Source organism: Dendrobates tinctorius, unplaced genomic scaffold (assembly GCF_039654945.1).
Source record: "Dendrobates tinctorius isolate UK_male_01 unplaced genomic scaffold, ASM3965494v1 ptg000022l, whole genome shotgun sequence".
Classification (NCBI taxonomy): Eukaryota; Metazoa; Chordata; class Amphibia; order Anura; family Dendrobatidae; genus Dendrobates; species Dendrobates tinctorius.
Window position 1 is genome coordinate 69,178,190 of NW_027361690.1, and position 72,089 is coordinate 69,250,278.

General features: G+C 45.8%; 1 long non-coding RNA gene across 1 annotated transcript; it reads left to right on the plus strand.

The window, feature by feature from the left end:
• The first annotated feature begins 13,657 nt into the window (after positions 1 to 13,657).
• On the plus strand, positions 13,658 to 41,362 carry LOC141083971 (uncharacterized). Its single transcript, XR_012230876.1, has 3 exons — positions 13,658 to 13,942; positions 38,729 to 38,941; positions 40,591 to 41,362. It is a non-coding gene; the product is annotated as an uncharacterized lncRNA (long non-coding RNA).
• The last annotated feature ends 30,727 nt before the right edge of the window (positions 41,363 to 72,089 follow it).

Consider the following 72,089-nt stretch of genomic DNA (forward strand, 5'->3'; position numbering starts at 1 on the left):
ATCATTTCCTCCTCCTCCACCACCCCCATTTATTGCCCTTTCCACCACCACCATCATTGCATTCTCACCCACCACCCCATCATTGCCCTCTCGACCATCACCCCATCATTGTCTTCTCCCCATCACTGCCTTCTCCATCACCCCATCACTGTGCCTTCTCCCCATCACTCCCATCATTGCCTGCTCCATCACCCCATCACTCCCATCATTGTCTGCTCCATCACCCCATCATTGCCTGCTTCATCACCCCCATCATTGCCTGCTCCATCACCCCATCACTGCCTTCTCCATCACCCCATCACTGCCTGCTTCATCACCCCATCACTCCCATCATTGTCTGCTCCATCACCCCATCACTGCCTGCTCCATCACTCCCATAATTGTCTGCTCCATCACCCCCATCATTGCCTGCTCCATCACCCCCATCACTCCCCTCATTGCCTGCTCCATCACCCCATCATTGCCTGCTCCATCACCCCCATCATTGCCTGCTCCATCACCCTATCACTGCCTTCTCCATCACCCCATCACTGCCTGCTCCATCACCCCCATCACTCCCCTCATTGCCTGCTCCATCACCCCATCATTGCCTGCTCCATCACCCCCATCATTGCCTGCTCCATCACCCCCATCACTCCCCTCATTGCCTGCTTCATCACCCCATCATTGCCTGCTCCATCACCCCATCACTGCCTGCTCCATCACCCCCTTCACTCCCCTCATTGCCTGCTCCATCACCCCATCACTGCCTGCTCCATCATCCCCATCATTGTCTGCTCCATCACCCCATAATTGCCTGCTCCATCACCCCATCATTGTCTGCTCCATCACTCCCCTCATTGCCTGCTCCATCACCCCATCATTGCCTGCTCCATCACCCCATCATTGCCTGCTCCATCACCCCATCATTGCCTGCTCCATCACCCCCATCATTGCCTGCTCCATCACTGCCTGCTCCATCACCCCATCATTGCCAGCTCCATCACCCCATCATTGCCTGCTCCATCACCCCATCATTGTCTGCTCCATCACCCCATCATTGCCTGCTCCATCACCCCATCATTGCCTGCTCCATCACCCCATCATTGTCTGCTCCATCACCCCATCATTGCCTTCTAGACCATCACTCCCATCATTGCCTGCTCCATCATACACACAGACACACACACACACAGACATACATACATACATACACACAAGACACCACCTCTCTCCTCTCACCTGTCCGCAGCATCGCCCGCGCTTCCTCCCTCACACAGCAGCGGCCGCTGAATGATGACGTCACTCAGCGGCGCTCCTCTGTGTGAAACAGGAAGCGCGGCCTCCGGGCAGGAAGCAGGACGGACCATTGCCGCTCCGCTCCTGCTATTCACTCTTGCAGGCAGCGGAGCTGCCGTGATCGCATCGCTCCCTGCCCGCCGCTGCACTGCACTGCAGGGTGGAATTGCTGCTGCCGCGCCGCCCGCACACACATGCCGCCTGGGGCGGACCGCCCCCCCCGCCCCCCCCACGCTACGCCAGTGCTTCGACCACTGCACACCTGTCAACTCCATGTCTGCTCTCAAAGTGCCTGGCCGTGTATCCTCCCACAAATGCATTATGGCCTGCCTCTGCTCGCACAGCCGCTCCACCATGTGCAGGGTGGAGTTCCACCTTGTTGCAATGTCGATAATGAGGCGGTGGTTGGGAAGGTGGAGCACAATCGCTGCAGCTTCTGCATACGAACGGAGTGTACAGGCGACCGGCGGATGTGCGCGCACAGTCTTCGCAACCTTCTGGAGCAGGGCTGTTAACTCCGGATAATTTTTGAGGAAGCACTGCACCACCAGGTTCAAGGTGTGAGCCAAGCAAGGTATGTGGCTGAGTTTTGAAAGGGCTATGGCTGCCACAAAATTACGGCCGTTATCACTAACTACCTTGCCTGCCTCAAGATGTACACTGCCCAGCCATGACTCAGTTTGTCGCTTCAAGTTCTCGGCCAGCACCTCGGCGGTGTGTCTGTCGCCCAAACACATCATCTGCAACACAGCCTGCTGATGCTTTCCACTAGCTGCTCGATAGGGGGACACCTCGTGTGCAACAGTGGCAGCTGCAGATGGAGTGCTCGTACGACTGTGCTCTGTGGACGAGCTTTCGCTTCTGGAGGAGGAGGAGGAGGAGGAGGAGGGTCGAACGCCTACAGCCAACTGTTTCCTATACCGTGGGCTAGGCAGCGCTGTCCCACCACCGCTGTCCCCTGTGGACCCTGCATCCACCACATTAACCCAGTGCGCTGTGATGGACACGTAACGGCCCTGGCCATGCCGACTGGACCATGCATCAGTTGTGAGGTGCACCTTTCCACTCACTGACTGCTTGAGTGCATGGACAATGCGGTCTTTTACATGATGGTGGAGGGCTGGGATGGCTTTGCGAGAGAAGAAGTGGCGACTGGGTAGGTCATAGCATGGTACTGCATAGGCCATGAGTTCGCGGAAAGCTGCGCTTTCCACCAACCGATAGGGCATCATCTCAAACAAGATTAGTTTGGCAATGTGGGCGTTCAAACCCAGTGTACGCGGATGAGAGACTGAGTACATTCTTGACCTACTCATAGTGTCTGGGAGGATGAGCTGGACTTGAGAGCTGCATATGGTGGAAGTAATGGTGGACAGGGCGGACTGAGAGAGGGTTGATGATGGTGATGGAGTTGGTGTTCTTTCTGATGGCCTAGATTCAGTATTTCGTTGATATAACAGTGGGATTCCCTGACTGCTGTGGCCATGCAACGACACCTCAACATTTGCTGCTGTGCTAACCAGTGGGCTTACAGAGGGGGAAACAATGTAGCGTTGCTGACTAACTTCTTTGTGATCAGTTGCACATGTGGCACTTGAGGTTTGGTGTTGTGTCCACGCTTGCAAGTGCATGGTGGTTAAATGTCTAAGCATGCAACTGGTATTCAAATTTTTCAGATTTTTCCCTCGGCTAAAGGTCTTTGCGCACTTCTTACAGATAACCTTGGCCTGATCATGAGGATTTTGTTCAAAAAAGTACCACACTGCACTCTTCCTACTTTGGCAGACATTTTGCGGCCTAGCACGCTGTGATCTTTTGACCATCTGGACAAGCTGTCCAGCAACTCTTTTGATTTTTGGAACCTGTCTTTGGAGTGCTCCGGGCCTGCCAGATAACAGCTGTTGCGATGTCGATGTCTGCTGTGCATGCTCCTCATCTGAGCTATTGGAAGCAGCACCCTCTTCCCCCAATGGATGCCAATCTGGGTCAACAACTGGGTCATCCGCCACCTCCTCTTCAATGTCATGTGCACCTTCCTCTGTGTCACCGTGTATGGTGGTATAGTGTGCGGGAAGGGGCACCTGAGTCTCATCAGGGTCAGAATCTGGCTCTGTACACTGCGAGGACAATGTAGTGCTCTGAGTGAATGTACCAGCAGAATCATCTATCAGCGGCTGTGCATCAGTGCACTCCATGTCAGATTCATCTTGGCCTGGGTAATTCACCATTTCACTTGATAATCCAGGCATGGTATGTGAAAACAGCTCCATGGAGTAATCAGTAGTATGGCCTGCGTCATCCTTCAATCTTGGTTGGGGTGAAGGACACAAGGAAAGGTGTGGTTCATGAACATTGACGACTCAGTGCTTTTACTTTTTACAACTGAAGAAGAGGAGGCGATAGAGCTGAAGGCTGAGTCAGCAATGTAAGACAAAACTTTTTCCTGATGCTCTGGCTTTAAAAGCGGTTTGCCAACTCCTAGAAAACTAAGCCTTCGAAGCCTTATGGAGCCAGACGATGACGCAGGCTCAACACCTCCTGCATTCGGTCCTATTTTGCTCTTGCCACTACCATCAGATCCACCATCAACACCATCATTACCAGCTGCCAACCCCCGCCCAATTCCACGGCCTCTTCCACCAGCCTTCCTCATTTTTTGTAGAAATGTAGACAAAATCCAACAAACTATATAGTAATGTAAAACAAGGTACAAGGTGTCTATAGGACAGGGGAGATTTTGAATTTCTGCACACACTTGTGGACACTGGACACTTATGGATTGTGTGAGGCCCACTGAATATCAGAGCGCTATGTCACAGACTCGATGGCACAGGTGTGAAAAAAGTGACTACAGGATCACAGATATTTTGAATTTCTGCACACACTAGTGGACACTGGACACTTTTGGATTGTGTGAGGCCCACTGAATATCAGAGCGCTATGTCACAGGCTCGATGGCACAGGTGTGAAAAAAGTGACTACAGGATAAGGGAGATTTTGAATTTCTGCACACACTAGTGGACACTGGACACTTTTGGATTGTGTGAGGCCCACTGAATATCAGAGCGCTATGTCACAGGCTCGATGGCACAGGTGTGAAAAAAGTGACTACAGGATCACAGAGATTTTGAATTTCTGCACACACTTGTGGACACTGGACACTTTTGGATTGTGTGAGGTCCACTGAATATCAGAGCGCTATGTCACAGGCTCGATGGCACAGGTGTGAAAAAAGTGACTACAGGATCACAGAGATTTTGAATTTCTGCACACACTAGTGGACACTGGACACTTTTGGATTGTGTGAGGCCCACTGAATATCAGAGCGCTATGTCACAGGCTCGATGGCACAGGTGTGAAAAAAGTGACTACAGGATCACAGAGATTTTGAATTTCTGCACACACTAGTGGACACTTTTGGATTGTGTGAGGCCCACTGAATATCAGAGCGCTATGTCACAGGCTCGATGGCACAGGTGTGAAAAAAGTGACTACAGGATCACAGAGAGTTTGAATTTCTGCACACACTAGTTGACACTGGACACTTTTGGATTGTGTGAGGCCCACTGAATATCAGAGCGCTATGTCACAGGCTCGATGGCACAGGTGTGAAAAAAGGGACTACAGGATAAGGGAGATTTTGAATTTATGCACACACTAGTGGAAACTGGACACATTTGGATTATATGAGGCCCACTGAATATCAGAGCGCTATGTCACAGGCTCGATGGCACAGGTGTGAAAAAAGTGACTACAGGATCACAGAGATTTTGAATTTCTGCACACACTTGTGGACACTGGACACTTATGGATTGTGTGAGGCCCACTGAATATCACAGCGCTATGTCACAGGCTCGATGGCACAGGTGTGAAAAAAGTGACTACAGGATAAGGGAGATTTTGAATTTCTGCACACACTAGTGGACACTGGACACTTTTGGATTGTGTGAGGCCCACTGAATATCAGAGCGCTATGTCACAGGCAGAAATTGGCTAGTGTATCACAAACTACAAGGTGTATGTAGAATTGGGCAGAATAGGAATCTCCCTAGAGTGTAGGTCTGTAAGAATGGAACAAGTCCTCCACTTATCCTTCCACAGTGACACACAGATAGCTTCACTGTGGCCATGATAACAGCCGTTACACGGTACTGAGAGGAGCGTGCACGTACACGGCTGTCCGGTGTACGTAAAATTGTCAAGCTCCGTGTTTTTTAAGTATACGGACTGACACACGCTGTCTCTCTATAGTTTTGAATGTGATCAAACAGCAAATCTATTTAACTGTTTGAAAGCTAGACAAAACTAGTAGGTGCAAGTCTCTAAGAACGGAACATGTCCTCGACTTATTCTCACAGAGTGACACACAGATAGCTTCACTGTGGCCGTGATAACAGCCGTTACACGGTACTGAGAGGAGCGTGCACGTACACGGCTGTCCGGTGTACGTAAAATTGTCAAGCTCCGTGTTTTTTAAGTATACGGACTGACACACGCTGTTTCTCTATAGTTTTGAATGTGATCAAACAGCAAATATATTTAACTGTTTGAAAGCTAGACAAAACTAGTAGGTGCAGGTCTGTAAGAACGGAACATGTCCTCGACTTATTCTCACAGAGTGACACACAGATAGCTTCACTGTGGCTGTGATAACAGCCGTTACACGGTACTGTGTGAGGAGCGTACACCGCTGTATGGTGTGAAAAAATGCACGCTCAGTACCTCAGCAGGACAAAAAAAAAAATTGGGATTGCTTTTAAAAAAGCAGTTTGCAGAGCAGTGGGTAAACAGCAATGCAGCTGTCATGAAGCCTTAGAAGGCAGCCTAACAACCAACACCGCTGATCCACCACAATATAGCCTCCCCTTGCACTGCACACACAGTGACTGGTGTGTTGTACAGGCAAAATCGCTAGCAGCAGAAGCAGTTTTTTTTTCTTCTTCCCTGCCTAACGCTCTCTCTACAGAATCAGCAGCAGCAACCTCTCCCTATGCTAAGATCGGCAGAAGTAAGATGGCGGTCGGCGTGCACGCCCTTTTATAACCCCTGTGACGCCCACCAAAGCAAGCCAATCACTTGCATGCCCTTCTGAAAGATGGTGGTGACCCCTGCCTATGTCATCACGTTGCCCACAGTGTCCGTGGATCCTGATTGGCTGAAAAAGAGCGCAAAACAAACTTTTGAAACGCGACTTTGGCGGGTAAGTCGCCGACCTCGTGGCCGATCTCATCCTAGGGTCGGGTTTCGTTTCATGAAACCCGACTTTGCCAAAAGTCGGCGACTTTTGAAATTTTTCGACCCGTTTCGCTCAACTCTAGTAATGGTGATGTGATCCATGCTACTGCGATAAATCAATCCTTTCTTCTCAAAGAGCCGTTTTCGCTGTCTTTACAGACACAGTAATTGAGGGTCTGCATCGCCTCTGCAACATCTACTGGGAGGTTTTCCCACGATGAGTAATTCCCAAATTTCTGCCAACACTCGACTTTCCATCTGTACTTGTATCCATGTAGTTTCCAGTAGCGGAGAGTCTGGACTGGCTTACTGAGATTGAAACATATACGAAGATTTAAAAGTACCACAACACTGTATACTGGTGTACACTTCGAATACCTTTCCCTTTTTCTACTTTTTAAATTCTGGTGTAATACATACTAAGCCTGTGAGTGTCTGTGTCTGACTCTGGAAGTATAGACAGAAATTTACAATTACCCCTAGACTGGATACACCTGGTATGTGCTGATACTGTACCTTTGTTCAAAATGTTATATTACAGTATCATCCATAGTGAGTGAGCATGTGTGGTTTACGCCTTCTATATATACGGTGAATCGGAGATACCAATTTTTACCCTATGCTCTATACAACTTGTATCTTGTTATACAGTACCATTGTTCGACATTTAGTATTACGGTAAAATCCATACTGGGTGAGCGTCTGAGAGTGACTATGGGACTATGTATACGGAGATTTCAATTGTACCCTATAATATATATACTTGCTATCTTTTTATCCAGTACTTTTTTACAACATTTTTTATTATGGTCAAACCCATACTGAGTGAGCGTCTGAGGGTGACTCCGGAAATATATACCGAGATTTCAAATTTGGCCAACACTGTATACAGCTGTGCGCTTCTGATACAGTAACCTTTTTTGCTATTTAGATTCTGGTGTAATCCTTACTGAGCCTGTGAACGTCTGTCTGTTACTCCGGAAATATACTAGGAGATTTAAGATTACCCCAACACTGTATACAGCTGTACGTTTGTGTTACATAACCCATTTACAGCTTTTCATATTCTTGTGTAATCCATACTGGGCCTGAGAGCATTTGTGTCTGCCTCCTGAAATGTATATGGAGATTAAGAATGTTTACACTATACTATATATACCTTGTATCTGGTTATACTGTACCCTTTTTCACCTTTTTATTTTACTGGGTAATCCATACTGAGCCTGTGAGCCTCTGTATATGACTCATGAAATATATACGGAGATTTACTGTTATCCCTAGACTGTATAGAGCTGTACGCTTCTGATACAGTACCATATATCTGCTGGTATTTTGGGTCAATTTTCTAAAACATGAGGAAGTATGGTGGAAGAGGACGTGGATGTTGGCGTGGGGGGCCATGTGGTACTGATGGTGGTGGTGCATCTGCTGGTAGTGCCAAAAACACAATAGCTAAGGCAGGAGGTGTTGAGCCTGCATCATGGTGTAGCTCTGGAAGGCCTGTAAGGCTCCCTTTTCTAGGAGTAGGTAGCCTGCTTTTAAAGCTGGAGTATCAGGAACTGTTTTTGGCTTACATTGCTGAAACAGCCTCCAGCTCTATCGCCTCCTTTTCTGAAGTTTCAAAAAATGCAAGCACTGAGTCGTCAGTGGAGGCTTCTGGTCAGGAGCAACCCCTTTACTTGTGTCCTTAACCCACACCAAAAGTGAAGAATGCGCCAGCACACACTTCAGATTACTCCATGGAGCTCTTTTCACATACCATGCCTGGGTTCATTAAAAATGGGGCCCATCATATACTGGAGCATTACTATGGCCCATCATACACTGGAGCAGTGGTCCCCAACCTTTTTTGCACCAGGGACTGGTTTCAAGCAAGACCATTCTTCCATGGCCCGGCAGGGCGGGGATGGAGGTGTGGCAGGGGCAGGGCTTTGGTCATAAGGGGGAGGGGCTATGGACACGGTTGTAGTTTAGCAGTGCATACTTATCACTTAATTATAACATTTATAATGTGACTCAACTCACCATAGGTTTTGAATGAGTGGGAGCACCTGGCTTGTTTCTCTGTTTCAGTGGGAGCACTGGGCTACTTCTACTGATGAATGTCACTGCTAATGATGATTGGAACCTACAAGGAAATGGAGCATTGAGCACTTAGAAAAAATTATACTGGAGTACTGTACATGCTGATTATTTTCTAATCATCAGAAAGTGTATGTGTGGTTCCCCCCGTCCTGTCCAGCTCTGTGTGGCACCCCCTGTTGTATGCATGGCTCCCCTGTCCCATCCTTGTATATATGGCTCTGCTCCCACCCTCCCATCCTGTATACATGGCTCCGCTCCCACTCCTGTATACATGGCTCCACTCCCACTCTCCCATCCTGTATACATGGCTCCTCTCCCACCCTCCCATCCTGTATATATGGCTCTTTTCCCACTCTCCCATCCTGTATATATGGCTCTGCTCCCACTCTCCCATCCTGCATAGATGGCTCCGCTCCCACCCTCTCATCCTGTATACATGGCTCTTTTCCCACTCTCTCATCCTGTATACATGGCTCTGCTCCCACTCTCCCATCCTGTATACATGGCTCCCCTGTCCCATCCTGTATGCATGGCTCCGCTCCCACCCTCCCTCCCTTGTATATATGGCTCCGCTCCCACTCTCCCTTCCTTATATATATGGCTCCGCTTCCACCCTCCCTCCCTTGTATATATGGCTCAGCTCCCTCTCCCTCCCTTGTATATATGGCTCCGCACACTCTCCCTCCCTTGTATATATGACTCCACTTCCACCTGTGTATGTATGGCTGGGCTCCCCCATCATAATCACCCTCACGCCACTGAACTTCCCTCCCCTCGCTGATCTTCCCTCCCTGCATCTCGCGGCACTTCAGCTTCTTCCTGTGCGGATTGGTCATGTGCTACTGCTCATTAAGGTCCATGAATATGGACGCCACGCCTATGGGAGAGGAGTGGCATCCATATTCATGACCTTAAATGAGCGGTACACTTGACCGCTCAGCTCTGGATGAAGCCGCCGCGCCGACAGGTATCTCTATGCAGGGTATCAGCTGCTACACAGCCGCCGGCTCCCCTTCTGTCCGCGGACCGGCAAGAGCACTGCAACGGCCCTGTGCTGGGCCGCGGACCGGTGGTTGGGGACCCCTGCACTGGAGCATCATCCATGAGGCCCATCATATACTGGAGCATTCCAAATGGGGGACATCAGACACTGGAGCAGCATTTACGGGGTCCATTATACACTGGAGCATTAGAATTGGAGCCCATTATATGTGGAGCATTATTTGGGCCCATAAGACACTGGAGCATCATCCATGGGGCCCATCATATACTTGAGCATTCTAAGTGGGGCAGATCAGACACTGGAGCAGCTTCTATGGGACACATTATACACTGGAGCATTAGAAATGGGGCCCATTATGTATGGAGCATTATTTGGGCCCATAACACACTGGAGCATCGTCCATGGGGACCATAATATACTGTAGCATTATGTGGAGCTCATCATATACTGTATGGAACATTATATGTGACCAATTATTCTGTATGGAGAAATATATGGGGCTCATTATTCTGTATGGCGCACAAAGTGGTGACCATAATACTGTATGGAGTATTATACTGTCCTTTTTTTGAGCTATTGTACAATTTAAAATAGATCAGTCATGTCATGTAAGCAGTGAAGTATTTGTCATTGTACTATACCTATATTTCTGTGCCGTATCGGAGCATCATGAGTTGTGGTATGTGTTAAAGGGACGCACTGACACTCTTTGGCCCAGGGCACATGAAAACCTGGAGCCAGCCCTACCCCCCACAACTTTAGCCAAATAACCCCCAGTTTTCAATGTGTAACTATTATTATGAAGTAAATTAAGGTTGACAAGCTTCAGTAATGAGAATTGATGTTTTTGGCATTGAAATGGGCACTGTGGGTGTGTTTACTGTCCTCCACTCCCTGCCGACTTTCCTTTTGTGCTTCAGTCGGCATCCGACTTTTCCCTATAGTCAGCCGATTTCGTTCGACCCGACTTTTGCGAAAGTCGGGTTTCATGAAACTCGACTCGACCCTAAAAAAGGCAAAGTCGCTCATCTCTACGTAGGAGGACGACCAGTCTTGCCTGTTGTGATTGACGGTTTTCCGATGAACGCTTTACTGGACACCGGCTCCCAGGTGACAACGATACAAAATATGTTCTTTTTAAGCAGTACTGGGCAGATTCAGACATTACTCATAGACCAGATAAAGACCTTACCATTTTTGCCAGCAGTGGTCAGCCCTTGCCTCAGATGGGATATAAAGAGGTGACCATCAAGATTGGCAAAGTAGAATTGCAATCGCAAGGTTTGATAATAGTTTATATTGACAAACGAGAATGCCATCCTATGATCACTTTAGGCACTAATGTAATTGAAAATTGTCTTGGAGAAATTATTGCTTTGTTACAACAGGTAGCCGAGACCGCCAGCTCCAGTCAGCAACGGGTTCTGCAAAAAGAGATCAGAGCCCTGATGCAGAGACAACAGGTAGAGCTGTCTGGTGGAGAAGACGGCAGTGTAAGAGTAAATGATCCTTTTCCTGTTGCAGTACCTCCCAGAAGTGAAATGTTAATTTGGTGTCGGGCAGCAATAGGCCTAAGGGCTCAAGATTACCAAGCCCGGGTAGAACCCTTGTACTCTGATAGTAGGCCCACTATCCTGACAGCCAGAGGAGTAGTTGATATCTGCAAGGGGAGAGTACCAATATGCATTTTAAATTGTGGGGAGAGAGAGGTCCAGTTATCCCGGTATGCCACCCTTGCTAAATTGTTCACTGTCAGTAACAATGCAATCGAGACTCTAGAACCCTTGCTTCCATCTGACAAGGTGGAAGAGAATGGCTCTGAAGGGCAGCAGGAGGATTGGTGTCAGCAGCTACATGTAGGCACTGACTCCACCCCTTCGCACCAAAAGCATGGGGCTTACCGAGTGGCTTGAGAATTTGAACAGGTCTTCAGCAAGCATCCTCTAGACTTTGGGCAGGCAAAAGGGGTCCAACATCATATCCCCACAGGAGATCATCCACCCATTAAAGAGAGGCACCAGCCTGTACCCCCAGCACACTATCAATGTGCCAAGAGTATGTTACGGGAGATGAAGGAGGCTGGGGTAATCAGAGATAGTTGTAGCCCCTGGGCAGCTCCATTAGTCCTCGTTAAGAAGAAAGATGGTACTATGAGGATGTGTGTAGAGTACAGGTGGATTAACAGCATTACACATAAAGACGCTTACCCATTGCCTAGAATTCAGGAATCACTAGCCGCACTGAGAACTGCTAATTATTTCTCTACCTTAGATCTCACAAGTGGGTATTGGCAGGTTCCTGTGGCAGAGGCAGACAAAGAGAAGACAGCATTTACAACACCAATGGGCCTCTGCGAGTTTAACTACATGCCGTTCGGGCTCAGCAATGCGCCAGGACCATTTCAGCGGTTAATGGAATGCTGCCTTGGACATAAAATCTTTGTAACCATTCTGCTGTACCTGGATGACATCATCATCTTCTCCAAAACCTACAAAGACCATTTGAAGCACCTGGCCGAGGTATTCGAAGCCCTGTCAAACTTTGGCCTGAAAATAAAACCTTCCAAATGTCACCTTTTGAAACCCAAGGTGCAGTACCTAGGCCATGTGGTGAGCGCGGAAGGTGTGGCACCCGATCCTGACAAAGTCACCATTATCCGGGACTGGCAAAGACCCAGCACTATCCATGAAGTGAGGCAATTTCTTGGGTTAGTAGGCTACTACCGAAGATTTATCAAGGACTTCACCAAGATAGCAGCACCGCTGCAAGATCTTCTAGTGGGCCAATCCAAGAAGGCCAAGAACAAAAATCTTCCATTCGAGTGGAACAAAAGGATAGAAGAGTCCTTCACCAAGTTGAAATTGGCCCTAACGGGAGATGAGGTCCTGGCCTACCCTGACTATGACCAACCATTTGTACTTTACACTGACGCCAGCAACGTGGGATTGGGAGCAGTGCTGTCACAAGTGCAGAAAGGCAGAGAGAGAGTGATTGCCTACGCCAGCAGGAAGCTTTGTCCCACTGAGAGGAATTCCGACAACTACAGTTCCTTTAAGCTGGAGTTCCTCACCATAGTCTGGGTGGTAACAGAGCGCTTCAACCACTACTTGGCTTCCGCAAAGTTCACCATCTACACGGACAATAATCCGCTAACCCACCTTGAAACAGCAAAGCTCGGGGCACTTGAGCAGCGATGGATGGCCCGGCTGTCCAACTATGAGTTCACCATCAAGTACCGAGCAGGACATAAGAACGCTAATGCGGATGCGTTGTCCAGGATGCCCAATTCACTAGACGGGGGGGAAGATCCAAAAGAACTTGAAGAAATCAAGTTACCAGCCTTCCACCGTCCAATTGCAGCCCTCGGCTCTCAAGGAGTGAGGAATAAGCGCTTTGTCGTACAAGAGGTAACGTTGTATCCATTACCCCGTCATGAGTGGGCAGAGACCCAAGACAGTGACCCAGCTGTTCGCCTCGTAAAGGAGTGTCTGGCACAAGCTGATGCACACCCTGGTCCAGATGACCCACAGGAAGCACAGCAACTATGGAAGGAGAGAGGCAAGCTGTTTATCTACGAGGGTAAACTGTGTCGGAGGAACATCAACTCGCGCACACATGAACTGGTCTGGCAGGTGGTATGCTCCAATGGTCCTTTTTTCAGAAAAGCCAACAATTTGGGGAATATGATTACCCCTTCAATTTCAAGAAATCCAACAAGGAAGAATATAGGTGAATCAAGACCCCTTTCCATGTAAAAAATGTGGTCCTTGCAAAAATTGGGCACGAAAAAGCAAATGGTAATTGCCAATAAATGTAATGAATTTAATATTATGGATTTTATCACTTGTGAAACTAAAGGAGTAATCTATGGGATTACATGTCCATGTGGGAAATTGTATACTGGCAGGACAATACGTCCAATGTGCATAAGGATTGCTGAACATCTGCGGAAATTTGGTCCTTCTAGCGCTCCTTAGCCGATCACGTGACCTATCACGTGCTTGTGACATCACGCAAGGTCCTGTTCCTTGCCAGCTTTCAGTTCCTACACAGCGCTTCTGTCGTTGTGCAGTGGTGTGATCTTGCTAACAAGGTGGGCGATTGTCAGCGGCTGGGGCATCATCCTTTACCTGCCATCACAATAGGGGCTCTTCATCACTTAACCCTCGATACTGATTTTGGATATATTTTTTACTTGGATTACTTTACTTGGATTACAACGGGACATTTCTACAGCACAAGGACCTTTGGCTCCCAGTGGAAGCAGCTACTCTGCGCATTTAGCCTTGCATTGGGACTACAGAGCACCGTCTGAACATGGCCCTATCCTTGTGTTGAAAGGTACTTGTCTGGTTAATATAATTGTGTGCTCCCTTTTTTTTTTTAATTATCCTGAGTTTATTTCTCTAGGCACATTAATGCTCTATCTTTGTTTATTATATTTTTTATGGGCCTTGCATGTTATATTTTAGGACGTTTATCTTCGGACTTTAGGACACATTTTTAGAGCAAATATTTATATATTTATAATCATTATTTTATTGATTAGACAAACAGGTTGTATTGTCTTTTTATTTGCTGCTTTTGTGTTCCACACGCAGCGCCCCAAGCTAAGTTTATCACCATTTTAAGCAGTGTTCACAAACTAGATGACCAGTGGGAGGTAGAGAAATACACCGTAATACCTTCAGACTTTAATAACACCAAAGTATGTATCATCAGTAGTGTTGAGCATTCCGATACCGCAAGTATCGGGTATCGGCCGATATCAGCGGTATCGGAATTCCGATACTTAATTCCGATACTTTTTTCATATCGGATTCCGGGATCGGAATCGGAATAGGAAGTTCCCATCATGCTATGAGCCTGCTTGCTTTGATTAAGCCAATGGGAATCCTCCGAAGTGTGGGCACATCCTGTTAGGCATGTAGGCATGTTAACTATTGGCATGGCTGTGATTGGCTGCCGAAATGATGTCATGATGCACTATAAAAGCCACCGCAGCCGCCATTTCTGGTCACTCTGCTGTGAATTCAGTTAGGGACAGGCTGCTGTAGAAGACTGTGAGGGACAGTTAGAAATAGCGATTCTAAAAACAATATTGTGCTTTATCCAGGCTACATAAACCACCACTGTAGCTTGCTTTTCCCTAGCAGCGCTGTTTTCACAGCTGTCTGCAAGGGCTGTGTGAGTGCAGCTCACGCTGTGGAGTGGGTCCTGCAGCCACGTCAGGCTGTAGGCCACCCAGTGTGATCACTGCTGCCTCATACATCTTTTATTTTTTGAGCTGCATTTTTTAAATAATTTCAATCTAGTGTGCTTCCATCCGTATCCATATACGTTGGTTGCAAACACTAGTAGTAGACAGCGGAGCCTTTCTGCAGCCTTTCAGTGCTAGTGTCCACTTTGCTGCACTGTTCACGGCTGTCTGAGAGGTCTCTGACTGTGTGTGAGTGCAGCTCATGCTGAGTAGTGTGTCCTGCAGCTACGTCTGGCTGTAGGACGCTCAGCGTGCGTCACTGCCTCACACATATTTTTATTTGAGTGCAGCTCATTTTTTCTTCTATTAGTGTGCATCCATCCGTCTCCATCTACGGTGGTTGCAAACACTATATAGGAGTACACAGCGGAGCCTTTCTGCAGCCTGTCAGTGCCAGTGCCCACTTAGCTGCACTGTTGACGGCTGTCTGAGAGGTCTCTGACTGTGTGTGAGTGCAGCTCACGCTGAGTAGAGTGTCCTGCAGCTACGTCTGGTTGTAGGACGCTCAACGTGCGTCACTGCCTCACACATATTTGTCTCTGAGTGCAGCTCATTTTTTCTTCTCCTATTAGTGTGCATCCATCCGTATCCATCAACATTGGTTGGTTGCAAACACTATATAGGAGTAGATAGAGGAGCCTTTTTTTCTGGCTTGTGCCCTGCCGGCGCAGCCAGATTAGTATTACCCAATTTTTTTGGAGCCTCATCTTTTGCATTGTAGGTTACCTGCCTGCATTGTAATAGCTCCAAAAAGTTGGTGATACTATCAGTTTCAATTCTTTGTTCTCATACTTTGAGTTTGTTTCAAACAAAGAAACCACATAAAAAGTTCACCAAACACTACATTTTGAACTTGTGTAGGCCACATCAGCTCCTATTAAAGTCTAGTCCACACACACACACTTCATAAAATTAGTGTTTCTTGTACCTGTAACCAGCTGTTCAGGAATAAGCACACTAAGGCCCCCCTTTGTCCTTTTTTGCCTATCTTAAGCAGTCTTGCAAGATGAAGAAGGCAGGGAGTAAGGCGCGGGGGCGTGGGCGTGGGCGTGGAGTTTCAGCAGGGAGAGGACGTGGGGATTCTGCAGGGAGAGGACGTGGGGATTCTACAGGTAGAGGACGTGGGGATTCTGGGCCTGCTGCGGGCACCAGTGGATCAGCATCCCCCAGTTTTAGCAGGCAACAGTCCTTTATGCGCAGCTTTGTAGGACCTCAACGTACCCCACTGCTGCGGGAGGAACAAATTGAAGCCGTTGTCGGATGGATGGCAGCTAACGCATCGACTTCAATTACTTCCGCATCCTCTCAGGGTCAGAGCACCGAAGAGCAACCATCTGTCTCTTCACCACCTGCCAAAGTGCCCAGGCAGTCAGAGAGACATGGACAGGAGCCATCACAATCTCTACTTCTGTTCTCGGAATCTGTTGGCTTGGAAAGAGGGGGCCAGCCAAGCAGCATTCCTGAATGTGAAGAAGAGGGAGTATGCAGTGATGCGCAACTTCTTTGTCCCTCTGAATCTGAAGAGGCGAGTGGGCCAGTGCCTATGGTCAGCACACCTCAGTACGCATCAGATGATGACGAGACTCAGTTGCCACTTTCTGGTGCGTACGGTGCTGGCGAGACAACCCCGGAGAAGCAGCTGTTTGAAGAGGGGAGGGAAGATGATGAGGTCCTTGACCCATCATGGCGTGAGCAACAGGAAGGTGGTGGGAGCAGCTCGGAGGAAGAGATTCCCCTACCGGCCAAAACAGGAGGCAGAGGGAGGGGGAAGACTTGGTTGCCTGTACCCTCCACTTCGGCACCCGTTAGGAGCATTCCTCCTTCCAAAGGCAAACCGGGCGCTCACAAGAGTTGCAGTGCGTGGTCCTTTTTTGACACAGTTGCAGATGACATTTGCTTTGTCAAATGCAAGCTGTGTCATCAGAGAGTCAAAAGAGGGAGAAATGTCAGCAACCTCAATACCACAAATATGTGGAAACATGTGCGCACCAAGCACGAGTTGGAGTTGCATAGACACCCTCAAGACGTAGGCCAACGTACAGCACCACCTACCACCTCTTCAGTTCGTGTTGGGCCCTCTTCCTCCAGCTCACACACTGCTGGTTCGGCTTCCTCACAGGATCGCCAAGGAAGAACCTCTGCCACTGTTGTCCGGAGACCCTGTCAGATTCCACCCATAACAGCACGTTCCCATCCATCACAGCCATCGGTAGCACAGGCATGGGATAAAAGGCGCCCTTACTCGGCAAACCATCCCCGAGCACAGTCTCTGAATGCTGGCATTGCCAAACTTCTGGCAGTTGAAATGCTGTCATTCAGGCTGGTGGACACTGACACCTTCCGGGACTTAATGGCATTGGCAGTCTCCCAATACAACGTGCCCAGCCGCTTTTATTTCAGCAGGCGAGCCGTCCCTGCCCTGCAGAAACATGTTGAGGGCAAAATAAAACATGCGCTACTAAACGCCGTTAGTAGCAAGGTCCACCTGACCACCGATGCGTGGACCAGTAACCATGGACAGGGACGATACCTTTCCCTCACTGCCCACTGGGTCAATGTTGTGGAGCCGGGTACGGATCTGGAGAGTGGCGCTGTACGTGTTCTTCCAACGCCACGGATTGCAGGACTCCAGTCTGTACACATAGACTCCTCCTCCTACTCAAGTTCCTCAGAAACAGCAGAGCAGGAGCCTGTTACGACCGATATGAGCACAGCCGTGGCCAAACGTCAACAGGCTGTACTCAAATTAATTTCTTTGGGGAATCGAAGCCACACAGCGCAGGAGCTCTGGAATGCTATCAAGCTGGAGAGCGATGTGTGGTTTGGGCCAGCGAATCTCCAGCCGGGCTTGGTAGTGTGTGACAATGGCCGAAATCTGGTGGCAGCTCTTGGCCTAGGCAACCTCACACACATCCCATGTCTGGCACATGTTCTTAACTTGGTCGTGCAGAGCTTTCTGAGGGACTATCCGGATCTTGATGCACTGTTGCACAAGGTCCGCATAGAGTGCGCTCACTTGCGACGTTCCAGCACGGCAAGATCGCGCCTCGCTGCTCTGCAGCGACGATTTGGCCTTCCAGAACATCGCATCATATGTGACCTACCCACCCGGTGGAATTCAACGTTACATATGTTGGAGCGGTTGTGTGAGCAGCAGGCAGCAGTCATGGAGTACCAGCTGCATCAGGCGCAAACAAGTCGCACTGTGCGCCGTTCACACTTCAGCACCATTGAGTGGGCCTCTATGAAGGACATCTGCCTCGTTTTGCGTGCCTTCGATGAATCCACGCGGATGGCGAGTGCAGATGATGCACTAGTCAGCATGACTGTCCCCCTTATCTGCCTGCTTCAACAAACACTGCAAGCACTAAGGGATGAGGTTTCAGAAGAGGTGGAGGATGAGGAGTCCCAAATGCCATCTGCTTCTGGACAGTCTGCGCTACGTGTTTCCTCACAAAGGCCTAGGCAGGGGACACTTTGTGAGGAGGATGAGGAGGAGTCGATGGAGGAGGAAGACATCTCTCCAGAGGAGGGAGGTACACAAACCTCTACTCAGTATGTACAGCGAGGGTGGGGTGATGCAGAGCAGGTCGAGGTCACGCCTCAAACAGGGGACAGCGGTTCTTTGGCAGTTGGGAGTCTGCAGCACATGGTTGATTTCATGCTGCAGTGCCTGAGAAACGACCGCCGCATCGCCCACATTCTCGTCTCGGCTGATTATTGGGTGTACACCCTCCTAGATCCTCGCTACCGGGACAGCGTACAAAGGCTCATACCAACGTTGAACCGGGAGCGTAAAATGCGGGAGTACGAAGAGTCACTGGTGCAGTCCATAATGTTTTCCATTCCACCCGACAGCATTGTTGCAAGTGCTTTACAAAGCAGCTCTGTGCGTCGAGGCAGTGGAGGAAACTCTGCACAAAGAGGGAGCAGAGGCAGTGCCGCAGCACAAGGCAAGACCACTATGGCCCAAATGTGGCAAAGTTTTGTGTGTCCACCACAATTGTCTACACCATCAGCGACGCCTCGAGTCAGCAGGAGGCAACGCTTCCGTCAGATGGTGTCAGACTACATGTCTTGCCCTGTCGCTGTACTCCCAGATGGCTCTTCCCCCTTCAAGTTTTGGGTCTCTAAGCTGGATACATGGCCAGAGCTTAGCCAGTATGCATTGGAGGTGCTGGCTTGCCCTGCTGCCAGTGTATTATCGGAACGTGTCTTTAGTGCCGCAGGTGGTGTACTAACAGACCGTCGCACGCGACTATCTTCCGATAATGTTGACCGGCTGACTTTTCTGAAAATGAACAAGGCCTGGATCTCCAAAGACTTTGCCATTCCTCTTACAGACTAAATTAGTGGTTGGCAACTGTATCCAGGTCTGCTGGTGTGTTCATTTTTCTACCACCTGAACTATAATCCCTGTGCTTCAACACAGCCAGTTGTCGCTCAGATGTGTCGTCTGCACAGAGAAACACACTAGCTCCTGTGTTACTGGGGTTCAGTAATGCCAGCTGATCCCCTGCTGTGTGGACGGCAGAGTCACCAGCTCCATCAACATTCAAACCACTACTGATTTTTAACCGTGCCCAACTTAGGTCTCTGGCTCCACTGTCTCTACTATTTCCCCTGACCTCCAACCCCGCCATCTACATCTCTGAAGTGGCGTCAGCACAATCTACACTTGTTCCTGTGTTCCTGTGGCTCAGTCCCATCAGTTTATCCCCTGATGTGTGTCCGGCAAGGTCTCCTGCTCTGTCCACATTCCCATAACCAGTAGTGGGAATGAGGACAGAGCTGGCGAACTTGCCGGACAAACATCAGGGGATCAACTGATGGGACTGAGCACCAGTAACACAGGAACAAGTGTAGATTGTGCTGACGCCACTTCAGAGATGTAGCTGGCGGGGTTGGAGGCCAGGGTAAATAGTAGAGACAGTGGAGCCAGAGGCCTAAGTGGAGCATGGTTAGAATCAGTAGTAGTCCACAACCTCCATAAAAACCGCTGCCCATTGGCCTCTGCATGCGGCATGCGTAATCCTGGGCACCAACAGCGTCAGTTGGTGTTCAGAAGTGTCGTCTCCACAGAGCCAAACACATTCGTTCAAGTGTTAGTGGGGTTCAGCACTGCCAGCTGTTCCCCTGCTGTGGAGATGGCAAGTCTCCTGCTGCCTTCACCTGCCCAAATCCAGTAGGCCCCAGCCTGCTCCTCGCCTAATCCTGGGCTCCAACAGCGTCAGTTGGTGTTCAGAAGTGTCGTCTCCACAGAGCCAAACACATTCGTTCAAGTGTTAGTGGGGTTCAGCACTGCCAGCTGTTCCCCTGCTGTGGAGATGGCAAGTCTCCTGCTGCATTCACCTGCCAAAATCCAGTAGGCCCCAGCCTGCTCCTCGCCTAATCCTGGGCTCCAACAGCGTCAGTTGGTGTTCAGAAGTGTCGTCTCCACAGAGCCAAACACATTCGTTCAAGTGTTAGTGGGGTTCAGCACTGCCAGCTGTTCCCCTGCTGTGGAGATGGCAAGTCTCCTGCTGCCTTCACCTGCCAAAATCCAGTAGGCCCCAGCCTGCTCCTCGCCTAATCCTGGGCTCCAACAGCGTCAGTTGGTGTTCAGAAGTGTCGTCTCCACAGAACCAAACACATTCGTTCAAGTGTTAGTGGGGTTCAGCACTGCCAGCTGTTCCCCTGCTGTGGAGATGGCAAGTCTCCTGCTGCCTTCACCTGCCAAAATCCAGTAGGCCCCAGCCTGCTCCTCGCCTAATCCTGGGCTCCAACAGCGTCAGTTGGTGTTCAGAAGTGTCGTCTCCACAGAACCAAACACATTCGTTCAAGTGTTAGTGGGGTTCAGCACTGCCAGCTGTTCCCCTGCTGTGGAGATGGCAAGTCTCCTGCTGCCTTCACCTGCCAAAATCCAGTAGGCCCCAGCCTGCTCCTCGCCTAATCCTGGGCTCCAACAGCGTCAGTTGGTGTTCAGAAGTGTCGTCTCCACAGAGCCAAACACATTCGTTCAAGTGTTAGTGGGGTTCAGCACTGCCAGCTGTTCCCCTGCTGTGGAGATGGCAAGTCTCCTGCTGCCTTCACCTGCCAAAATCCAGTAGGCCCCAGCCTGCTCCTCGCCTAATCCTGGGCTCCAACAGCGTCAGTTGGTGTTCAGAAGTGTCGTCTCCACAGAGCCAAACACATTCGTTCAAGTGTTAGTGGGGTTCAGCACTGCCAGCTGTTCCCCTGCTGTGGAGATGGCAAGTCTCCTGCTGCCTTCACCTGCCAAAATCCAGTAGGCCCCAGCCTGCTCCTCGCCTAATCCTGGGCTCCAACAGCGTCAGTTGGTGTTCAGAAGTGTCGTCTCCACAGAACCAAACACATTCGTTCAAGTGTTAGTGGGGTTCAGCACTGCCAGCTGTTCCCCTACTGTGGAGATGGCAAGTCTCCTGCTGCCTTCACCTGCCAAAATCCAGTAGGCCCCAGCCTGCTCCTCGCCTAATCCTGGGCTCCAACAGCGTCAGTTGGTGTTCAGAAGTGTCGTCTCCACAGAGCCAAACACATTCGTTCAAGTGTTAGTGGGGTTCAGCACTGCCAGCTGTTCCCCTGCTGTGGAGATGGCAAGTCTCCTGCTGCCTTCACCTGCCAAAATCCAGTAGGCCCCAGCCTGCTCCTCGCCTAATCCTGGGCTCCAACAGCGTCAGTTGGTGTTCAGAAGTGTCGTCTCCACAGAACCAAACACATTCGTTCAAGTGTTAGTGGGGTTCAGCACTGCCAGCTGTTCCCCTGCTGTGGAGATGGCAAGTCTCCTGCTGCCTTCACCTGCCAAAATCCAGTAGGCCCCAGCCTGCTCCTCGCCTAATCCTGGGCTCCAACAGCGTCAGTTGGTGTTCAGAAGTGTCGTCTCCACAGAGCCAAACACATTCGTTCAAGTGTTAGTGGGGTTCAGCACTGCCAGCTGTTCCCCTGCTGTGGAGATGGCAAGTCTCCTGCTGCCTTCACCTGCCAAAATCCAGTAGGCCCCAGCCTGCTCCTCGCCTAATCCTGGGCTCCAACAGCGTCAGTTGGTGTTCAGAAGTGTCGTCTCCACAGAACCAAACACATTCGTTCAAGTGTTAGTGGGGTTCAGCACTGCCAGCTGTTCCCCTGCTGTGGAGATGGCAAGTCTCCTGCTGCCTTCACCTGCCAAAATCCAGTAGGCCCCAGCCTGCTCCTCGCCTAATCCTGGGCTCCAACAGCGTCAGTTGGTGTTCAGAAGTGTCGTCTCCACAGAACCAAACACATTCGTTCAAGTGTTAGTGGGGTTCAGCACTGCCAGCTGTTCCCCTGCTGTGGAGATGGCAAGTCTCCTGCTGCCTTCACCTGCCAAAATCCAGTAGGCCCCAGCCTGCTCCTCGCCTAATCCTGGGCTCCAACAGCGTCAGTTGGTGTTCAGAAGTGTCGTCTCCACAGAGCCAAACACATTCGTTCAAGTGTTAGTGGGGTTCAGCACTGCCAGCTGTTCCCCTGCTGTGGAGATGGCAAGTCTCCTGCTGCCTTCACCTGCCAAAATCCAGTAGGCCCCAGCCTGCTCCTCGCCTAATCCTGGGCTCCAACAGCGTCAGTTGGTGTTCAGAAGTGTCGTCTCCACAGAGCCAAACACATTCGTTCAAGTGTTAGTGGGGTTCAGCACTGCCAGCTGTTCCCCTGCTGTGGAGATGGCAAGTCTCCTGCTGCCTTCACCTGCCAAAATCCAGTAGGCCCCAGCCTGCTCCTCGCCTAATCCTGGGCTCCAACAGCGTCAGTTGGTGTTCAGAAGTGTCGTCTCCACAGAACCAAACACATTCGTTCAAGTGTTAGTGGGGTTCAGCACTGCCAGCTGTTCCCCTGCTGTGGAGATGGCAAGTCTCCTGCTGCCTTCACCTGCCAAAATCCAGTAGGCCCCAGCCTGCTCCTCGCCTAATCCTGGGCTCCAACAGCGTCAGTTGGTGTTCAGAAGTGTCGTCTCCACAGAGCCAAACACATTCGTTCAAGTGTTAGTGGGGTTCAGCACTGCCAGCTGTTCCCCTGCTGTGGAGATGGCAAGTCTCCTGCTGCCTTCACCTGCCAAAATCCAGTAGGCCCCAGCCTGCTCCTCGCCTAATCCTGGGCTCCAACAGCGTCAGTTGGTGTTCAGAAGTGTCGTCTCCACAGAGCCAAACACGTTCGTTCAAGTGTTAGTGGGGTTCAGCACTGCCAGCTGTTCCCCTGCTGTGGAGATGGCAAGTCTCCTGCTGCATTCACCTGCCAAAATCCAGTAGGCCCCAGCCTGCTCCTCGCCTAATCCTGGGCTCCAACAGCGTCAGTTGGTGTTCAGAAGTGTCGTCTCCACAGAACCAAACACATTCGTTCAAGTGTTAGTGGGGTTCAGCACTGCCAGCTGTTCCCCTGCTGTGGAGATGGCAAGTCTCCTGCTGCCTTCACCTGCCAAAATCCAGTAGGCCCCAGCCTGCTCCTCGCCTAATCCTGGGCTCCAACAGCGTCAGTTGGTGTTCAGAAGTGTCGTCTCCACAGAGCCAAACACATTCGTTCAAGTGTTAGTGGGGTTCAGCACTGCCAGCTGTTCCCCTGCTGTGGAGATGGCAGTCTCTCCTGCTGTCTCCGCATTACAAAGACAGTAGGCCTCTGCCTACACCCTCCTATTTCCTGGGCTTCAACACAGCCAGTTGTAGTTCGGAAGTGCCGTCCACACGGAAAGAGATACTTGCTCCCGTGTCTCAGTGGGGTTCAGTAACGTCAGCTGATCCCCTGCTGTGTGGATGGCAGTCTCTCCTGCTGTAAACTCATTCAAAATACAGTAGGCCTCTGCCTACACCCTCCTATTTCCTGGGCTTCAACACAGCCAGTTGTAGTTCGGAAGTGCCGTCCACACGGAAAGAGACACTTGCTCCCGTGTCTCAGTGGGGTTCAGTAACGTCAGCTGATCCCCTGCTGTGTGGATGGCAGTCTCTCCTGCTGTAAACTCATTCAAAATACAGTAGGCCTCTGCCTACACCCTCCTATTTCCTGGGCTTCAACACAGCCAGTTGTAGTTCGGAAGTGCCGTCCACACGGAAAGAGACACTTGCTCCCGTGTCTCAGTGGGGTTCAGTAACGTCAGCTGATCCCCTGCTGTGTGGATGGCAGTCTCTCCTGCTGTAAACTCATTCAAAATACAGTAGGCCTCTGCCTACACCCTCCTATTTCCTGGGCTTCAACACAGCCAGTTGTAGTTCGGAAGTGCCGTCCACACGGAAAGAGACACTTGCTCCCGTGTCTCAGTGGGGTTCAGTAACGTCAGCTGATCCCCTGCTGTGTGGATGGCAGTCTCTCCTGCTGTAAACTCATTCAAAATACAGTAGGCCTCTGCCTACACCCTCCTATTTCCTGGGCTTCAACACAGCCAGTTGTAGTTCGGAAGTGCCGTCCACACGGAAAGAGATACTTGCTCCCGTGTCTCAGTGGGGTTCAGTAACGTCAGCTGATCCCCTGCTGTGTGGATGGCAGTCTCTCCTGCTGTCACCTCATTCAAAATTCAGTAGGCCTCTGCCTACACCCTCCTATTTCCTGGGCTTCAACACAGCCAGTTGTAGTTCGGAAGTGCCGTCCACACGGAAAGAGATACTTGCTCCCGTGTCTCAGTGGGGTTCAGTAACGTCAGCTGATCCCCTGCTGTGTGGATGGCAGTCTCTCCTGCTGTCACCTCATTCAAAATTCAGTAGGCCTCTGCCTACACCCTCCTATTTCCTGGGCTTCAACACAGCCAGTTGTAGTTCGGAAGTGCCGTCCACACGGAAAGAGATACTTGCTCCCGTGTCTCAGTGGGGTTCAGTAACGTCAGCTGATCCCCTGCTGTGTGGATGGCAGTCTCTCCTGCTGTAAACTCATTCAAAATACAGTAGGCCTCTGCCTACACCCTCCTATTTCCTGGGCTTCAACACAGCCAGTTGTAGTTCGGAAGTGCCGTCCACACGGAAAGAGACACTTGCTCCCGTGTCTCAGTGGGGTTCAGTAACGTCAGCTGATCCCCTGCTGTGTGGATGGCAGTCTCTCCTGCTGTAAACTCATTCAAAATACAGTAGGCCTCTGCCTACACCCTCCTATTTCCTGGGCTTCAACACAGCCAGTTGTAGTTCGGAAGTGCCGTCCACACGGAAAGAGATACTTGCTCCCGTGTCTCAGTGGGGTTCAGTAACGTCAGCTGATCCCCTGCTGTGTGGATGGCAGTCTCTCCTGCTGTCACCTCATTCAAAATTCAGTAGGCCTCTGCCTACACCCTCCTATTTCCTGGGCTTCAACACAGCCAGTTGTAGTTCGGAAGTGCCGTCCACACGGAAAGAGATACTTGCTCCCGTGTCTCAGTGGGGTTCAGTAACGTCAGCTGATCCCCTGCTGTGTGGATGGCAGTCTCTCCTGCTGTCACCTCATTCAAAATTCAGTAGGCCTCTGCCTACACCCTCCTATTTCCTGGGCTTCAACACAGCCAGTTGTAGTTCGGAAGTGCCGTCCACACGGAAAGAGACACTTGCTCCCGTGTCTCAGTGGGGTTCAGTAACGTCAGCTGATCCCCTGCTGTGTGGATGGCAGTCTCTCCTGCTGTCACCTCATTCAAAATTCAGTAGGCCTCTGCCTACACCCTCCTATTTCCTGGGCTTCAACACAGCCAGTTGTAGTTCGGAAGTGCCGTCCACACGGAAAGAGATACTTGCTCCCGTGTCTCAGTGGGGTTCAGTAACGTCAGCTGATCCCCTGCTGTGTGGATGGCAGTCTCTCCTGCTGTAAACTCATTCAAAATACAGTAGGCCTCTGCCTACACCCTCCTATTTCCTGGGCTTCAACACAGCCAGTTGTAGTTCGGAAGTGCCGTCCACACGGAAAGAGATACTTGCTCCCGTGTCTCAGTGGGGTTCAGTAACGTCAGCTGATCCCCTGCTTTGTGGATGGCAGTCTCTCCTGCTGTAAACTCATTCAAAATACAGTAGGCCTCTGCCTACACCCTCCTATTTCCTGGGCTTCAACACAGCCAGTTGTAGTTCGGAAGTGCCGTCCACACGGAAAGAGATACTTGCTCCCGTGTCTCAGTGGGGTTCAGTAATGTCAGCTGATCCCCTGCTGTGTGGATGGCAAAGTCTCCTGCTGCCTACACAGTCGTACCACTACTGATTTTTAACCGTGCTCCAATTAGGCCTGTGGCTCCACTGTCTCTCGTATTTCCCCTGTCCTCCAACCCTGCCAGTTACAGCTCCGAAGTGGCGTCTGCACAATCCACACTTGTTCCTGTGTTACAGGTGTTCAGTCCGATCAGTTAATCCCCTGATGTGTGTCCGGCAATGTCGCCTGCTCTGTCCACATTCCCATTATCGGAATGTGGACAGAGCAGGCGACATTGCCGGACACACATCAGGGGATTAACTGACCGGACTGAACACCTGTAACACAGGAACAAGTGTGGATTGTGCAGACGCCACTTCGGAGCTGTAACTGGCGGGGTTGGAGGACAGGGGAAATACGAAAATCAGTGAATCCACAGGCCTAAGTGGAGCTTGGTTCAAATTAGTAGTCTACAACCGATCTTAAAATTTCTTCAATGCAGCCTAAGCCTGCTCCGTGCTTGTCCCTGGGCTTCAACACAGCCAGTTGTTGCTCGGAAGTGCCGTCTTCACAGAGTAAAACACTAGCTCCTGTGTTTGTGGGGTTCAGTAACGTCAGCTGTTCCCCTGCTGTTTTGATGGCAATCTGTCCTGCTGCCTCCCAATTGACAGCACATCAGGCCTCAGCCTGCTAAGTGCTTGTCCTGGGCTCCAACATCGCCAGTTGCTGCTCATAACTGACTTTGGCACGGGTACTCCCTCCTGCCCAGCTTGGTTCCAGCCCTGCCTGCTGTTTCCGGGAAGTGTCAATGTCAGTTTGCCACCCCAAGTTGCCATGTCGTGTTGCGGTTGGGTTAGCCGAGGCTAGGGTGCCAGCAGTTTAGGTGCTTCCTATGTGGACTGCGGGTTCTGGTAAGAAAGGTTTGTTCCATAGTGCCAGTAGGACAAGCACCCCCTGTAGGACTGTGTGATTCGGTAACTGCGGCCAGCTTGCGGCATGCCAACTTTGCTTTTCAGGGGTAACTTCTGATACCCCTCCGGGTTCCAGCACCGTCAGCTGGTTCTCATCAGAGCCTTTGGCCTAGGTGCCTCCATCTCGGTATCCGAGTTCCAGCAACGTCTGCTGGTCCTTGGTAGTGCTTTGTAGCACAGGTACCTCCTGCTTAGTAACCGGGTTCCAGCACCGTCAGCTGGTCCTCGGTTGTGCCATTGGCTCTTATTCCTTCTGCTGCCCCTCCGGGTGCCAGCACTGTCAGCTGGTCCTCGCTATTTCCATTTGCTCTTGCAGCTTATGCTACCCCTCCGGGTTCCAGCACCGTCAGCTGGTTCTCGTCAGAGCCTTTGGCCTAGGTGCCTCCATCTCGGTATCCGAGTTCCGGCAACGTCTGCTGGTCCTTGGTAGTGCTTTGTAGCACAGGTACCTCCTGCTTAGTAACCGGGTTCCAGCACCGTCAGCTGGTCCTCGGTTGTGCCATTGGCTCTTATTCCTTCTGCTGCCCCTCCGGGTGCCAGCACTGTCAGCTGGTCCTCGCTATTTCCATTTGCTCTTGCAGCTTATGCTACCCCTCCGGGTTCCAGCACCGTCAGCTGGTTCTCGTCAGAGCGTTTGGCCTAGGTGCCTCCATCTCGGTATCCGAGTTCCGGCAACGTCTGCTGGTCCTTGGTAGTGCTTTGTAGCACAGGTACCTCCTGCTTAGTAACCGGGTTCCAGCACCGTCAGCTGGTCCTCGGTAGTGCCATTGGCTCTTGTTCCTTCTGCTGCCCCTCCGGGTGCCAGTACCGTCAGCTGGTTCAAGAGGACAAAGAACAGGAAGACAACCACCAAGATGCAGAACAACAAGAGAGAGAAGACAAAGAAGCATAAAAAAAACAAAGCAGAAGAACATTAAGCATAAGACTAATACTCTGAGCAAATGATATTATCTTATTTATAAGCAGAAGAAGACTAAGCAGTGTATGGGGGTGAGTCCGTTCCTCCTCGTGGTGCCCCTGGAAAAGGCCTGCTTCTGCATGCCAAACTGAACGCGGACAAATCCTGTTGTAAATCTTTTGTGACAGGCAGAACGGAAGGTGTAAACTTCTAACTTTTCTAGATAACAACTACAGGAATGCCTGACACAAACAAGAATATGATGAAGAAGAATAGGAAGAAGATGAAGAAGCTGAATATGTAGAATAATAATTGTTGAATAAGAAGAATATGAAGAATGTAAGAAAAGGAAGAAGAAGAAGAAGAAGAAGAAGAAGAAGAAGAAGAAGAAGAAGAAGAAGAAGAAGAAGAAGAAGAAGAAGAAGAAGAAGAAGAATGTAAAAAAAGGAAGTAGAAGAAGAAGAAGAAGAATGTAAAAAAAGGAATAAGAAGAAGAATGTAAAAAAAGGAAGTAGAAGAAGAAGAAGAAGAATGTAAAAAAAGGAAGTAGAAGAAGAAGAAGAAGAATGTAAAAAAAGGAAGTAGAAGAAGAAGACATACATGTCTGGCAAAATATAAATGAGGCTAACATAGTCAATATCTTTGTAACTCCTAACATCTTTAAAAAAAAAAGTTTAATTCCTGCTATTCCATTTGATTGGGCTAAACCTCTATGGCTTTAATGTCTCCTCCACCTCCCACAATACATTCTACATTATTCTTAGTTGTTTTTCTTCATGTAGAATTAACCTACAAGGAAAGAAAGGTTTTTTTTTAATTCCGATATTTTGGCCCCATTGACTTGCATTGGTTCCCGGTATCGGAATCGGCGATACCGATACTTTTTTTTAAGATCGGCCGATCCATTCCGATCCGATATTTTCAAGTATCGGCTGGTATCGCTCAACTCTAATCATCAGTAGTGTTGAGCATTCCGATACCGCAAGTATCGGGTATCGGCCGATACTTGCTGTATCGGAATTCCGATACCGACTTCCGATATTTTTTCAATATCGGAAGTCGGCATTGGAATCGGAAGTTCAAAGTTGATTGACAGCCTGATATGATTATTTTTACCATAAAGTGAGACTAGGGACTTTTTTTTTTTTAAGTGGCGGAGGAATACAGTGCGGAAGGATACCTACCTTCCGTCATTGGATTCCTGCAGCCCGTAGAGAACGGCAGCAACAGCTGATGCTGCAGTTCTCTACCCAAGATCGTCGTGGGACACACTCGTGGACTGCTTCGGATCGTGGGTGAGTATTTTTGTGGTTTGTTATGTTAATATTTATTCCGTAAAAGACAATGGCTTCGGGGAACAATGTGACAAGTATTGGTAAGTATGTTACTCTATGTTATATGTACTGTATGTCTATGTATGTATTGTATGAATGTATTGTATGTAGTATGTATGTAGTATATATGTGGTATGTATGTAGCATGTAGTATGTATGTAGCATGCATGTAGCATGCAGTATGTATGTAGCATGCATGTAGCATATATGTAGTATGTATGTAGCATGTAGTATGTATGTGGTATGTATGTAGCATGTAGTATGTATGTAGCATGCATGTAGTATGTATGTAGTATGTATGTAGTATATATGTAGTATGTATGTAGCATGTAGTATGTATGTAGCATGCATGTAGTATATATGTAGTATGTATGTAGCATGTAGTATGTATGTAGCATGTAGTATGTATGTGGTATATATGTAGCATGTAGTATGTATGTAGCATGCATGTAGTATGTATGTAGTATGTATGTAGTATATATGTAGTATGTATGTAGCATGTAGTATGTATGTAGCATGCATGTAGTATATATGTAGTATGTATGTAGCATGTAGTATGTATGTAGTATGTAGTATGTATGTGGTATGTATGTAGCATGTAGTATGTATGTAGCATGCATGTAGTATGTATGTAGTATGTATGTAGTATATATGTAGTATGTATGTAGCATGTAGTATGTATGTAGCATGCATGTAGTATATATGTAGTATGTATGTAGCATGTAGTATGTATGTAGCATGCATGTAGTATGTATGTAGTATGTATGTAGTATGTATGTGGTATGTATGTAGCATGTAGTATGTATGTAGCATGCATGTAGTATGTATGTAGTATGTATGTAGTATGTATGTAGCATGCAGTATGTATGTAGTATGTATGTAGTATGTATGTAGCATGTAGTATGTATGTAGCATGCATGTAGTATATATGTAGTATGTATGTAGCATGTAGTATGCATGTAGTATGTATGTAGTATGTATGTAGTATATATGTAGTATGTATGTAGCATGTAGTATTTATGTAGCATGCATGTAGTATATATGTAGTATGTATGTATGTAGTATGTATGTAGTATATATGTAGCATGTAGTATGTATGTAGCATGCATGTAGTATATATGTGTTATGTATGTAGTATGTATGTAGTATGTATGTGGTATGTATGTGGTATGTATGTAGTATGTATGTAGTATGTATGTAGCATGTAGTATGTATGTAGTATATATGTAGTATGAATGTAGCATGTAGTATTTATGTAGCATGCATGTAGTATATATGTAGTATGTATGTATGTAGTATGTATGTAGTATATATGTAGTATGTATGTGGTATGTATGTAGTATGTAGTATATATGTAGTATGCATGTTGCATGCATGTAGTATATATGTAGTATGTATGTTGCATGTAGTATATATGTAGTATGTATGTTGCATGTAGTATATATGTAGTATGCATGTTGCATGCATGTAGTATATATGTAGTATGTATGTTGCATGTAGTATATATGTAGTATGAATGTAGCATGTATGTAGTATGTAGTATGAATGTAGCATGTATGTAGTATGCATGTAGTATGTATGTAGCATGTAATTTTTTTTTTTTTTTTTTACATTCAACACATTAGCCGGATGATGGGACTACTACTATCCCATCATTGGCTAATGTGTCAATCACTGTCATGGTAGCAGGCATCGCCCCATGGGACTTGTAGTCCCATCGGACGATGCTTGCACAGACCCCCGAAGCCTGCACAGCCCCCCGGCAGGCCGGCACAGCCCCCCGGCAGGCCGGCACAGCCCCCCGGAGCCTGCACAGCCCCCCGGCAGGCCGGCACAGCCCCCCGGCAGGCCGGCACAGACCACCGGAGCCTGCACAAACCCCCTGGCAGGCCGGCACAGCCCCCCGAAAGGCCCGTACAGACCCCAGAGAGGCTGTACAAGGGAAAAACAGGATTTTTCTTATTCCGATACCGGAAGTCCCATAGACTTGAATGGGACTTCCGGTATCGGAATCGGAGATACCGATACTTTTTTTTAAGATCGGCCGATCCATTCCGATCCGATACTTTGAAGTATCGGACGGTATCGCTCAACTCTAATCATCAGCAAAGATGGAGGAGAAACCTTAGAAGCAGTCTAAAGAGATCATCTAAAGATGTGCCCTGATCAATTGAAGGACAAGAAGGAATTCCAAGACGCTCCACAACCCTTAGTAGAGTTGGAAGAAAAGATTCAAACTCTTCTTGGAGAATTTCCTCGGATGTGGACTCAAGTAAATCAGGCAATAGTAGTACCAATTCTAACCTTTCATCAACCTACTGCACCAGATGAAGTAGAGACTCTAAACAAAATGGCTCCAGTAGCAGATACCACATCTGCAGTGGAATGCGGAAATCTGTCCCCTGCTAACAGCGAATCTAACAATCTCATTGTGAGTCTAGGAGTAGAGAGAAGGCAGTCTAGAATACCTATCTTACACAAGTCTACTCATAGCATAGTGACTAGTGCACCAACAGTAGACATCAGAGAACAGGTCAGGTCATCAGAAATACCTATACTGCGTAGATCCACTCGTAGTGCAAGAGGTCAGATCCCTGCCTGTTACAGAGATTACATAATGTAAATAAAGTAATAAGAATGTATAGTTGTAACCGTTAAGCATGAGAGCCTACAGAGACTTACTGTATGAACCTTTTAAAGTATTCGTAATAACCAGTTAAAGGACAATTGGGCCACAGGACTATGTGTGGTCAGAACTGTATTTGTAAATAGTTACTCCAAAAAGGCCTTGGAAATAAGCTGCCGGCGTGGCCGAAAATCAGGCCCATCTACAAAGTTCCCTGTAGCCACGCCCAGGGACAACACGCAAAGTGGGTTAAGGCAGTTCCCACCAACCAAAACTCCAGGTACAAGCACAAAGACAATTCCTGGACAGCAGCGTAAGGACTGGTCACTTGCAGTAACTGTGCTATTGTTTCTTTTTCTTGTCTGGTTTTTGATCATTTTCATTAATTGTTGTTAACAATTCTTGTTATGTTTCCTCAGTCCAGGAGTACTGGACTTAACTGGGGGGGGGAATGTGATACCCCAGAGTCCAGTTGTCACAGTGACATTGCCTCCCTCTATGAGGTGAAGTCATGCTTGGAGGCAGAAAGAGGACCACCATGCCAGATAACAAATATTAAATCACAATTCCTGCTGCAGGTCAGAAAAGGGAGCTGCCTTATAAATTCTGTCCAGCAGAGGGGGTTGGTGAGTCAGCTAGAAGTGAGCTGAGGGGGTTTTCATAGAAACAAGAGCAGCTGTGAGCTGTGAGGAAAATGACAAGACAGTTTATACGTGAGGTAAAAAGATCTTTCCAGAAGATCCAGTCAGTTCAAGACAGAGAGCTGATCTGTGAGGAGCTGGTGAGGGAGAGCTGATCTGTGAAGAGGGAAAGGACACGAGCAGAGATGGAGAGGCTCTGGGGAAGCAAAAATTGGGTATAGCAGCCCCCAGTGCAAAGCGCTAATAGAGAGAAAAGGGACGTCAGAGTCCTTGGTGGTCAGGAGTTGTATGTCCTGACCGCTGAATCTGAAAGTACAGGGGATTGTAAATTCCTGTGTGACATTCAACACCTGAGGGCACGGCAGCGGATAAGGAGCCCGGGGCCAACTGTGAAAAGGACGGTACGCGTGGATTAGGCTAATGCTGACAGCCGTACAGGTTAGTGAAATCAGCACGCAATTAGGGGTCTCAGCTTAGTTATAAATAGTGGAGACCCACACACAAAGCGCAGAAGGAAGGTCCAAAATCCCCACCTGGCAAGGTGGATCCCCTGAATGCGTCCAGGCGAGCCAGACTCATTACTAGTGTTGAGCATTCCGATACTGCAAATATCGGGTATCGGACGATATTCGCTGTATCGGAATTCCGATACCGAGTACCGATATTTTTTCAATATCGGATACCGGAATCGGAAGTCCCCATAATGCAATGAGCCACTGTTGTGGCTGTGATTGGCTGCTCAAATGATGTCATCATTATGCGCGGTCTGTGCACATCATGATGCACGGTCTGTGCCGACAGCCGGGGGTCTGTACGGGCCTACCGGGGGCTTGTGCCGGCTGCCGGGGGCCTGTACGGGCCTGCCGGGGGCTTGTGCCGGCTGCCCGGGGCCTGTACGGGCCTGCCGGGGGCTTGTGCCGGCTGCCGGGGGCCTGTACGGGCCTGCCGGGGGCTTTTGCCAGCTGCCGGGGGTCTGTACCGGCTGCCAGGGGCCTGCACGGGCCTGCCGGGGGCTTGTGCCGGCTGCCGGGGGTCTGAACAGGCCTGCCGGGGGCCTGTGCCAGCTGCCGGGGGTCTGTGCGGGCCTGCTGGGGGTCTTGTGTGTGTGCAGGCATCGTCCGATGGGATGCCTGCTACAATGACAGTGATTGACACATTAGCCAATGATGGGACAATAGTAGTCCCATCATCTGGCTAATGTGTTGAATGTAAAAAAAAAAAAAAAAAAAAAATATATATATATATATACACTCACTGGCCACTTTATTAGGTACACCATGCTAGTAACGGGTTGGACCCCCTTTTGCCTTCAGAACTGCCTCAATTCTTCGTGGCAGAGATTCAACAAGGTGCTGGAAGCATTCCTCAGAGATGTTGGACCATATTGACATGATGGCATCACACAGTTGGCGCAGATTTGTCGGCTGCACATCCCTGATGCGAATCTCCCGTTCCACCACATCCCAAAGATGCTCTATTGGATTGAGATCTGGTGACTGAGGAGGCCATTTGAGTACAGTGAACTCATTGTCATGTTCAAGAAACCAATCTGAGATGATTCGAGCTTTATGACATGGCGCATTATCCTGCTGAAAGTAGCCATCAGATGTTGGGTACATTGTGGTCATAAAGGGATGGACATGGTCAGCAACAATACTCAGGTAGGCTGTGGCGTTGCAACGATGCTCAATTGGTACCAAGGGGCCCAAAGAGTGCCAAGAAAAAATTCCCCACACCATGACACCACCACCACCAGCCTGAACCGTTGATACAAGGCAGGATGGATCCATGCTTTCATGTTGTTTACGCCAAATTCTGACCCTACCATCCGAATGTCGCAGCAGAAATCGAGACTCATCAGACCAGGCAACGTTTTTCCAATCTTCTACTGTCCAATTTCGATGAGCTTGTGCAAATTGTAGCCTCAGTTTCCTGTTCTTAGCTGAGAGGAGTGGTACCCGGTGTGGTCTTCTGCTGCTGTAGCCCATCTGCCTCAAAGTTCGACGCACTGTGCGTTCAGAGATGCTCTTCTGCCTACCTTGGTTGTAACGGGTGGCAATTTGAGTCACTGTTGCCTTTCTATCAGCTCGAACCAGTCTGCCCATTCTCCTCTGACCTCTGGCATCAAAAAGGCATTTCCGGCCACAGAACTGCCGCTCACTGGATTTTTTTTCTTTTTCGGACCATTCTCTGTAAACCCTAGAGATGGTTGTGCGTGAAAATCCCAGTAGATCAGCAGTTTCTGAAATACTCAGACCAGCCCTTCTGGCACCAACAATCATGCCACGTTCAAAGGCACTCAAATCACCTTTCTTCCCCATACTGATGCTCGGTTTGAACTGCAGGAGATTGTCTTGACCATGACTACATGCCTAAATGCACTGAGTTGCCGCCATGTGATTGGCAGATTAGAAATTAAGTCTTAACACACAGTTGGACAGGTGTACCTAATAAAGTGGCCAGTGAGTGTATATATATATATATATATATATATACATACTACATACACACATACTACATATATACAACATTCATACATACTACATACATACTACATATATACAACATTCATACATACTACATACATAATACATATATACAACATACATACATACTACATACATACTTCATATATATTACATTCATACATACTACATACATACTACATTCATACAACCTACATACATACTACATACTATATATATATATATATATACTACATTCATACAACATACATACTACATATATACTACACTCATACAACATACATACATACATAATACATACATAATACATACATACTACATACTACATACATACAACATTCATACAACATACATACATTCATGCATACTACATACATACTACATATATACTACATTCATGCATACTACATACATACTACATACTAAATATATACTTCATATATACTACATTCATACATACTACATACAAACTACATTCATACAACATACATACTACATACTACATATATACTACATTCATACAACATACATACTACATACATAATACATGTATAGTACATTCATACAACATACATACATACTGCATACATACTACATATATACTACATTCATACATACATGCTACATGCTACATACATACTACATATATACTACAGTCATACAACATACATACATACTACATACATACAGCATTCATACAACATACATACATTCATACATACTACATATATACTACATTCATACATACATACTACATACATACAACATACCTACTACATACATACTACATACAATACATTCACACATTCATACATTCATACAATACATACATACTACATGCATACTACATCCAATACATTCATATATTCATACAATACATACATATAGACATACAGTACATATAACATAGAGTACATACTTGTCACTTTGATCCCCGAAGCCAGTGTCATCTGTGGAAAAATATGAAATTAACAAACAAACAATATACTCCCTGATCCACAGAAATCCACCCATGTCCCACGCCGATCTCCCGTGGAGAACAGCAGCATCAGCTGATGTGACCGCTCTCTACGGGGCTCCAGGAATCCAATAACGGGAGGTAGGTATCCTTCCGCACTGTATTCCTCCGCCACTGTAAAAAAATAGTCCCTGGTCTCACTTTATGGCAAAAGCTGCGTGGGAACTTTCTCACACAGCATTGCCAAAAGTGAGATCAGGGACTATTTTTTTACAGTGGCGGAGGAATACAGTGCGGAAGAATACCTACCTCCCGTCATTGGATTCCTGGAGCCCCGTAGAGAGCGGTCGCATCAGCTGATGCTGCTGTTCTCCATGGGAGATCGGTGTGGGACACGCGTGGATTTCTGTGGATCAGGGAGTATATAGGTTGTTTGTTATTTTCATATTTTTCCACAGATGACACTGGCTTCGGGGAGAAAAGTGACACGTATTCGTGAGTATGTACTCTATGTTATATGTACTGTATGTATTGTATGAATGTATGAATGTATTGTATGTAGTATGTATGTTGTATGTCTGTTGTATGTCTGTAGCATGTTGTATGTATGTTGTATGTATGTAATAAGTATGTATGTTTTATGAATGTAGTGTATATGTATGTAGTATGTATTTATGTATGTTGTATGAATGTAGTATATATGTATGTAGTATGTATGTATGTTGAATGAATGTAGCATATATGTAGTGTGTATGTATGTATGTTGTATGAATGTAGTATATATGTAGTATGTATGTAGCATGTATGTATGTTGTATGAATGTAGTATATATGTAGTATGTATGTATGTTGTATGAATGTAGTATATATAAAGTATGTATGTAGTATGTATGTATGTTTATGAATTTTGTATATATGTAGTATGTAGCATGTATGTATGCTGTGTGAATGCAGTACATATGTAGTATGTATGTTGTATGAATGTAGTATATATGTAGTATGTATGTATGCTGTATGAATGTAGTATATATGTAGTATGTATGTAGTATGTATGTATGTTGTATGAATGTAGTATATATGAAGTATGTATGTAGTATGTATGTATGTTGTATGAATGTTGTATATATGTAGTATGTATGTAGCATGTATGAACGTTGTATATATGTAGTATGTATGTAGTATGTATGTTTTTTTTTTTACATTCAACACATTAGCCGGATGATGGGACTACTACTGTCCCATCATTGGCTAATGTGTCAATCACTGTCATTGTAGCAGGCATCACCCGATGGGACTTGTAGTCCCATCGGACGATGCCTGCACACACACAAGACCCCCAGCAGGCCCGCACAGACCCCCGGCAGCCGGCACAAGCCCCCGGCAGGCCCGTACAGACCCCCGGCAGCCGGCACAAGCCCCCGGCAGGCCCATACAGACCCCCGGCAGCCGGCACAAGCCCCCGGCAGGCCGGTACAGACCCCCGGCAGCCGGCAAAAGCCCCCGGCAGGCCCGTACAGACCCCCGGCAGCCAGCACAAGCCCCCGGCAGGCCCGTACAGACCCCCGGCAGCCAGCACAAGCCCCTGGCAGGCCCGTACAGACCCCCGGCAGCCAGCACAAGCCCCCAGCAGGCTCGTACAGACCCCCGGCAGCCGGCACAAGCCCCCGGTAGGCCCGCACAGACATGCACAGTGTCCGCCCACGCACCGCCCACACTCTTCCCCCCTCCCGAACTGGATGTGCAAGTAAAGAAAGGTTTTTTTTTAATTCCGATATTTCTATCCCATTGACTTGAATGGGACTTCCGGTATCGGAATCGACGATACCCGATACTTTTTGTGTATTGAGCCGATCCAATCCGATCCGATATTTCTAGATATAGGATGGTATCGCTCAACACTACTTATTACATCACGTGTATGTGGTACTCCAGATTGCAACCAATTACCAGTAAAAGGTAAAGAAACTGCACCTCTCTGTGTCCTCCTCTCATTTCTCTGCACCCCAACGTTCACAGCCATTTTGACTATTAATCAAACATCTTTGCCCTGGGAATATTGCTCTACCTGTGGAGAGCTATTTTCACCTCAGCTGTGCCACATCAAGAGTCTCAGGGGAACAACACCGCAACGCTGGTCACCTCTGACCAGAATGCCACAGGTGGCGTCACATATTTAACCATCTATAAACTTTATCTTCATTTTTACCACATCACCAACAACTTTTCCCCTTTCCCTTTCATCATATTTTATTTAATGGACGCCACAGGGCCACGGACCGGGTCACTGCCACTGTGACACCGTCCCCCATTGAAGTCGACGGGCCCGGTACCGAGTACGCCACGGCCCAGCCTGCACAGCAAGCGCGCCCTCTCGCGCCCTCACGCCGCCGCGCGCGCTCGGGCACTCCATGCACAACCCTGTTAAAATGCCAGTATTTTGTCATGTTAAATGATCAAACCATTTCAGAGCTGTTTCAACCTTTAATGTCTCCCAAAATCTGAACAAATGCATTGAGAAACAAACTGAGATCATTTTGAGGGGGGAAATAAAAATAACAAAACTAAAATAATGTGGTTGCATGACTTTTAACACGCTCTCATAATATGGGATGTGGTTATGTTCAGAATTAGCCAATGATATACTGTACAAACTCATGTTAAATAGTAGTAAGTACAAAACAGCCATCATTTAAAGTGCTAAAGATAAAGGTTAGCTTTCATACTAGGATTTTCCTGACATTTTCTTAGTTGCATTTCAAATTTAAATCAATAGTCTGCAACCAACTTACAACACAGCATAGGTAAAGATTGTCAACTGTAAAAAAATTCCTGGATGGTGCGTAAATTTAGAGCACTTTTGCAAATTATTTTGACTGTAATTATCATTACTTTACAGATTACAGTGAATGCAGCTTGTGTCACTTGACATGCTATAAATGGTACCTATGGGGTCTTAAAGAAGACATTATCGTACAAGGCTGAAGTCTTTCAGCTGTGGATTGGGCAGCGTGTGTCAAGCACCGTACTGGCTGAATGACTTGAAACGCTTTGGCGTTTCAAAGAAAATCAAACGGGACTGACCGAACCGCACTGGAGACTAGTTGGACAGGTGGGTCCACAGCAGCTTCTTCCCATCTGCTCCGATTGAGTGACAATTTTCTCCCTGCGTGCATGTACTTGAAGAGACTTGTCAAAGTACGGTATGCCGCAGCATTTCAGAATGAAACTGCCATAGATAATACTGCTCTACTATGTCCCACAGTGCTTTACAAACATCATCACTGTCCCTATGGGGGCTCACAATCTACTGTACTTTCCCTATCAGTATGTATTTGGAGAGTGGGAGGAAACTGGAAAACCTGAAGGAAAACATACAAACGTCTTGCAGATGTTATTCGTGGTGGGAATTGAACCCAGAATTGCTGTCACCATTCAAGACTGTTGCTAATGCAGATTTTCAAGAAAAATAAGCATGACAAAAGAGGCAATCTCAAGAAGAGTTATTGTTCATGTTCATGACAAAGGATGGATGGACGAAAATGGCATGAAGATATGGTTAGAAAAAGTGTGGTCCATATGTCCTGCTTGACCAGTTTAAGGCACATATTACTGAAGCTACAAAACAGAGATTTAAAGAAGAGAAAACCCATCTGGCCGTAATTCTTGGGGTGGCTTACCAGCCAGTTACATTTAGATGTTTCCATCAAGAAGCCAATTAAAGTTTTCATGAGAGAATAGTGAAGCAAATGGATGGTTGCTGGAAGTCATGATCTGACACAAACTGGCTGAATGAAGAGGCCCACTATCACTCACTCAAGTTTGTGAGTGGGTGAAAACCTCATGGCAGTCAGTTAAAGATGAAACCATTGTAAACTCCTTCAAAAAATGTGTCTTCAGCAATGGCTTAGATGGCTCTGAAGATGACATATACATGTATATCGTGCGAGACTCGCCAATGCACGCCTATTGGCGCAGAAATAAAAGGACACCACACAAGTAAAGTGCGATAAATAATCACACATCTCCACAAAACTAGGAAATTACATCAGCAAAGAACAGGAAGCTTGTCAATCAGTTTGCCTGGCTAACTAAAGAACACCCAAATCATGTTTCCTCGTATATCAGCAACATGGCCAGACATATCGTTGTTGAAATACTGATTGTCCTGGTGCAGGAGATGCTCAAAATCTGGGACCTTCGCGATGCCAACTATGCAAACCGCAATAAAAAGGATGCAGCTTGGACATGTATATTCTGTCAGATGTACCCCAATTATGAGGGCAGTACATGAGAGATGCAGTAGAAAATAAGTTAAAAAAATTATGTGCTGCAATTGTGTCCGTAGATCAACAGAATTTTACACACACATATATATATATATATATATATATATATATATATATACATATAAATATACCATTTAATTATTTCATAATTATTGAGAAATGTGTAAATGCAATATTCAAAGTTATGTTAGTCAAAATTTAAGGCTGGTTTGGTGACCAACACTTGCCAAACTCTGCACACGTTGACAATGTAACTAATCATTAATCAACACCTAAAGAAGGTATATATTGCAGCCAAGTGCAAACATTGCACCTACTGAGACAAGTTTGCACATGTTAATTAGCACACTTGATATTTCACCTTTAGAATTCATTAATTTGCTCCACAGTGCTAACATACAGTTGCATATTGTGTGTGTTGGTCACTTCTGAAGTAAGATGTTGAAATACTGTTGAAATTATTTTTTCACAGTGGCTGATGTGACAAGACAGTGGTGCAGCTGCCGGGATCAACATCGCCAGAAGCGGCAGCAGTGTGCCAGGAGTGGTGTGAAAGTGCATTTATTTTCACAGTTTGAATTTCCTTGCTCCAATTATGGATCTCCATCCATAACTACATGCTTTTTTTCTACCTTCAAATGTGACCTTATTATATTACTGTGTAGTAACCCAGATGAGGAGGAATGCGGATGTAGCAGTAGTCCTACGCTCCCCTTAGATACGTCCCCACAGGCTGCAGCCATTGCACGACAAGCCCAGTGCATGAAGGAGTTTCCCACTACCTGTAACAGGTGCCAAGTAGACATTGGTGTTTTACAATACTTATTGTGCACTATTAATGATGATGCGCACTATATATTCCCCACAAAGTGAGGTTGCAAGCCATAATTGCATTGCAGATTGTCATTGATTTTTGCACAGCACCAAACAATCCAAGACTGGTTTTTAAGATCCAGGAGAGATGGTAGATGTCCCAAGTAGCCAATACGATGTCCCACAACAGGGCCCACAAACCCACAGAGCCCAAATAAACCTTCCCTTGACCCGTAATCAAGCCTCATCCACCTTACAGGGGCCAAATAATCCATCAAGTCAAGCACAACAAATTAGTCATGCTGTACCTCCGTCAACATCACCACTTTCTTACCAAAATTTTGAAATATGTGTATATTCAGGATTACTTTCCTTTCTTAGTATTTTACTGTAATTTTCTTTGTAAGTAATAATTTGTCATATGTTTCCAATATGCGTGTTTTGGACAAAATTATTTTGTTAAATTTATGCGCTTTTTATTCTACAAAATATGCCATAAACTACAGATATTGAGAGTCTATGTAGAAATCATAGGAAAGTGATAAGTCGTCACGGACAGGAGACAGATCAAGAGTTAACAGGCTTTGATTAACAACAAGGATACTCCGCGCAGGGAGTGTAAGGAAACAGGAGTATGATAGGATGGAGGACAGGATAGGAAGTATGGAAGGGAAAGGGCAGGAATGAACGAGAGTTTCATAGGAGGGAGAAGATCAAACTTATCAGCCTGTAGTCTTGTCTGCAGCGTCTCGGTTCCCCAACGGTGGCACCGAAAACAGCGGCGCGTGATGACTCAGCAATGTCTGAAGAAGATGGGGTTCCATTCCATGGTAAGGGTGAAGGATCCTTGAAGGTTGTGGGAGAATCTCACACTCACGAACGCCACAAGCTGTATTTAATCCAGTTCGTGGAACCGCCGGAATGAGACTTCGCTCCGCGGTGTAAGCAGTTATTCGGCTAAGGGGCTCTAGCCTTATCGCCGCGCACACGTTACAGTCTCTGGTTGAGAATCTGAGTCAACTTCAGACAAGGAGTTAAGCGGGAAGCTGGCAGTCCGTCGCCCACCCCCAGTAGACTGCCACCGGGGATCTGTCAAGTCGGCCTGCACCCCATGGATGGTCTGTTCTCCCAGCTGACACTGCGCCCGACTGTCCACTTAGCTTTTCCCACCTGGATCCCCTACCTTTTCCCCCGCACAGCTCTTTTTAGCCCGGCTCCGCCTACCGCAGCCACATGGAAGGATCGGTCCTTGTCTGAAAGTCTTCCCCCCTGCAACATTGGTGACAGTCCCGGTAGTTCCGAAACCGCTGTGAGAGAGATATGCCCGATCTTGTCCTTCCTCTTACATCTATGCCAAAAAAGGAAAAGGAGTATGAATAACCTAATATAATTCAATGATATCCAAAATTGGTTCAAGTAGACAGCTCAAACTTGTACATACAAAAACTACTTGAACTCTGAAATCAATCAAAAACCATAAAGCTAAAAAATCTAAATCCTAAATGACATAATTTTATTAGTAACACCAATCAAAATACACTGACAAAAAATAAAAAATATGAAGGGGGGACTGGACATAATAAAAACATATGACATGTAATTAAAAACAAGGGGATCAAGGCATCACATACAGTATAAACATAATCCAGGTTAATAGAAGAAAATGGGAGAATTTTATGACCATAAATATCAGCAAGTGCCATAAAATAAAAAAATGCTGTGCATACAATTAATCCAAATAGTATTGGAAAAATACTGATAAAGGTAAAAAGCTGCTAGATACATTTAAGGCGGTCTATACATGTAAACAACACAAAGTGCCAGAGTAAATATGGTGGTCTATAAACATCTCCATGAGAACAGAAACAAGATAAGTATACTAACCAGGATTCATCCAATGTGTGACGCCACTGCTTTCCACCACTCCAATGTGTGTTTCACACACTGCTTCATCAGGAAGTGTTTATAATTGTAATATTGAGACCCTGAGTTTGGCGGCTTACGAACACGGATGTTCTTGCCATTCAGGGATCCAATGCAGTTTGGGAACTGGCATATTTTCTCAAAGCCACAGGCTATACGCAGCCAGTCTTCTTGTTTGGGCTCTGGTATAACTGAATTCTGAAAGCGGGCCCAGATCTCTGTACAAGTTGAACGTCAATGCCTGAGACGATAGAGTTCACAATAAGAAACTTCAGATGAAGTACCGCATAGGAGACACCGGTGGATAGGAACCTAGAATATGACTACAACATATAAGTGACAATATGGAGTTTCATTTTGAAAATACGCGTAGAGGGTACACAATGTCCAATCATTTTACTAGTAAATATAGTGTTTGAGTTTTTAATTCAACAACAGTAAAAAAAAAACAGAATTATTCTTAACATCAACACTCATAACATTAACAGTGTAGGTCATCATAACATTAATCAAAAATATGTATGTAGCATTAAAATAACGGAAAATTGTGTGGCATGTAATAAACACACATTCACAACATAATGTTGAAATTTGCAGAGCTACTATCTGTCATTTGCATAGCTAAATTTTAGCAAAACAAACAAGAAAAACACTTGGTCAACAATAGATATCACTATTACTTGCTATGGAAAATTCATGTTTGATTCACATCAGGGATTGCTAATGTCCAAATGTTGGCAAATCTATGAAACCTAGATGGCATAAACATTAGCACAAAATTTTCTTACTAGATATGGACGGAACGTGTTTAAAATCGAACTTTACATTTAATATACAGCCAATATAGGTGTAATACATACTGTAAAGAAAGTAAAAGACGCTCCTGTGGCTAAATACATTTCCATATTTTTGTGTCCTTGAATGTTATCTCAGTTTGCACTGCCTCCAAAAGTACATCAAAAGTAGAAATGCTCATTCCACAGTAGTAATAAAACTTGTCAGGATGGCTGCGTAGTGCATCATGGAAATGTCCATAGACCATGCACCATGGAGAAGGTAGAAATGTCCTTCAGTGGCTCTTCACCTCAAAAGTGGATCTTCCTGTGCGCCCAGTGAATGGCCTTGTTGATTAGCTTTTTCTAAAGGTACTGTCACACTTAGCGATGTACCACCGATCCCGACCAGTGATATGATGCAGTCAGGATCGCTGGTGCATCGCTAAGTGGTCGCTAGTGAGCTGCCACACAGGCAGATCTCACCAGCGACATAGCAGGGATCGGGGGTCGCTACTTACCTGTCACACTAGGCGATCCTGCGTCCTCCCGCGCGGCTCCACGCGTCGCTCGTCGTCACAGCAGGAAGCGCCGCAGGAAGCTGACGACGAGAAACAGTCCAGCCTGCTCTCGCGCGATCAGCGATAACCAGCGGGGGAGCCGGTCGGAGGTAAGTATCAGACACAGTGATATCGCTAGCAATATCGCTATAATGTCACTAGTTATAGCGATATTGCTAGCGATATCTCTTAGTGTGACATGCCCTTAAGTTTCAGACCATTGAGGCAGATAAGTTAATCAGACATGACATTACAAAAAGATGTGTGAAATGTACAGATGACATACGGATGTCACACGGATACACGGCTGTGAAAATATTGCATAATCATATTGCAATCGGATTTCACATGAATTACCATATGGAAAACTTATACAACTCTCAGCACTGAGAATCGGAGCAATGTTTTGCACGTTTAGTGCTATTCCAGCCTTAAAGTGTAATTGTCATTTCAGTAGAGTGCCTGCTTCTATCTCCTTTTTCTTCCTCACCTCTCTGATCTCCACAGAACTTTTTGAGCACCAACTGCCATCTCCTATCTCAGTAATGTGAAAATCTGTATTCACTGAATACAGTTTTTACCACTGGATAACAGAGTTTACAGAGAGAAAGATTAGTCCAAAATGAGAAAGAAGTACATTTTTCTGATGTATTACAAAGTTTCTCGTTTACTATTGGTTTGCGAATAGAAATAAATATTAAAATGACGGTTAGTCTTTAGCCCCTTCACAACCTTGGACATACCCAGTACATCATGGGTGGGAAGTGCTAGTTACGTAATGGAGATTTTTCGCATACAGCAGCTGTGCTTGTGCGATCTCCGCCGGGTGTTCAGTTGACATCATAGCTGACACCCGACTCTCACTGCACAGCATTTAGAAGGCAGCCAGAGTGGTTTCTCTGCCCTCAGATCGGCAATGTCACAACCTCATGGCTGGGGCCCGATCGCTGCCTTGGTGACCCAATGTTGTCATGCTGACATTCAGGTCACCAGGCTATGGCAAGATCCTTAGACCATGCTCAGAGCAATGCGAAAGTAATATTTGCTCTCTTAAAATAGTTTTTTTGTGTATAAGCACCAAAACATAAAAATTAAAAAACAAAAAAAACGTGGTATCGCTGTAATCGTACTGACCTGAAGAATAAAGCTGAGTTATCAGTTTACCACTCACGGAATGACATAAAAAAAACAAAGAACAATTCCTGAATTACTGGTTTTTGTTCCTTTTGCCTCCCAACAATTGCTATAGAAACTGATCAAAAAATGTCAAGTGCCTTAAAATGGTGCCAATAAAAATTACAGCTTGTCCAACAAAATAAACAAGCCCTCACATGACTCTATCAGCCGAAATATTGAAAAATTATTGCTCTCAATATATGGTAATGGCAAAACTCGTATTTGCAATAAAAAAAACAAACATTTTTTAGTGTGTGACAGCAGTCAAGCCGAAAAAACTATACACTTCTGGCATCACTCTAATCGCATTGAGCCAAAATAAGAATATAGTTGTCTGATCACTTATACAGCATGAGAAAAAAATAAATATAACCAATTCTTCATCTGCTATTGATTTTTTTTGCATTCTGCCTCTCAAAGATCGCAGTAAGGCTCGGCTCACAATTTATCCTGCGCTCTATGCTGAGTGCTTATACTGGGGTTTCCATGTAAATCTCTGAAATACGTGATCCAGATGAAACCTCCAACAGAAAATTCCCTGTAATGAGGCACAAGATGACACTGTGGACACCGTCTGGTCTCTGATCCCACGTTGGCCGTCTTTTTAGGTGTGCATAATAGCATGTTCCCCCACCGTTTTGTGCACTTCTGAAAAGAAGAACACCACTGAACAGAGGCCATATGAAGTCCAGAGCAAGTCTCTGCCTCATTATAGTGAATTGACCCTTTAATATGAATCGCATCACTCAGATATTTAGATGGAAATCTCAAAGTTAGTGCTCAGCATAAAGCGCAGAATAAATGTGATAAAAATGTTATGTAAAGTGTTCCCGAAGAAAGTTTCAAATCAATCCACAAAAGAAGCAAGTCCTTACTCAGGTCCATCACCTCTTAATGGAAATGTGGGTGGCTTCCATGATAGGCTATGAAAAAGCAAAATGTCATCTTGCACCCAAAAACAAATTCAGCAAATTCTGCACCCCAAATCCAAATGCCACCCTCACTTCTGAGCACCAGTGTGCTTAAACGACATTTAGCGCCCACATGGCATTTCTGTAGTGATGAGAGCCCCCCCTAGTTTATGGGTGCTTTTATCCAGAAGCATGAGCTGGGCACTACAAAGTACTGGGGACTACAATGTACTGGGCACTATGATGGCACTTTGCAATTACCACTTAGCAATATCCACTGCTGCTTGTTTCTGCAAAATCATCCATGCATTCAAAATTGATACTATACCTGTTTCACAAGTGTGTCATGTCCCCCTGGAAGACCAGGAGTTATACGGTCACATTGGGTAATGAATCGCAGGTCTTCTTTAGAGGTGTGATTTATGTCCCATATTACCGTATATGAATTTAGTTTACTCTGGTGCTGAAGAGGTTAACAACCTTTTCTCTCATGGTCATACATGTATTTCAGCTGCTTCTGACCTGGTCATTACCTTTTCCAATAAAAACTAGTCAAACCTTCTGGTCACAGCCGGTGAAAGATTTGTCTTACTGTGGTAAAGCAAGGTGGTTGGAGAAGAGTTGTTGTAGTAGTGTTTTGTTGTTTGCTGTAGTACCTGTGTGATTATCTCCTGGTCCCTGTTCCCATTTAGTTTATTCCTTCCTGTCTTTATCCTCCTCCCTATTGTTGATAGTTAGAGTTGAGCGATACCGTCCGATACTTCAAAATATCGGATCGGAATGGATCGGCCGATCTTTAAAAAAAGTATCGGTATCGCCGATGCCGATACCGGAAGTCCCATTCAAGTCTATGAGACTTCCGGTATCGGAATTGGAAAAACCCTTTCCTGCCCTTGTACAGCCTCTCGGGGGTCTGTACGGGCCTTCCGGTGGGCTGTGCGGACTGCCCGGGGTCTGTACCGGCCTGCCGGGGGGCTGTGCCGGCCTGCCGGTGGTCTGTGCACCCTGTGGGGGTCTGTACCGGCCTGCCGGGGGGCTGTGCTGATGTCCGGGGGGCTGTGCAGGCATCGTCCGATGGGACTACAAGTCCCATCGAGCGATGCCTGCTACCATGACAGTGATTGACACATTAGCCAATGATGGGACAGTAGTAGTCCCATCATCCGGCTAATGTGTTAAATGTAAAAAAAAAAAAAAAAAAAAAAATACTACATACATACATACTACATGCATGCTACATACATACTACATGCTACATACATAGTACATATATACTACATGCATGCTACATACATACTACATATATACTACATGCATGCTACATACATACTACATGCATGCTACATACATACTACATGCATGCTACATACATACTACATGCTACATATATACTACATGCATGCTACATACATGCTACATGCTACATACATGCTACAAACATACTACATGCATGCTACATACATACTACATGCTACATACATACTACATACATACTACATATATGCATCATACATACTACATGCTACATACATACTACATACATACTACATATATGCATCATACATACTACATGCTACATATATACTACATGCATGCTACATACATGCTACATGCTACATACATACTACATACATACTACATGCATGCTACATACATACTACATGCTACATACATACTACATACATACTACATGCTACATACATACTACATACATACTACATATATGCATCATACATACTACATGCTACATACATACTACATGCATGCTACATACATACTACATGCATGCTACATACATACTACATGCTACATACATACTACATGCTACATACATACTACATACATACTACATATATACTACATGCATGCTACATACATACTGCATGCATGCTACATACATACTACATGCTACATACATACTACATACATACTACATATATACTACATGCATGCTACATACATACTACATGCTACATACATACTACATACATACTACATGCATGCTACATACAATACATTCATACAATACATACATAGACATACAGTACATATAACATAGAGTAACATACTTACCAATACTTGTCACATTGTTCCCCGAAGCCATTGTCTTCTACGGAATAAATATTAACATAACAAACCACAAAAATACTCACCCATGATCCGAAGCAGTCCACGAGTGTGTCCCACGACGATCTTGGGTAGAGAACTGCAGCATCAGCTGATGCTGCCGCTCTCTGCGGGCTGCAGGAATCCAATGACGGAAGGTAGGTATCCTTCCGCACTGTATTCCTCCTCCACTTAAAAAAAAAAAGTCCCTAGTCTCACTTTATGGTAAAATCTCTTTGAAAAATTGAAAACTTGGTGCGAAAAACAAAATTTTAGTGATAAGAATGTATCTCTTTCTTTACCGCCCAATAGTATAAAATTATGTGAGGCACATGTGGTGTCAATATGATCACTGCACCACTTAGCAAAGGGAGAGCTGCTGCTGCTGATTCAGAATAAGGGAGAGCGTTAGGCAGGGAAGAAGAACAAAAAAACTGCTTCTGCTGTTAGCAATTTCCACTTACAGTACAACACTTTGTGTGCAGTGACAGGGGAGGCTCTATTTTTGTGCATCAGCTCTAATGGTTATTAGGCTACCTTATAAGGCTCCCTGATAGCTGCATTGTTGTTTGCACACTGCTGTGCAAACTGCATTTTTAAAAGCAAAAATACTTTTCTTCCTCTTTTCTGCACAGTTACCAAACGTTCATTTTTCCACCCTTTTGTGTATGCAGCAGTCCTGCTTATTAGGCTGCCTGCGTCCATACTTGGACTGAGATCATCATTGTCAGCATCCTCAAATCTCTAGTGAGATCCAAATTCTCACCAATCCTATAGACACCCTCCACCTTGTCATACACCACCCAATTTCAGCCTGTTACATTGAGGTGTAATCTCTCCTGGGCCTGAGACAATAGTTCAGCGTCCTCAAATCTATAGTGAGATTCAAATTCTCACCAATCCTATAGACACCCTTCACCTTGTCATACACCATCCAATTTCAGCCCGTTACATTGAGGTGTAATCTCTCCTGGGCCTGAGACAATATTTAAGCGTCCTCAAATCTATAGTGAGATTCAAATTCTCACCAATCCTATAGACACCCTTCACCTTGTCATACACCATCCAATTTCAGCCTGTTACATTGAGGTGTAATCTCTCCTGGGCCTGAGACAATAGTTAAGCGTCCTCAAATCTATAGGGAGATTCAAATTCTCACCAATCCTATAGACACCCTCCACCTTGTTATACACCATCCAATTTCAGCCTGTTACATTGAGGTGTAATCTCTACTGGGCCTGAGACAATAGTTCTACGTCCTCAAATCTATAGTGAGAGTCAAATACTCACCAATAGCAGATACACCTTGTACCTTGTTTTACAGTACCATATAGCTGGTGTTATTTTGGGTACATTTTCACAAAAATGAGAAAGTATGGTGGAATACGCCATGGAAGTGGGCAGGGGTTGTCAGCTGGTCCCGATGGTGGTGGTAGTGGTGTTGCATCTGTTGGTAGTGGCAAAAGCACAATAGCACCTAAGGCAGGAGGTGATGAGCCTGCGTCATCGTCTGGCTCCACAAGGCCTCAAAGGCTTCCTTTTCTGGGAGTAGGTAAACCACTTTTAAAGTCGGAGCTTCAGAAACAAGTTTTGGCTGACATTGCTGACACAGCCTCCAGCTCCCTCGCCTCCTCTTCTGAAGTTTCAAAAAATAAAAGCACTGAGTCATCAGTGGAGGCTCCTGGTCAGGAACAACACCTTTCCTTGTGTCCTTCACCCCTGCCATAAGTGAAGGATGTGGCAGGCCACAATAACGATTACTCCATGAAGCTCTTTTCACATACCATGCCTGGGTTAGCAAGTCAAATCGTGAATTTCCCAGTCCAAGATGAATCTGACATGGAGTGCACTGATGCACAGCCACTGCTAGATTTTTCTGCTGGTACATTCATTCAGAGCACTACATTGTCCTCGCAGTGTACTGAGGCAGAATCAGACCCTGATGAAACTCAGGAGCCCCTTCCTGCATACTATACCACCTTACACGGTGACTTGAGGAAGGTGTACATGATTTAGAAGAGGAGATCATTGATGACCCAGTTGTTGACCCTTATTGGCATCCATTGGGGGAAGAGGGTGCCGCTGCCAATAGCTCAGAAGAGGAGGAGGAGGATCCGCAGCAGGCAACGACATCGCAACAGCTATTATCTGGCATGACCGTAGCAGTCCAAAAACGTGTTACAAAAACCAAAAGAGTTGCAGGACAGCTTGGCCAGATGGTCAAATTAGCACAGCGTGCAAGGTCTCAAAATGTCTTCCATAGTACGAAGAGTGCAGTGTGGCACTTTTTTGAACAAAATCCTAATGATCAGGGAAAAGTTATCTGTAAGAAGTGCGTAAAGACCTTTAGCCGAGGGAAAAATCTGAGAAATTTGAATACCAGTTGCATGCTTAGACATTTAACCACCATGCACTTGCAAGCGTGGACGAACTACCAAACCTCACGTACCACATGTGCACCTGCTCCGAATGAAGGTAGTCAGCAAGGCTGCATCCCTTCCCCCACTGTAAGCCCACCGGTTAGCACACCACCAGCAGCATATGTCGAGGTGTTGTTGCAAGGGCAAATCAGTAATGGAATCACAATGTTATTGCTATGAAAGACTGAATCTAGGGTATCAGCAACAACATCAACACCATCACCATCACCAACCCTCTTTCAGTCCGCCATGTCCACCGCTAGTTCCACCATATTAAAAACACATGTGACATGCACAAATGTGAACAAGTCTGTTGGACAATGTTCACACCACCCACTGACCGAAACACAAACAAAAAGCACAGAATGACAAATGTGCAGAAATACCTTGCAGTAAGACATATGACAGTAGTCAGCAAGTGCTGATAAAAGGTAACAACAAATACAAGGTATTTAGTCGATACGTTTTTTTGCAAAAAAAAGTCTCTTGTGTGACATGCACATAAAGAGCTCTCTTACACCATGTGCCCATACTAGAAAGCGCCTGTCTTAATCCTGCTCATTTAGACACTGTTCATATGTTCAGGTTTTAAATATATTAGATAGGGACTGCTTCATTATGGGTTACCTTGACGAGGTGGAGCAGCTTGGCATACTTTTTTTGCAAAAAAATGTATCGACTAAATAACCTGTATTTGTTGTTACCTTTTATCAGCACTTGCTGACTACTGTCATATGTCTTACTGCACATTTGTCATTCTGTGCTTTTTGTTTGTGTTTCGGTCAGTGGGTGGTGTGAACATTGTCCAACAGACTTGTTCACATTTGTGCATGTCACATGTGTTTTTAATCCAGTTTTTTTCATGCTTATGTATGATTTGAGAGACCCCACCCCTCTCTTGTGTGACATGCACATAAGGAGCTGTCTTACACCACATGCCCATACTAGAAAGCGCCTGTCTTAATCCTGCTCATTTAGACACTGTTCATATGTTCAGGTTTTAAATATATTAGATAGGGACTGCTTCAATATGGGTTACCTTGACGAGGTGGAGCAGCTTGGCATACATTTTTTTGCAAGAAAAGTATCGACTAAATACCCTGTATTTGTTGTTACCTTTTATCAGCACTTGCTGACTGCTGTCATATGTCTTACTGCAAGGTATTTCTGCACATTTGTCATTCTGTGCTTTTTGTTTGTGTTTTAGTTCCACCATATGCTGCTCTCAAGTCCAGCTCACCCTACCAGAGACTCTGAGTAGGACAAGAAAGTACTCATCCTCTTATCCGCGTACACTGGCTTTGAACGGCCACATTGCCAAACTAATCTCGTTAGAGATGATGCCCTACCGGTTGGTTGAAAGCAAAGCTTTCCACGAGCTCATAGCCTACGCAGTACCACGCTATGACCTACCCAGTCGGCACTTCTTTTCGCGAAAAGCCATCCCAGCCTTCCACGTGCATGTGAAAGACCGCATTGTCCAAGCACTCAAGCAATCAGTGAGTGGAAAGGTGCACCTCACAACAGATGCGTGGTCCAGTAGGCATGGCCAGGGCCGTTACGTGTCCATCACTGCGCACTGGGTTAATGTGGTGGATGCAGGCTCCACAGGGGACAGCGGCGGTGGGACAGTGCTGCCTTGCCCACGGTATAGGAGACAGTTGGCTGTAGGCGTTTGACCCTCCTCCTCCTCCAGAAGTGAAAGCTCGTCCACAGAGCGCAGTCGCACAAGCACTCCATCCGCAGCTGCCAGTGTTGCACACGAGTTGTCCCACTATCGAACAGCTAGTGGCAACCGTCAGCAGGCTGTGTTGAAGATGATGTGTTTGGGTGACAACAGACACAGCGCGGAGGTACTGGCTAACTACTTGCAGCGACAAACTGAGTCATGGCTGGGCAGTCTACATCTTGAGGCAGGCAAGGTAGTTAGTGATAATGGCCGAAATTTTGTGGCAGCCATAGCCCTTTCAAAACTCAGACACATACCTTGCCTGGCTCACACCTTGAACCTGGTGGTGCAGTGCTTCCTCAATAATTATCCGGCATTAACACCCCTGCTCCATAAGGTGCGAAGACTGTGCTCGCACATCCGCCGGTCGCCCGTACACTCCAGTCGTATGCAGAAGCTGCAGCGATTGCTCCACCTTCCCAAGCACCGCCTAATTATCGACGTTGCAACAAGGTGGAACTCCACCCTGCACATGGTTCAGAGGCTGTGCGAACAGAGGCAGGCTGTAATTTATTTGTGGGAGGATACACGGGCAGGCAGACATGGAGTTGTCTGGTGTGCAGTGGTCGAAGCTGAAAGACCTCTGTAAAGTCCTTCAGTGTTTTGAGGAATGCACACGGCTGGTAAGCGCAGACGACGCCATCATAAGCATCCCACTTATGCATCTGCTCATGCAAACTTTGATGCACATTAAGGAGCAGGTGTCTGCAGCCGAGGAGGAAGAGGAGGAGAGAAGCCTTGATGACAGTCAGCCATTGTCTGCTCAGGGAAGTCTCGTGGACGAGGTGGAGGAAGAAGAGGAAGAGGAGGAGGATGATGGGGATGATTATTTTGGGGAGGAGGATGCTTCTCAGGGGGCAAGAAAAAATGTTGGCGTGGCCAGGTTAGGTGCAGGGTTTGTCCGTGACTGGAGGGATGTTGATTTGCCAGAAACTGCTCCTCCACCCAGCACTCGCAGTGCATCATTGATGCCTGGAACATTGGCCCACATGTGTGATTATGCCTTGCAGATCCTAAAAAGTGACCCCCGCAATGCCAAAATGATGAACGATGACGACTACTGGTTGGCCAGCATCCTGGATCCACGCTATAAAGGCAAATTCCAAAACATCATGCCACAGGAGAACCTAGAGCTAATATTGGCTAACAAACAAGCAACTTTGGTAAACCGTTTGTTTGAGGCATTCCCTGCACAAAGCGGTGGTGATGTTTTTCCAATGAGCCCTAGGGGGCAACATGAAAGAGGTGTTCGTGGTGCACACAGCTGAAGTGGCGTTGGACACAGGGGTTTCATGACCATGTTGTGGACTCATTTTTCAAGTACCGCTCACACGACTGGTAATACTGCATCGATTGAAAGTGACAGGAGACAGCAGTTGTCAACTATGGTAACAAACTACTTCTCCTCCCATATCGATGTTCTCCCTCACCGGTCATTCCCCTTTCACTATTGGGCCAGTAAACTTGACACCTGGCCTGAATTGGCACAATATGCCTTACAGGAGCTCGCTTGCCCTGCTGCTAGTGTGTTATCTGAACGAGTCTTCAGTGCTGCTGGATCAATCCTGACAGAAAAAAGGACCCATCTGTCGACCCAATATGTTGATGATCTAACCTTCATTAAAATGAACCATGCATGGGTTTCAAAGGATTTTGTCCCACCCTCCCCTGCTGACACATAGGTTGCCAGAAAAATGGCTTGCTTTTGTCCTCCTCTTCCGCGAACTTCTCCAATTACTCCATTTGCAGCTGCTGAATGTCCAACATCAACATATGCCATTTTTTCCACCTCCATAACTGGGCTGCCTCCCCCCACAGGGCCGGGGTCACCACCTGGCGCACGCACCCGTGTGAGTGCCGTTGCCCTGGACAGATGGGTGGGCACACTCTTTGGCAACGGCAGTGGCACAAGGTCCCTCATAGTAGAATCAAGTGTCTCTGACGGTGGGGGTGCACACCCGCTGTCAGACACACTGGCGTACTATGAGGGGCTCTGTGCCAGTACCACCGCCCACGAGTAGGCCCCCCTGCTTGCTCAGGTCACCAGCACTTGCAATACTTACCTCTCCCTGCTCCACCACTGTGTAGTCTGGCCTGTTAAATACTTCACTGGGACTGCCAATACAAATTTGGTGAAATGATAGATGATGGCTAAGACGTACCTATGCCCTGTCCTGCTGTGCTCTATCTTCAGATGATCAATGGCTTCCATTTATTATGGACATCAACTCACAATGAGATGCAGTGGTGGTTTATCATCAGCTTTCATGGTTTTCCGACTCACAGACGTGTGACATTCCTGCCCACATTTTTAAATGAGTCCTCTCATGCCAATCCAATAGAATCGCCTACGGCCTGTGGCTTTTGTCTTTTGCACTCCAAAGTTACCTGACAGATCATGGTAGGCAGTGAGGACAATGTCTACATCTGTCCCTGAGATCACAATTTGATGGAGATGAGTAATGGTGATGGGTTCCACGGTACTGCGATACAGCAAATCTTTCTTCACAAGAACTGTTTTAGCTGTCTCCACAGACAAAGTAATTGAGGGTCAGCATAGCCTCTGAGAATTCTCCCGGGAGTTTTTACCGTGATTAGTAATTCTAAAATTTCTGCAAACAGTTGACTTTCTGTCTGTACTTGTATCCATCTCGGTTCCTCTTGCAGAGAGTATGGACTGTCTTACTGAGACTGAAATGTATATGAAGATTGAAAAATACCCCAACAGTGTATACTGGTGTACACTTCACATACATAACCCTTTTTCTACTTTTTAGATTCTTGTCTAATCCATACTGAGGCTGTGAGTGTCTTTGTTGGACTCTGGAAATATACACGCAGATTTTTAATGTTTAAACTATGCTATATATACCTGCTATCCAGTGATTCTGTACCCTTTCTCAACTTTCTACAATCACGTTGAATCCATACTGGGCCTGAGACCGTCTGAGTCTGCCTCCTAATATATCGACATAGGTTTTTAATGTTTAAACTATGCTATATATACCTGTTATCTGGTGATACTGTACCCTTTCTCAACTTTGTGCAATCACGTCAAATCCATACTGGGCCTGAGACCCTCTGAGTCTGCCTCCTGATATCTAGACATAGGTTTTTCATGTGTAATCTATGCTACATATATACCTGTTATCGGGTGATACTGTACCCTTTCTCAACTCTCTACAATCTTGTCGAATCCATACTGGGCCTGAGAACGTCTGAGTCTGCCTCCTGATTAGAAATGAGCTGTGTTCGAGTCGACCTGTTCGCAAAGTTAAAATTCCAGCTGTTTTGGGCGGTGTTCGAGACGTTCGTCGAACTCGAACACTTTGCTTAAAATTCGGCTGTTCGAGATTCCATTCGAGAACGGTTCGTTCACCAAATGCGTAAATTCATTTTCACATTAATAATGGTTTTCAATGTTAATATACTGTTTCATGGCATAGTAGCGGTGTGTGGTTGCAAGCGGTGTAGTACACCTGTCAAGGAGCTACACTGTGTATGTTTCTAATTATTTTTTACCGTGTCTTGTCTGACAAATCGCTAGCACAACTAAAAACGGACATCCACCACCACCCACAGAATCAGCAAAGCTTGCAATCTGTCAATCTTTTCGGTAGCTGGCATGGTTGAGGTTTCCTGGGTGGAGTCGAATTAAGCCGCAGGCTCCACTCCTGGTGGTGCCCTTCTGGACATTCCTTTAAGGTTCAACTTTGCAACCATACTGCCCCCAGAAACCAAACACTTTGCCTTCATGGACGCTGTTCGGAGGTTCGTGGGAATAACGCCACCCGATCAGCAGTTGGCCTAATTTATGGTGGGAAGTCCGACGGTATATAATCTTCTTCGATTTCAGATTTTTACTGTTTTATGGTATCTTACATTTATATTCCAGCCTTTCTTGACTTCATAAGGGCATGACATGCCTATATCTGTGTCTCCTCCTCCTCCTTTTACTCATCCACCTCTTTTCTATATGTAGTTGCCGTTTTCCATATGTTATTTTTGTATTCTGAGCATTTTGTCTGCTTTGGGACACCTTTTAAGGTGTTTTGTAATTGTTTTCTATATGTTTGTATGTGTTTGTGCTTGCCTGCCATTGTTTTCAAAGGTGTTCGACGTTGTTTGTCGAACGTTCGACAAACCTCGTGTTCGACGAACCAAAACTAACTGGAACACTAGCAGGGTGGCTCAACAATACTCCTGAATATATAGATGTACATTTTTAATGTTTAAACTATGCTATATATACCTGGCATCTGGTGATACTGTACCCTTTCTGCCAGGAAGTCCTCCTCCACCCACCACTCTATGTGTATCGTTGACACCTGGAACATTGTCCCACATGTGTGATTATTTCTTGCGGATCTTCTTGTTACATTGTGGTTTGATCCATCCTGAGTGCGTGACAGTCTGTGGGTTACTCCTGCAATTTAGATGTACATTTAAAAATTACCCCAGCAATAGTGTATACAGCTCTACGCTTGTGATACATTACCCATTTACTGCTTTTTATATTCTGGTTTAATCCAAACTGACCAAGTGAGAGTTATTTTCTGACTGTGGAAATAAATACTGAGATTGACAACAATGACCCCTACACTGTGTAAAGTTGTACTCTTCAGATCCGTTACTGTTTTACGGCTTTTTATATTGCATTGTAATCCATACTGAGCCTGAGAGCGTCTGTGTCTGCCTCCTGAAATATCTACGGAGATTTAGAATGTTTAAACTATACTATATATACCTGCTATCTGATGATACTGTACACTTTTTCTACTTTTTATATTCTTGTCTAATCCAGCAAATATGCCCTCCTCTTCTGAAGTTTCAAAAAATGCAAGCACTGCGTCGTCAAGTGCTGGCTCCTGGTTAGGAAGAACCCCTTTCCTTGTGTCCTTCACCCCCACCAAAAGTGAATGATGCAGCAGCCACACTTCACATTAGTCCATGTAGCTCTTTCTCACATACCATGCCTGGGTTATCAAGTCAAATCGTGAATTCCCCAGTCCAAGAGGAATCTGATGTCCATGCAAAGGGGTGAATAACATTTATAGGTGAATGATACGTGACGCCACCTGTGGTTTCTGATCACATTGACCCGCGCTGCAGTGTCGCTTCTCTGGGACAGATGTTGTGGTGCAGCTAAGATGTAGAAGCCCTGCACAGGTAGGGCCGTAGTTGCAGGGCAGATGAAAGAGTTGGTAGATGGTGTGCAGTGCAGGATGTAGCAGAGCCGTGCACCAGGCACAGGAGAAAGATGACAGACACAGTCATGCAGTTCCTTTACCTGTAATTGGTAAGTGCCATCCAGGACCCAGAGAACAGATGGAGAAGGAGTTGGTCAGCCTGGAAGCAAATTTGGAATTCTCTCTCTGCAGATAGGTAGTGTGGCCTCCGTTCTAGCGCTTATCTGAGGTACTCGCAGTACTGAGTTCACTGAAGTTCCCCCTGTTGACTCTCTTTTGGAACTTTCTCGTATGGCAGGCAGCCATAGCCTTTTCTTTCTGGCTCACACACGTCACTGCTGGGTCCTCCGAGCCTTAGTTGGGAACAGAGCATTTACAGCTGCTACTTTCTCCGGTTTCTGCTGAAGGACCGTCAGTGTCCCTACAAACTCGGAGACCAGAATCCCGACCATGCGCTCCAGCTAGGAGTGAGCATTAACTCTGCTCATCCTCCAGCTCCCCTTCTCACGTCCACCCACTTCCCCTTCCCTTCACAGACTGCCCTAACTTACCTCCTCCCGACCACAGAGAGCAGCTCCTCAGCAGTCAGGTTCAGAGCTCTCCCTGCTGGCCTGGAGTGGGAACTGTGTTGTGTGTTGGTTTAACTGCTAGAGAGATCCTTCTTTGCTCCCAAGCATGACATCACACTCCCTAGGAGGAAGGTAATGTCATTGTGGCAACCATACTCCTGGGGACGCCACAAGTGCACTGATGCCCAGCCACTGCTAGATGATTCTGCTGGTACATTGACCCAGACCACTACATTCCCCTCGCACTCTACACAGCCAGAATCTGACCCTGATGAAACTCTGGTTTCCCTTCCCGCATACTATACCACCTTACACGGTGACAAAGAGGAAGGTGCAGATGAAAGTGCAGGTTCCTTGAGCAGGTGGGGGGGCATACTCATGGGTGACGGCACTGGCACAGGGCCCCTCATAGTACGCAAAAGTGTCACCCACCGTCAGAGACACCACCATACTATGAGGGGTCCTGTGCCAGTGCCGTCGCCAACGAGTGGGTCCCCTCTGCTTGCTCAGGATCACAGCACTTGCAAAGTTGAAATACTTACCTCTCCCTGCGCCACCGCCGTGACGTCTTCTGCATTTCCTGACAGTGACATTCTGGTCAGAGAGCACGATGACATCACGTCTGTACGCCCTCTGCCTAAACAGTCCAAGTGCAGAGAGATGGAAGATGGGGATGACGAGGAGTCCAGACTAGTACAGGGATTCCCTAGCGAGGAGACTTATTTAATTGTTTTCAATGTTGGGACAGCTATTTTTGGGGAGCACTATACTCTGGAGAATGATATATGAGGCCCACCATACACTGGAGCATTCCAAAGGTGGACATCAGACACTGGAGCAGCATTTACAGGGCCCATTATGCACTGGAGCATTAGAAATGGGGCCCATTATATATGGAGCATTATTTATGCCCATAACACAGTGGAGCTTCATCCATGGGGACCAACATATACTGTAGCATTATGTGGAGCTCATCATATACTGTTTCAAACATTATATAGGACCAATGATTCTGTATGGAGAAATATATGGGCCTCATTACTCTGTATGGCGCACTATGCGGTGGCCATAATACTGTATGGAGTAATATACTGTCCGCTTTTGGAGCTATTGGAGAATTTAAAATGGATATCAGTTATGAGATGTAAGAAGTGAAGTATTTTTCATTGTACTATACCGCTAATTCTCTGCCGTATCAGAGGATCATTAATTGTGGCTTGTGTTAAAAGAGCCCAGTGACACTCTTTGGCCCAGGGCCCACGAAAATCTGGAGCCAGGCCTACCCCCCCACAACTTTAGCCAAAAAAACCCAGTTTTCAATGCCTAACTATTATTATAAAGTAAATTAAGGTTAACAAGCTTAAGTAATAAGAATTGATGTTTTGGGCATTAAAATGGGCACTGTAGGTGTGTTTCCTGTCCTCCACTCCCTGCCTACCTTGGTTCCCCATTGACTTGCATTGGGTTTCGTGTTTCAGTCGGCCTTTGACTTTTCACGATAATTGGCGATTTCGTTCGACCCGACTTTTGAGAAAGTCGGGTTTCATGAAACCGACTCGACCCAAAAAAAGCAAAGTCGCTCATCTCTATTGTGAAAGTGAAAATAATTGTGGCTAAAACAACATTTTTGTGGGAAATTTTTTTTCTTCATCTTCACAGATAAATGTACAAATCTGTGAAGCACTTGTAGGTTAAAGGTACTCATCACACATCTACATTTCTTCCATGGTCTAGTTTCCATTATGGGGTCACTTGTGGGGGGATTCCACTGTTTAGGCACATGAGGGGGTCTTCAAACGCAACATGTCACTTGCAGACCATTCCATCAAAAGTCTGCATTCCAAAATATCACTCTTTCCTTTCTGAGCCCTGCCATGTGCCCAAACAGTCATTTTCCCCCATATATGGGGTATCACCAATACTTAGGAGAATTGCACAACATATTTTTGGGTTCATTTTCTCCTGATACCTTTGTGACAATAAAAACTTTGTGGGAAAAATGTACGGTAATTTTTTTTATATTTATGGCTCTATTTTACAAACTCCTGTGAAGCACCTGGGGGTTCAAGGAGCTAATCACACATTTAGATATATTCCTTGAGGGGTCTAGTTTCCAAAATGGGGTTACTTGTGGAGGTTTACACTGTTTGGGCACATCAGAGACTCTCCAAATGCGACATGGCATTGGCTAATGATTCGAGCCAACTTTGCATTTAAAAAGTCAGAGGGTGCTCCTTACTTTCCAAGCCCTGCCATGAGCCCAAACAGTAGTTTTCCCCCACAGTACATACAGTGTATGAGGTATCAGCATACTCAAGACAAATTGCACAACAGATTTAATGATGAAATTTCTCCTGTTACTTTTGTGAAAATAAAAAAATGGGCTAAAATAACATTTTTGTTGGAAATATGTGATTTTTTTTATTCTCACAGCTGATCACTATACACTTTTGTGAAGCCCCTGGGGGTTCTAGGTGCTCACATACATCTCAATACATTCTTGAGCCATCTAGTTTCCAAAATGGGGCAACTTGTAGGGGGTTTCCACTGTTAAGGCACATCAGGGGCTATCCAAATGCGACATGGCGTTCACTGAGTCCAGCAGATTTTGCATTCATAAAGTCAAATGGCACTCATTCCCATCCGAGGCCTGCTTTATGCTCAGACAGTAGTTTTTTTCCACAAAATGATGTTTAAAAAATTGTGCTGATGTAAAGTAGACATGTGGAAAATGTTATTTATTAACTATTTCATGTGACTTAACTCTATGGATTAGGGGCATAAAAATTGAAAATTGCAAAAAAAAAACTGCAGCATTTTTAACACATCTTTATGTGCTTTTAAGATGAATACATCTGCCTTTGATTTGCAATGGATTCAGAGTCTGACAGATGATCACCGTTGCGAAAGTAGACATACACATGTGGTCAAAATTGTTGGTATCCCTTGTTTAATGACAGAAAAACCCACAATGGTCTGACAAAAGTGATAATAAATAAAAAATTTATGAAAATGAACAAATGAAAGTCAGGCATTGCTTTCAACTATGCTTCCACAGAATTTAAAAAAAAAATAAAACTGATGAAATAGGCCTGGACAGAAATGATGGTACCCCTGAAAATAATGTGACAAAAGGGACATGTTAAATCAAGGTGTGTCCCCTAATTAGCATCACAGGTGTCTACAATCTTGGAATCAGTGAGTGGGCCTGTATAGATCGCTACAGATAATCACTGTGCTGTTTGGTGACATGGTGTGTATCACACTAAACATGGACCAGGGGAAGCAAAGGAAAGAGATGTCTCAGGAGATTAGAAAGAAAAGTTAGACAAACATGTTAAAGGTAAAAGTTATAAGACCATCTCCAAGCAGCTTGATGTTCCTGTGACTATAGTTGCACATATTATTCAGAAATTTAAGCTCCTTGGGACTATAGCCAACCTCCCTGGACGTGGCCGCAGGAGGAAAATTGATGACAAATCAAAGAGACGGATAATACGAATGGTAACAAAAGAGCCCAGAAAACCTCTAAACAGATTAAAGGTGAACTTCAAGCTCAAGGAACATCAGTGACAGATCGCACCACCTGTCGTTGTATGAGCCAAAGTGGACTTCATGGGAGACGACCAAGGAGGAAACCATTGTTGAAAAAAAAACATTAAAAAGCCAGCCTGGAATTTGCCAAATTACATGTTTACAAGCCACAAAACTTCTGGGAGAATGTCCTATGGACAGATAAGACAAATATGGAACTTTTTGGCAAGGCACATCAGCTCTGTGTTGACAGATGGAAAAATGAAGCATATCAAGAAAAGAACACTGTCCCTACTGTGAAACATGGAGGAGGCTCTGTTATGTTCTGGGGCTGCTTTTCTGCATCTGGCAGAAAGGGCTGAAACATGCCATCTGGAAAAGACAACCTTCAAACACGAGACAACTGGAGCAGTTTGCTCTTGAGGAGTGGGCCAAAATACCTGTCGAGATGTACAGAAGTCTCATTGAAAGTTACAGGAATCATTTGATTGCAGTGATTGCCTCAAAAGGTTGTGCAGCAAAATATTAAATTAAGGGTATCATAATTTCTGTCCAGACCTATTTCATGAGTTTTATTTTTTTTAAATACTGTGAAAGCATAGTTGAAAAGCAATGTCTGACTTTCATTTGTTCATTTTCATAGATTTTTTTGTTTATTATTACTTTTGTCAGATTCAAGCTATTTCTGTCACAATTATGGGTTTTTCTGTCATTAAATGAGGGGTACTAACAATTTTGACCACGTGTGTAACTGTTGTAACATATAACTGCAAACACACATACTGAAAGCAGTAGTAGCTCACCTGGGGATAAGATGCACAAACACAATTACGGCATTACATACCGGAGAAATAAGTAAGTATAGTATGGAACATTTTTGCAGATAAAATGACTAGTCAATAGGGATGAGCGAATGTGGTTGGCGATACTCAGGTATCACTCGAGTATCACAGTGCTCTAATGTGATCGCTACTCGGTGAGTAATATTCAGTGCTAGATGTAAAACTCGAATCCCCACCCCACATCTTTGGCACCTGTTATGCAGCCAAAAAGCATGAAGGGATTGCCTGTGAGTCACTCTAATGCCATACTCATCTTGTTTGGTGCATTTCTGTGATTGGCTGACCATCTGACATCATCAGGAGTTGGGGCATTATTATTGTTCTGTCTCCAACATCTGATTCATAATCCTCGATTATCTGTTTGCTAATGTTTACAGTGTGTTTTGGCTCCATCTAGTGACCAGAGTAATAACCGCACTGTTATTGTATTTTACTTTCACTTTCTAATCTTTTTTCCCTCCATCGCAATGCATTCTGGTAAGGTTGCAATGCATCCTGGTAGCCTCTGCATAGCATTATGGTTGGTTCAGCCCACATTTTCCCTAACTCCAGTTCTTCATTTTCCCTCAGCCTGCAGCCTGGAAGCATCTCATTTCTCTATTCCCCTTGTGAGCGCATCGCTGGTATGTACTTATGGTTCCTGTATCCAATTCCTGTCTCATATCATCCTGCTTAGTTAGTTCTCCCCTGGTTAGCTATTAGTGCAGATGATGTATTATGTATATATGAATCCTTGATGAACTCAGTATTGATTGTATGCATATATGTTTTGCTTGTAGTTTAACCGTGCCAATATACCATCACGTTCAATGAAGCACAGATTCAACCTACAGTCTCCTTATTGGACCCCATTATAGTGGTTTAGCTTCCTGTATAAGCTACATGAATTCTGCTTCATTTAGTGAGGACAGAACAATTATTATAAGAAGCGTCAGCACGAGTTTGCTAAAAAGTATGAAAAGTGGAAAGTAGAAGATTGAAATGGGTGATTTAGAGTAATGAGACGAAAGTCAATAGACTAAGCTCTAGTGAGTGCAAATCTGTCTGGAAGAAATAAGGGAAAAAGAGGCTAACAGAGCGAGAAATTGAAGGAACTGTCAAGTTTGGTGAAGGTAGCCTTATGTTATGAGGTTGTTTCACAGCCAAAGGAGATGAATACTTGACCAGGTTTGATGGTGAGCTCAACGCTGAGCTATATGTGAGTATATGAGTATACTACAAGATGAGTTACTTCGTATATATCGAGTACTATGGGTATGAAAAGAAAGCTATAGTGTTCAAGCAGGACAACAATCCGAAGTATAAGTCAAGATTGGCAAAGAAATGGTTTAATGACAATGAAGTAGAGGTTCTTGATTGTCCCTTGCAGTCCCCAGACCTCAACCAAATTGCACATTTGGGGATAGAGTTGAAGAGAAAACTGCATACATACCCGAGTCGACTAGTATAGACCATCTTTGAGAACTTGTAGAAGAGACCTGGGATAAGATTTTGGTCGCGATATGTTTGAATCTGATCAAGAGCATACCTAGAAGGATTGTGGAAGTGTTGAAAGCCAAATGTAGATTTAGAAAATACTAAACAAAATAATAAAATTAAAAATTTAGATTTTTAGGAGCAAAACAGTAACAATGTAGTGACATGACAAGACACTGCATAACTAATAATATGCTAAATAGTTGCAATTCAAATTTATGAATGAAATTTATATATGAAATAGCCGAGATGATTGTTTAGAAAACGATGGTAGATTCATGTTTGATACAAACAGAGAAAAAGACAAGCACATCCAAGCTAGTGTGAACAGGTGCCAACCAAAAAAGTATAACTTGAAAAACTGTAAAGGTTGCACCATGAATTGCCAAGAATGATTACTATAGAACAATTAAGCTACATTACTAGGAAGAAAATTAGAAAAAAAGAAAAAAAATGTGCTATATGGTGTATATATGAAATATTCATCTACAAAATTGCTCTGAAAAATACAGTAAAAAAGAAGATACTAAGCACATATATTATATTGGCCAATATATGTGAGCCCAACTGCCATGTCAAGGTGTCCTTCAAAGTTGGTTCCCTGTCCTGATATGTCACCTTTCCTGGGCAAAAAAAGTCTACAATTTATGGGACAGGAGTGGACCAGCTAACTACTTTTAATTAACTGTGACTGATGGGACTAGGAGTACACATGTTCAAAAAGGGTTTGATACAAATAGAGAAGAAGACCAGCACATCCAAGCTAGTGTGAACAGGTACAAACCAAAATACAGAAAAAAAGAAGGTACTTAGCGCTAAGTACCTTCTTGTTTTACTGTAGTTTTCATAGCAATTATATGCTATCCATCCAATAACCTTTTCACACTGGTCTGGCTTCAAGGATGGTGTTTTACACCCCCCCTACAAAGTGGGACAGGAAGCTAGATCAACATGATGTGTGTTTGTTGTGCTCCCATGGCAGGCACAGTTTCACCTGGCCCATGGCCTCGGCCTCTGTGCTCACCACCGGCACCTTGTCCACTTCCCCGTCCCTTACCACTCACCTTGCCTCTTTGAAATGATGTATGATATATTTCTTTTGAGAAAACATTGCAGACAGTATTACAATGCCAGCAAAATTTGCCCACTACAGATGGATGTATAAGAATGTTGTATCAATATAGCAATGCTATTTGAAATTAAAGGGGCTTTTTTGTGTGTTTTTAGGCTCAACATTGCATGATAAATGCCATATAAAATGTCAAATTGCAGTATTACAATGCCAGCAAAATGTGCTAACTTCGGATGGATGTATAAGACTGCAGCATCAATATAGCAATGCAATTTTTTAACAAAAAATTTTTGGTGGGGCTTTTGAGGCTCAAGTCTAACACAATAAATGCCATATATAATGTCACAGCTCTGAAAAAGGCTGTATTCCTATGGCAGCCAAATTTGCACACTTCAGATGGACAAATCAGACTGCAGTATAAATATAGCAATGTGATTTCTAGTTATAATTTCTTTTTGGGGGGCTTTTGAGGACCAACCGTAGCACACTAAATACCATATAAAATGTCACATCAGACTGCAGTATAAATACAACAATGCAATTTTTTTAGCAATTTCCTTTTTTGGGGGGGTTGACGCACAACTGCAGCTCGCTAAATGCTGTATAAAATTTTGCAGATCCAAAAAAAAAATGGCTGTATTACAATGGCAGGTAAATTTGCACACCTCAGATGGACTTCAGACTGCAGTATAAATATAGCAATCCGATTTTTTTTAACAAACAATTTTTTTTTTCGGAATTTTGAATCTGAACTGTAGCACGATAAATGCCTTTTAAAATGTCACTGATGAAAAAAATGCACTATTAAATAGCAGCAAAATGTGCACACTTCACCTGGACATATAAGACTGCAGTATCAATATGGCAATGCTATTGTAACCAAACAGTTTTTTGGTGGGGGTTTGAGGCCCAATTATAGCACAATAAATGTCACTGTGGAAAAGAATTGCAGTATTACAATGCCAGAAATATGTGCCAACGTCAGATGGATGTATAAGACTTCAGTATCAATATAGCAATGTGATTTTTGTAACAAACAATTTCTTTTTGGGGAGCTTTTGGGGCAAAACTGTACAATGCTAAATGCTGTATGAAATTTCACTGCTCAAAAAAAGTCGCTATTACAATGCCAGTCAAATATGCCCAATTGAGATGGACGTATGAGACCACAGTATCAATATAGAAATGCCATTGACATCCATTCAAGTCTGGCTGTATGTTTTATACGCACAGCTGCCACAGAAAAAATAGTGTATAATATTTCCTTGTTCAGAACAATTTACAGGATTAAGAGCAAAATGAATATTATTAACCCTGAATAGAGGTTTTGGTATCAGTTGCAGGCTGCAGCATAAAGGACTTGCAATTCACCGTATCCTGTCTTGCACAATCCCATCAGCACAATCTCTCTTTAAGTACTGCTAACAGTATTAATATTAATTAGATTTAGCCCTAAGAAGGACTGTAGTTGTACTTCACTGAAATATATATGTGGATGAATCCCTGGCTAATATGCAGTTACAAACCTGTCCCTACGGTGCCTGTGTCCGGGGTACAGTGTGCCGAGCATGGCATCACAGGTCTCATATAGACCTGATGATGCTTTGCGGCCAGCAAATCACAGTAATGCCGCAACCAAGATGGCTACAGCATTAAAGTGACTGTCAGGCAACCCCCACATGTTTATTGGCTGTCTACAAAGCGCCAAACATGTGGGGTGGGGACTCGAGCTCCCACTCAAACATTCAAAAATACTTGCAAAGTAACGAGCATTCTGAGCCCATTGATGCTCGAGCGTATAACAAGTAGTGACAAGCACGCCCGCTCATCACTAGTATTCACCCTTTTTGCAATGAAGCTCCCAAAACATTTCTGGTGCAAGCATTTACCTTCTTAAGTCACATGCTTATTGAAAGGAAGTCCACCTCTGCGCAATCTAAGCGTCACATGGTCTGTCAGTATATACACACCTTTTCTTAAAGACCACAGAGGCTGCAACACCATTAAGCAAGAGGCACTACTAACCAAGTACCACCATGAAGACCAAGGAGATTTCAAAACAAGTCAAGGACAAAGTTGTTGAGAAGTCATGGTTGGGTTTTAAAAAGCTCAAAACTTGGAGAATTCACCATCAAATCCATTACCATCAAATGTAATGAACATGGAACTACAACAAACCTGCCAAGTGAGGGTCACCCACCAAAACTCTCAGCCTTGGCAAGGAGAGCACTAATTGAAGAGGCAGCACAATGAGCAAAGGTAACTGTGAGAACTTTGGAGGAACTCCTGGGGTGGACCCGCTGGACCGCGGCAACGAACCTCCCTCGGGCGAGCTGACCTGGTGGACCACCCCCCTATACAGGGAGTGTTAGGGGCAAGCCCAAGAGAGACTATCACCACGGCAGCTGGTACCTGGAGGACAGACTCAGGAGTCACAGCGGGAGGCCGGAGAGGCTGGCGGAGGACCGACAGCACAGGAACATGGATGACGGGTAGGGCTGGAATGCCAGCTAGCACGGCAGGAACACGGACAAGGCAGCAAGGCAGAAGCACGGGCTGGACAACACGGCTTGGACACAGGTACAAGACAAGACGGGGCCACAGGCAGGCAGGCACTAGGAGGAAGGAGAACGGAGATGGAAGGTGAGATACAGGCACAGGCAACGGGGAACGCAGGCAGGGAAAAGCGCAGCAGGACGTGGGGCCAGGATCACTTGTGGAGCACAAATGACAATCAGGTACCACCAGGAGGAAGAGGCGGCCTGATATGGAGAGAGTGCCTAGAACTTCCGGGTCAGGGTCCTCGCAGGGCAGAGTGACAGGAGCGGCCGCCAATGGAGGAACGGAGTGCGCGTGCACTGCTAAAGGTAGTGCGGCCACGCACCCGTCAGAGAGCAGAAGCAGGAGACTGAGTGGGAGTGCGCAGTGACGCCGAGGACGGGTAAGTGTGCCGGGGATCAGGAGGCAGTGGTGAGGCAGGTGGCAGCTGGGGCGGTGAAAGGAGTGGCGCCGGCCATGGCGGCGTGACAGTACCCCCCTCCTTACGCGCCCCCCTCCGCAGGCTGGAGAGAAACCTAGCCAAGATTCGAGGAGCCTGGATATTCTCCCGAGGCTTCCAGGATCTCTCCTCAGGACCAAACCCCTTCCAATCAACCAGGAAAAAGGTCCTCCCTCTTTGCTTTTTCATGGCCAGAATGTCTCGAACTTCAAGCACATCATCAGCGGAGACAGGCGGAGGTGAATGGGTAGTAAAGGCATAGAACTGATTGAGGATAACAGGTTTCAGAAGGGACACGTGAAAGGAATTAGGGATGCGGAGCGAGGCGGGAAGCCGCAGATTGTAGGAGACATCGTTGATGCGAGCCAAGACCTCAAAGGGTCCAATGTACCGGGGACCTAGTTTATGCGAAGGGATCTTTAGGCAAATGAACTTGGAGGATAACCAAACCTTATCACCCGGATGATATAGTGGGGGGTCCAAGTGCCTCTTCTCTGCGTGTCTTTTTATCCTGTCACGTGCTAACTCGAGAGCGGTCTTGGTCTCCTGCCAGATCCTGGAGAACTCTCTGGACAGAAGATCAGCCGCCGGTACACCCGAGACAGGAAGGACCGGTAGAGGTATGACTGGATGTTGCCCGTAGACGACAAAGAAAGGCGACTTGGCAGAAGATTCGCTGGTGTGATTGTTACAGTGGCATGCAAAAGTTTAGGCACCCCTGGTCAAAATTACTGTGATTGTGAACAGTTAAGCAAGTTAAAGATAAAATGATCTCTAAAAGGGCCTAAAGTTAAAGATGACACATTTGTTTTGTATTTTAGGCTAAAAAGTAATACGCATTGTAATTTTTTCACATTTTAAAAATTACAAAAAGAAAAATGGTCCGATGCTAAAGTTTGGGAACCTTTGGAGATTTGTGTGCTCAGATAACTTTGACCAAGGTTTCAGACCTTAATTAGCCTGTAAGGGTTATGGCTTGTTCACACTCAATGTTAGGAAGGCCAGCTGATGCAGATTCCACAGGTTTAGAAACACATAGCCTCCTCTAACCTTGTGCAAAAAACAGCCACCATGGGTTCTTTTAAGCAGCTGCCTAGCCCTCTGAAAATGAAAATGGTGGAGGCCCACAAAGCAAGAGAAGGCTATAAGAAGATAGCAAAGCATTTTCAAGTTGTCCTTTCCTCAGTTCAATATGTAATTCAGAAATAGCAGTTTACAGGAACAGTGGAGGTCAAGATAAGGTCTGGAAAGCCAAGAAAAATTTCAGAGAGAGCTGCTTGTAGGATTGCTAGAAAGGCATATCAGAACCCCCACTTGACTGCAAAAGACCTTCAGAAAGATTTAGCAGATTCTGGAGTTGTGGTAATCATTCTACTGTTCAGAGACACCTTATCAAATATGGCCTTCATGGAAGAGCCATCAGAAGAAAACCTCTCCTGCACCCTCACCATAAAATTCAGCATCAGAGGTATGGAAAAGAACATCTAAACAAGCCCAATGCATTTTAGAAACAAGTCCTGTGAATCGTTGAAGTTAAAATAAAACTCTTTGGTCGCAATGATCAAAGGTATGTGCAGAGAAAAAATTGCATAGAATTTCAGGAAAAGAACATCTCTCCAACCATTAAGCATGGGGATGGATCAATCATGCTTTGGAGTTGTGTTGCAGACAATGGCACAGGGAACATTTCACAGGTAGAGGGAAGAATGGATTAAATGAAATTTCAACAAATTCTTGATGCAAACATAACACTATGTGTAAAAAAGCTGAATTTGAAAACAGGATGGCTTCTACAAATGGATAATGATCACACACATCAAAATCCACAATAGACTACCTCAAAAGGCGATAGCTAAAGGTTTTTCAATGGCCCTCACAGTCCCCCAAATCGATCATCATTGAAAATCTGTGGCTAGCCCTAAAAATAGCAGTGCATTGAAGACGACCCAGGAATCTCACAGAAATGGAAGAATTTTCCAAGAAAGAATGGATGAAAATCCATCAAACAAGAATTGAAAGACTCTTGGCTGGCTGCTAAAAGCGTTTACAAGCTGTGATATTTTTAAAAGGGAGTGCTACTAGGTACTAACTATGCAGGGTGCCCAAACTTTTGCATTGGCCTATTTTCCTTATTGTAATTTTTAAAATGACAATATATAATTTTCTTGTCCTAAAATACAGAGGAAATGTGTCATCTTTAACTTTAGCCCTTTTAGAGATCATTCCATTTTCAACTTGCATAACTGGTCACAATAACAGTAATTTTGACCAGGGGTGTCCAAACTTTTACATGCCACTGTATATGCGAATTCAGCCCATGGGAGTAAGTCAGACCAGTCATTCTGGTGGGCATTAGAGAAATGATGGAGATAATTCACCAGGCTCTGGTTAGTCCGCTCTGCTTGACCATTGGACTGCGGGTGGTATGCTGAGGAGAAGTCAAGTGTGACATTCATAGACTGGCATAGGGCTCTCCAAAATTGAGAGGTGAACTGGACTCCTCTGTCCAAAACAATATGTTGAGGTAGACCATGGAGACCAAAAATATGGTGGATGAAAACTTTCGCCAAGTCAGGTGCTGAGGGTAAACCAGGGAGAGAAATGAAGTGTGCCATTTTGGAGAATCTGTCAATGACTACAAGAATGACGGTGCAGCCCGAAGACCGAGGTAGATCGGTAATAAAGTCCATTGCAACGTGCTGCCACGAAGCCGAAGGGACTGGGAGCGTGTGTAGACAACCAGAGGGCAGCTGTCTAGGAACCTTGTTCTTGGCACAGGATGGACAAGAGGCAACAAAACTTTGGACATCATGGAGACGGGTAGGCCTCCAGTAGTAGCGAGACACGAGGATGAGCGTCTTTTCAGACCGACATGACCCGCAAGTTTCGAGGCATGCCCCCAGCGTAATACTTGCTTCCGGCTTTTCACTGGCACGAAAGTTTTACCAGGAGGTAGAGAAGTTAGAGCGAGAGGTGCCACCGTGATGAGCCTGGAGGGGTCCATGATGTGCGTGGGTTCTTCCTCAGTATCTGCAGACACGAAGGACCTGGACAAAGTGTCGGCCTTGAGGTTTTTGTTGCCGGGGCGGAAGTGAAACTCGAAATCGAAATGGCCAAAGAATAGGGACCATCTCGCTTGCCAGGGGCTGAGTCTCTGTGCTGACCGGATGTAAGCTATGTTCTGATGGTCCGTGTAGATTTTAAAAGGATGTACGGCTCCATCCAACAAGTACCTCCACTCCTCCAGCGCCAATTTGATGACCAGCAGTTCCCTGTCACCAATGGAATAGTTCATTCCGAAGTGGAGAACGTTTTGGAAAAGAAACCGCAAGTAACAAGCCGTCCGGAGGAAGATCTCTGAGACAGCACTGCTCCGGCCCCGGTTGCTGAGGCATCAACCTCGAGGACGAAAGGTTTGTTAGCCTCTGGGCGGTGGAGCACGGGTGCGGTGGCGAAGGCTTGCTTCAGAGACAGATAGGCGTTCTCTGCCTCAGATTACCAGATGTGAGGGTTAGCCCCCTTGCGAATCAAAGAGGAGATGGGACCAGACAAAGAGGAAAAATGAGGAATAAACTGCCGGTAGTAATTCGCGAAGCCCAGATATTGCTGAATTGCCTTAACACCATGAGAATGCGGCCAGTCGAGCACAGCGGACACTTTCTCTGGATCCATGCGTTAGCCTGAGTCGGAGATGATGTAACCCAGGAACGGGAGGGATGACTGCTCAAAGGCGCACTTCTCCAGCTTAGCATACAGGCGATTCTCCCTCAGATGCAGCAGAACCTGACGGACATTTTTTCTGTGGGTGGACAGGTCTGGAGAGAAGACGAGGATATCATCCAGATATACTACCACACAGGAGTACAGAAGGTCTCGGAAA